The sequence below is a fragment of the Barbatula barbatula genome (assembly GCF_947034865.1).
Source record: "Barbatula barbatula genome assembly, chromosome: 13".
In the NCBI taxonomy this organism is placed as follows: Eukaryota; Metazoa; Chordata; class Actinopteri; order Cypriniformes; family Nemacheilidae; genus Barbatula; species Barbatula barbatula.
This window is the reverse complement of record NC_136776.1, coordinates 1,049,654-1,121,530: the sequence shown is the minus strand read 5'-3', so window position 1 is coordinate 1,121,530 and position 71,877 is coordinate 1,049,654. Positions and strand designations below refer to the sequence as shown.

General features: G+C 41.8%; 4 protein-coding genes and 1 long non-coding RNA gene across 7 annotated transcripts; 2 read left to right on the top strand and 3 right to left on the bottom strand.

The window, feature by feature from the left end:
* Positions 1-18,221: 18,221 nt before the first annotated feature.
* LOC306903110 lies at positions 18,222-20,648 on the bottom strand. The gene is made up of 4 exons (XR_013787514.1): positions 20,552-20,648; positions 19,963-20,023; positions 19,071-19,860; positions 18,222-18,992 (listed from the first exon to the last, which is right to left on the bottom strand). It is a non-coding gene; the product is annotated as an uncharacterized lncRNA (long non-coding RNA).
* A 10-nt stretch (positions 20,649-20,658) lies between these two features.
* Positions 20,659-25,967, bottom strand: LOC306903107 (uncharacterized protein). Its single transcript, XM_079472056.1, has 10 exons — positions 25,827-25,967; positions 25,587-25,750; positions 25,399-25,492; positions 24,176-24,391; positions 24,000-24,093; positions 22,076-22,530; positions 21,541-21,981; positions 21,220-21,295; positions 20,915-20,999; positions 20,659-20,792 (listed from the first exon to the last, which is right to left on the bottom strand). The coding sequence occupies exons 7-10, from the start codon at positions 21,754-21,756 to the stop codon at positions 20,768-20,770; spliced, it is 402 nt and encodes a 133-aa protein (XP_079328182.1). The 5' UTR covers positions 21,757-21,981; positions 22,076-22,530; positions 24,000-24,093; positions 24,176-24,391; positions 25,399-25,492; positions 25,587-25,750; positions 25,827-25,967; the 3' UTR covers positions 20,659-20,767.
* An 8,760-nt stretch (positions 25,968-34,727) lies between these two features.
* On the top strand, positions 34,728-35,311 carry LOC306902617 (uncharacterized protein). The gene is made up of 2 exons (XM_079471326.1): positions 34,728-35,097; positions 35,179-35,311. The coding sequence occupies exons 1-2, from the start codon at positions 34,737-34,739 to the stop codon at positions 35,241-35,243; spliced, it is 426 nt and encodes a 141-aa protein (XP_079327452.1). The 5' UTR covers positions 34,728-34,736; the 3' UTR covers positions 35,244-35,311.
* A 1,366-nt stretch (positions 35,312-36,677) lies between these two features.
* Positions 36,678-43,526, bottom strand: LOC306902392 (uncharacterized protein). 3 transcript variants are annotated; one of them, XM_079470914.1, is made up of 6 exons: positions 41,174-43,526; positions 40,922-41,091; positions 40,566-40,816; positions 40,437-40,482; positions 36,934-37,628; positions 36,678-36,853 (listed from the first exon to the last, which is right to left on the bottom strand). In XM_079470914.1, exons 1-3 carry the CDS (start codon positions 41,775-41,777, stop codon positions 40,727-40,729), a joined length of 864 nt encoding a protein of 287 aa, XP_079327040.1. In that variant the 5' UTR covers positions 41,778-43,526; the 3' UTR covers positions 36,678-36,853; positions 36,934-37,628; positions 40,437-40,482; positions 40,566-40,726. The 3 variants fall into 3 exon arrangements, with proteins under 3 accessions (XP_079327040.1, XP_079327039.1, XP_079327038.1); XM_079470913.1 differs by having other exon boundaries at positions 36,934-40,482; XM_079470912.1 differs by having other exon boundaries at positions 36,934-40,816.
* Positions 43,527-46,981: 3,455 nt separating this feature from the next.
* On the top strand, positions 46,982-48,919 carry LOC306902450 (protein FAM200C-like; the record flags this gene model as incomplete). The annotated part of the gene is made up of 1 exon (XM_079471013.1): positions 46,982-48,919. The coding sequence occupies one exon, from the start codon at positions 46,982-46,984 to the stop codon at positions 48,917-48,919; it is 1,938 nt and encodes a 645-aa protein (XP_079327139.1).
* Positions 48,920-71,877: the final 22,958 nt, after the last annotated feature.

Genomic DNA, 71,877 nt, shown 5'->3' with positions numbered 1-71,877 from the left:
TTCCCGCCTCGACAGGCACCGGAGACCTTACGGCCACAGCTCCGAGTGGCCGCTTCGACAATGGAGGCGGAGAACATGGTCCACTCGGACTCAATGTCTCCAGCCTCCCTCGGGATCTGGTTGAAGCTCTGTCGGAGGTGGGAGTTAAAGATCTCTCTGACATGAGACTCGGCCAGGCGTTCCCAGCAGACCCTTACAGTACGTTTGGGTCTGCCGAGTCTGTCCAGCTTCCTCTCCTGCCATCGGATCCAACTCACCACCAGGTGGTGATCAGTTGACAGCTCCGCCCCTCTCTTAACCCGAGTGTCCAAAACATATGGTCGCAGGTCAGATGAAACGACCAAAGTCGCACAAAGTGTACAAGTTTTATTGTATGCAATATTATACTTTTGTTGTATTAACAATGATTTTCCTTTAGAAAATGTCGGGTTGAGTTTGGAAATATTTTAAGTACGAAATGACTAAAACGCAGCATTAGTGCTTATTTGGTCATGTTTGTGGGGGAGGGTTTTTTTTTCCTTTGGGGGCTCGGTTAAGTCATCCTAGAGGAATATCGATGAGCACAGCACACTTGACTTGACCTGTTGTACGGAAAATGATGTCAGATCAGAGGTATAGAACCCGTCTAATAGCTTTACAATCACAAATCAATTGGACATTTGATAGGTTGATAGGACAAGAAACTCTAGCAAACGAAGAGCAAGAAGGCAGTCTCATCAAAAGGTAATTTGTCGTTAATGTTCGTCTAAAGGATACTTGCAAGAGAATGCTTTATTTTGTGTAAATATAACGTTTACTCTGCCATAATTCATGTAACGTAGATTAAGATTCAACGTTTGGCGCGCAATTATATTTTGGCGGGCGATGGTAGAGACGCGAATCTTAAATCATGTTAGCGAACTGTAAGCTTAATTTAACGTAAGTTATTTTAGTTTAGCAAAGCTCTTATTCGAAAGGTCCAAATTTGTGTATCTTTTGTGCTTGTAGGTTGAGAGAGTTTAGAAATGAGACAAATCCAAGGCCGAGGAGGAGGAGGGTTAACAATCCCCCGCGGACAATGAGAATACGGTTGGGATACATAGAAGAAGGATCAAATCGACCAATTACTCGACGTAAGTATTACATTTATAGGGAATCGTCTGATATCAAGGAGTAGAGGTTTACGAATCTTTTGTCACTTTTATTTCAAACTGTAGAAAACTTTGATCAAAAGTTGGAATGTCAATGTATATATATATATTGTCATAAAATGTATATATATACATTTTACATAGGGGTTAAGCAGCTTACTAGCCAGATATAGCAATTTACTTTGCCATGTTATGAGACAGGATTGTTGACAGTTTTTTTAATTGCAGAGAGCCAGGGGATTGTTAGTCTTCATGTGCCTTTGGACCAGACAGAGGAGGAATTTGCCAGCGAAATAAGGCGTGTTTTCCCAAGCCTTGGAGATAGGCCATTCGAGCTCTGTCGAATGGATGCCCACCATAACATTATAATTTTAAATTTGCCTGGCTTGACCCCACATGCCATTAAAGACTGCGTTGAATTAAATAGGTCTGCAGTATATGTCAGAATCAAGGTAACCTATTTTTTTTAATTCAGTGCTACCTCTTTTTAATGTATCGATCTTGTCCATATGAATATACTTTTATTGGAGTATGTTTTATGGATTTGTACATTTGTATGCAATTCTAAAGTCATTATTTATACCTACAGGTTGAGGACCAAACTCCTGGTACAATGCGCAACCAGCCAACCTCACCTGGAACACCGAATCGCCCTCCGTCTATGAGATGGAGACTGTCAGACTCTTTGACACCCAACCATAGCCGTGTTGAAGACAGACATGTCTCCCTATCGTCTGGAAGGATTCCATTAAGCACTCCACAACAAATAAGAATGAGCTCAAGCAGATTGTCTCATGATGTCAGTGATGAGGGTTCAGACAGTTTATTTGTGGAGGTAAGATAACATCTGAGTGAATGTGTCACTATTTTGAATCATATATCTGTAGCGGACATTCTTGAAATTGAGATGGTGATTAGCTTAAAACATACGCTAAAAAAGATCCTAAAAAGTATTTGGTTCAATTGTAAAAGTGATAGGATCGAAGTTTCTTATAAACAACCTGTTAAATTCTGACTTGAGAGTTCAGACATACATTTATTGTTGGTTTAAAAAAACAATAATTTTCGATACCAAAAGATATGAAACATCATATTGTTGATTTATTTTTTAGCCATATCACCCAGCCCTAGATTATAGTATTATATGTTTGTTTTTGTGATTTGTATGTATTTTGCCCTTAATTCAGGAAGCAGAAGCTGAGCCCAGAGGACAGAATGTAGTTGTGCCATCTTGTGAACCAATAGGGGAAGTGAGTATTATTTGATAAAGGAATGTAATATTGGAATCAGTTAATCTTTATAGTTTGCATTGGGCAGTGCAGAAATGACACACTTTGCTTAAATTTATGTCTGTGTTTTAAGGTAATTTGTTCATTTGTTTTGTGTCTTTAAATAAAGACTTTAGAACAGACACGAGCACTGAGGAGAAGCCAAGACATGGAGTATATGGAGGCCCTCAACAGAGACCAGCAAAGGAACCAGGAGAGTGCAAATCCAAATTAATCCAAATCCATATGTTATTCTGAGAGACGTACTTTTGTTTTAGCTTTTGATGATAATACTGAAGAGGTTATATTTACTAGATTGACACCATTGCTGCATCCGAAATCACATAATATGGTTGTATGTTCTGATTTAAATTGAGTATTTACTTATCGACCGTTAAGACAGGTCTATATAGTATGTGAGGGGTAGTATAATTAAAAATGGAAGTACTGCATCTTGCATGTTTTATTGTCACGTATGTTCTTTGACCTATGATGTATAACTCCAACCTCTACGTTGGCGTTGGTATAAACCTAATTTATTCACGATAAATGTATTAATCTGTACTTGCATTTAAAAAAGGACTCCCGCTTGAAAGTTTTCTGCTATTTTTTATTTTATTACTTTTTTTTATTTGACCATTGTACAGCTCCTGTTGCATCATGGGATTGAGAAGTGTCCACCAGATCCACACTTCCGAATCCATGTGTTTTTGGCCTACTGTTTTACGCATACTCAGGTTTCGGATATACTTTTCATGACTAATACTCATTTTTGCCTTCTATATAGTATAGTACAAGGCAATTTCGGATGCAGCATGTCTTCATAAATGGAATAGGCGGACTGTGAAATTACAGTAATTATACGTAAACCTCAACTTTATCAAAACTTGTCTGTTAAGGTAGCACAGATGTTGGCTATGGAGCGTAGAGAGGAAGCTGTACGGATGATGGAGGAAAGGAGACTGAATGTTAGTTAATTTGACTCTTTAGTGGGATTTGCCAATAAGATTGACTTTTTTTATGTTTTTGAGGATTACAAAAGCTTTGTTGTCCTGTTTCCACAAGGCCTTGATGGAAAGACATAGCCATCTGGGTCCTGAACCTATGAATGGCATCAGAATCCAACTCAAATACTGTGATGGTTTCTGCCTACAGATTTATTGCAGGTGTTTGCTACTGTACTCTACAGACTATAGATTAACAACCATGTTTGTCCTCAATTTGTACAAGGTCACCAAGAAGTTGGTTACCGAAAGTTCTGTTATTTTGCAGTACAGTACTACTCAAATTTCTGTTGTATGGGTCAGAAAATGATTCAAACTTCTGACTGAAACAGTATATGAACCTCTCTATAGGCTTGATGTCTGCATGTTTTTCCTATTATCTGTGTTTTTATTTTTTTAACAGAGCCTTATGGATTATGCAGGCAATAATGATTCGGCCAGTGAAATATTCTTTTTGACTATGCCAAGTGCAGGGACACGGCTATTAAGCACTATGACTGGAACCCTTGCAGAACACAACCTAACTACACCTTGCACATTATTTGTTCAGTGGTTGGAAGGAGAGGAGGTAGAAGTATGTAATTTAGTTCTATGTGTTGTTTGTTTGAGTTGAACAAACATTCATGTTTTGGTTGTGTTAATGCTAATTAGTTATAATACTGTGCTAATACTGTTAGTCATGTATGCTCATTACTTTGTTAATATATCATTATACTTACTTTCACTTGAGGCAAGCTCTGTTATTTAAAGATTACTAAACTAATTCACTGTATTACATACTGTCCAGGAAATCCGTATGAATGCCCAAAATCCTGAACCTAACATGGAGGATTTGCCAGAGGAGGACCATACTGACTAGGCACTAAACACTAGGTCAACACCCCCTTCTGTAATTGTAATCAGATTACTACCACTCGAGGATCTGCAACTCTCCGGACTCTCGAACGCTCTTCAAAACCTTCTCTGCTCTCCTCTGTCCGCCTGCTCCCGCACCTTCATCGGAGTTAACAGCTGCTGATTTTGCATCGTTCTTCGTAAAGAAAACTACTGCCATCAGCAGCCAGTTCTCTACGCCACCATCTGTCGAACCCGCCCACATCCCTGACACGTGTGTGCTCCCCGCCTTTTCTACTCTGTCTGAAACTGATGTCTCAAAGGTCATTGGTTCCAACCACCCTACCACCTGCCCACTCATCTCCTCCAGGCCATCTCTCCAATGGTTGTGCCTGCTCTGACCCACATCATCAACTCTTCGCTCACCACTGGGACATTTCCCACGGCGTTCAAAGAGGCCCGCATCACACCGCTCCTAAAGAAACCCACCCTGGACCCTACACTGCTAGAAAACTACAGGCCTGTCTCCCTTCTTCCCTTCATTGCCAAAGCCCTGGAGCGAGTTGTGTTCAGTCAGCTCTCCTCCTTTCTCATGCAAAACAACCTCCTGGACAGCAATCAGTCTGGGTTCAAGACCGGTCATTCCACAGAGACTGCACTGCTCTCAGTCATCGAAGCCCTGAGACTGGCAAAAGCATCATCCATGCCATCTGTGCTCATCGTACTGGATCTGTCTGCTGCCTTTGACACTGTCAATCATCACATCCTCCTGGCTTCTCTCAGTGCTATGGGTGTCTCTGGAATGGCGTTGCAATGGTTTGAGTCCTACCTCTCGGGTAGGTCATTCAGAGTATCCTGGAGAGATGAGGTCTCCGCGTCCCAACAGCTCAACACGGGGGTGCCACAGGGCTCAGTGCTTGGACCGCTACTCTTCTCCATTTACATGACATCCCTCGGCTCGGTCATTCAGAAGCATGGCTTCTCCTATCACTGCTATGCTGACGACACACAACTCTACTTGTCATTTCAACCGGACGATCCGACGGTCGCTGCTCGCAAACTGCTTGTGATCCCGGCCAACCCAAAGATTCACCACAACCTTGCCATTCAACTAGGCTCATCAACGATTACACCGTCCAGCACAGCCAGAAACCTGGGAGTGGTAATCGATGATCGGCTTAACCTCACAAGTCATGTTGCCAGCACCACCCGGTCCTGTAGATTCATCCTCTACAGCATTAGGAAAATTAGACCTTTCCTATCGGAGCACTCTACGCAAGTCCTAGTCCAGGCTCTTGTGCTGTCCAAACTGGATTATTGCAATGCGCTTCTGGCTGGACTTCCTGCTTGCACAATCAAACCTCTCCAGATGATCCAGAATGCGGCGGCAAGAGTGGTCCGAAAAGTGAACCGAAGAGAGCGCATGTAACTCCGCTCTTCATCAGGTTACACTGGCTCCCTGTTGCCGCCCGCATAAAGTTCAAAGCTTTGCTTTGCTTTTCCTGGCCTACAAGACCAACACCGGATCTGCACCATCGTATCTCCACTCGCTAATGCAGATCTATGTTCCTGCCAGATCACTGCGGTCTGCAAAGGAACAACGACTAGTGGTACCATCCCAAAAAGGGAAAAAGTCTATCTCCCGTACCTTCTCTGGATCTGTTCCACATTGGTGGAATGATCTACCAGCTGCTACAAGATCAGCAGACTCGGTTGCCATCTTTAAAAAACGCCTAAAAACGCATATCTTCCGTCAAGACGTCGCTGATTGATTTTTCCTAATTCTCTTCCCTTTTCATTTATATAAAAAAAAAAAAACACTTACTAACCTCACTATTCTTAGCTTTTTATACTGTGCTAGGCTTTAATGGACTAGTTTGATGCACTTATGAATTTTGTTGCCTATGTTGTTATAATTGCTTCCAATGTTTCCTCATCTGTAAGTCGCTTTGGAAAAAAGCGTCTGCTAAATGACTAAATGTAAATGACTAAATGTTTAGTTTTCTTTGAGAGATTTTTAGCACCCTTACAACCTTCTTACAAATGTTATGACCCAGTTAAGTTTGTTTATTTCTAAATATTTTTTGTACTTCATTTGTTCCATTTCAGGCATTGCATAGAAATACTTAAGGAACTTACCAAAAACATTGATAGAGAAAATCAACACTCATCAAACATGATTAATGCATGCAGAGACGACATTTATGGCTCTGCGCGACGTGACTTTTCTAGTAGTCTGTTTGACCCACATAAGCCACTGGGAGTTGTATTTATGGATCTTGGAAATAACCCAGAAGGGGCAGTGGATGAAGGAGGCCCTTCAAGGGAATTTTGTCGTCTACTTTTAAAGGATGTACAGTGCAGGAGCCTGTTTGAAGGGCCAGATAATCTTAAATTACTGGCCATGGATAGCCATGGTTAGCATTCAGTTATGTTCACATATATTCAAGGGTCTAACCCATATTGGAAATATGTTAACAGTGAAATTTTATGTGAATCCAATTTTTATTTTTTTCAGCTCTTTCAAAGAGGGATTACAAATTATTAGGTAAGATTATAAGTATCTGCCTGATCCATGGTGGCGTAGCACCCCATTTTTTTGCCCCACTATTGTACAATCTGGTTGTTGGTGAGGCTACAGAAGATGTGAACCTGACAGAGATTATTGATAAGGGGTTCAGGAACCAGCTGCAGAAGGTATGTGTTAAATTAAAGTGCCATTGCATTTAATACTATCATCATTTCAAACTAATTTTTAAGCATTTAAAAAGAATATGTAAAAAATGGAATAAGAGAAACATACAAAATATGCAAAGCATGGGGTTGCAAGGTATAGGATTAATGCTGCCTTCACGAGAGCATGTGTGGGCAGCATTAGAACTGGTATCTCAAAGCATATTAAAACACCACATATACATATTAACAGCTTGACAAGTTCTGGATAATATAATATAATACATAAAATACAAGTTAATATATCACAAATAAGTTTTAGATTCAAAATGCCATAACCCTCGAGGAGACCAAGGAGGCTTTAGAAGAGGCTTCAAACAGCCTTTCTCTTCTTGGATCGTTAAACGTCCAGTGCAGGACTCTTGAAGACAGGGAGACAGTCGTCCAGTGTGCAGCCAAGTTTTATTTGGAGGGGCGACTTAATGCTGCAATGGAACAGTTAAGTAAAGAAATCATTTTTAATGAGCATTTCATCCATTTTGCTGTCATAAACGTAGAAGTTGTGAAATTTAAATGTGTTATCAGGTAAACTTATTCAGTTGTTGTTTATTTAAAGGTTTGTGGATGGTCTTGGATGTTTGGGGTTGCATGCTGCAATGAAGGCAAATGCGACACATCTGCGGTATCTGTTTCTGGCCAAAGAAGACCCCCTAACTGCCAAGGACCTCATTGATGTTTTTAGCCCACAGTTCGCAGAGGAGGGAAGCAACCGCCAGCACAATGAAATTAAAACCTATGCCTGGTTCCGTGACTTCCTGCTAGATGTGGAAGGTAAGACTTCAATACTAAGCAAAGTTGTCCTGTAAATACATAGTTTTAGGTGTTTTCAAGATATTTTATTTATTTTTCACAGGTGGAGAAATGCAAGTGGACCAGAGTAAAAACCTTACCCTGCAAGAGGTCTTGGCTTTTGCTTCCGGGCTGGAGGAGTTGCCTCCACTGGGATTTAAGAACCAGCCAGTCATTGTTTTTATGCACACAGGCCGTAAATTTCCAGAAGCTAACACATGTGATGTAGTCTTCCGTCTGCCAATACATCGCACATATGAGGAGTTCTGCAACCACATGAGCAGCGGAATATTGCAGGCTACTGAGTTTGGGATGAGCTAAACCATGTTTTAACATCGTTTTTACATTTGTTTGACATCAGCCAGACCCAGTCTAAGTTTGGTGCTTTATAGCACAGCCAGTTAACGAGAGCCCTCTATTCTACTCTTTTGTTTTTTTTTCGCTTTGTTTGTAAGAGTCAGTTTGTTTAAAGGGTCAATAAAAAAAATCCTGATAGGCTATTGTCACAAATCTTATTTCGGAAAGAGATATTTTTGTTTTTAAATAGCAATTCCTTTTAAATAAAAATAGTGTCTTAATACATAAAGGAGTAATGATGTTAAAAGTGCTTTGTTTTTTGTGTTAATAAATATGATTTAATATAAATTAAAACTTAGTTGTTCTTACTTTCAGTTAAATAATCGGGACGTTATGCATGCTTAAGCTAATTACAATACCGTCACTCAGCAAGCAATTTCGTGTCTCAAAGTAAGTTTGCTGTTTCACAGCCCTGAGGTCAAGTATAAAACAAGGCTAAATTAAGGCTGTTAGGGGATTCTAAGCTACACTTTTGCAACTATGTTTCCTGCCAGTGCAATCATAATATATTTTTGTGCAATTTAACATTTCAGGAGATCACATTTATAATGCAAAAAATATATATTGATCAGTTTGTAAGTATTGTTCAAACGGTGCATCATGTGGTCCATGTATCGTTAGTTTATTTGTTTTTTAATTTAAAATTTAGGGTTGAAAAATAAGAAAACAGCTCCTTTTTTATTTCTTTTCCAAAGAACCGAAAAACAAGAATTCAAACCTGATATTTGTTTATCGTTCAGAAATAAAATAACAAATAAACAGCTTGAATATTCAATCTCTACATCTGGGCGTTAATTAATTTACCATTGTGCTGATTGGTCAGCTGAAGATCAAACCATGATGTTCTTGCATGTTTTGTATTTACATCTTGGCCTAGTGGAAAGAGCCAAAAAGGACGAGTGGATATAACTTAACCACCCTCTCCCCACTCCCAATTAACAGAGTAGCAGTAACTTATGACTATGAGGATGAAGAAAGCGATATGGCAGGTACACAACTGATGGCAGGGCGCGCACTAGTTATGCCCCTAGTACATGGTACTGGTGGTGTACGAAAGTATCAACCTTGGAATCACAGTGACATGACGGCTGTGTTGGCAAAGTTGCCCCCCATTACATGGGGGGAGGTAGATGGCTTACAAAATTGATGGCATTATGTCATGGCACCACCTTGGCGGTAGGGGACTTACGATGCCTTTAGGGTCAAATTTTCACTGTCTCACAGATGGCAGATTTTGAAAACGACGCAGATATAGAAACATGTAAAAACGACACATTGTTTGTGACCGTCAGCACATCAATCTCCAAGGCCCTGATGGCGAAGTTTCCAACTCCCCCAACAGTGTACCAAAATATTACATTTCGCATTAAACCTGGTGAGACTGGAGCAAGTTATTATTTCAGATGTGCAGCAGAATGGGAACAGATGGTCGAAGAAAACAGTTTAAACAATCCAATCACTCGTGACATATTCAGAACTGCAGTAATGACCGGGGCTCCCAATGGTGTTAGGCAGGCAATGGAAAACAATCCTGACATTCCTGTAGCGAGTAATGAAGTGTGGGAAAGACATCTAGTTTTCCACATTGACAAAGCAGTAGAGAAACAGGATCAAGAGGAGGAGGAGTTAGAAAAAACAAAACACCAATTGCTAAAAATACAATTAGAATTGGCGAAGGCCAGTAACAAAAAACCAAAACAAATGCCACAACGTCCTGTGAACAGTGACTCTGCGGCAGGCGCAGGAGATTGTTGAAGGGAACACCCACAGAGAACAATCATGAGGGGTTTAGCTGAGCCTCTAATGAAAATCGTGGTTAACAACAGACCACTAACAGCTCTGGTGGATACCGGAGCAACATACTCCACAGTAACGAGGGGCACAATCACTGACAAAGATGTAAGTGATAAAACTGTCGGAGTTATGGGGTTCTCTGGTGGGTTCGAACACTGGCCTCTAACTTTTCCCCTTACCACAAAAGTGGCAAATCAGTGCCTCTCACACTCATTTCTGTACTCCACAAATGCACCTGTTCCCCTGTTAGGTAGAGATTTGTTGATAAAATTGGGGGCAAACATCTTATGTTCACCGGAGGGTGTTACTGTCACATTCCCAGACGGCGCCAGAGTCGACTGTTCGCAGGCACAGAGTAGGCACGGCCACCAGCAGGTCCTGTTGGGAGGGCCTCTAAAGGAAATGGCTGATATATATTGGGTTGAATTACATGACTCTCCAGCAGGGGCCAAAGCAATGTATATGGCTAATTTGCCCTGGATCAAAGACTTGGCTTTCTATTTACCACCCATTGACCCCATACATTGTACTTTATTTTATGACCGAAATGACAATGTCACACATCAGGAAATGTTCCAGGATATTGAGGGACAGATGTGGACACTTAATGGGGATGGGCTGTATGTGGGAAAAGAGGGGGTAGTAGTCAAGGTTGCATTAACTGAAAAACAACAGAAATGGTATGAAATGACACAAACAGCAGCACCTCATATATCCATGGCACTGCATCCAGGCCATAAGGCAAGAGAACTAGGAGCCATGACTAAAAGTTTAGCATCAGTTACCGATTGGGAGCCCTATGACATTCCTGGGGTTTGGGTTTCGAACACATCCAACTCGTATTGGGTACCTGGGAAAATCACAGATATGGGCGTGTTGACACATCTCCAAATTAAAAGAAGCCACGGTCGCGAACTAACGGACGGTCCCGGTGCTGAGCAGCTAATCAGCCGCCAGCCCGTTGGCCTCTGGTCACAAGGCCCAACGGATGTTGGCCTTTGTAAGATAGAGCCAGTCACATTTCAGTTAACGTCACCGGAGCCTATTTGGGTTCCACAGTATCCTAACAAAAGAGAAAGCGAATAAGGCATTGCCCCAACTGTTAAAGGGTTGGTGGAAAAAGGTGTCTTGACTCCGTGGCATTCGCCATGGAACACCCCAATTTTCCCTGTTAGAAAACCGGGCACCGACAAATACAGACTGGTACATGACTTGCGTAGAGTAAACAGCATGGTTGCCACGCCAACAATGCCTGTGCCAAACCCGTACACCGCAATCTCAAACTTGACCCCAGCTCACCAATGGTTTACATGCATTGACCTGGCCAACGCCTTTTTCTGTACTCCCATCGCCGAAGACTGTAAATCGTGTCATGCTTTCACACACCGAGGGTGTCAAAGCTCTTATAATCGACTGCCACAGGGTTTCATTTTGTCGCCAGGAATCTTTAATCAAGTTCTTAAAGACCAATTACAACAGTGTGTGTTACCTGGCGATTGTGTTCTCATAATGTACGTTGACGACCTTTTGCTGGCGGCCACAACCAATGAAGATTGTTTGAACGCCACAGATGTTATTTTGAAACAGTTACATGTCTCCGGATTTAAAGTCAGCAAAGAAAAGTTACAGGTTAGCAGACCGTCTGTTACCTTTATGGGCCGTTCAATAACAGGCCAGGGCACGACTCTATCCGACCGCCAACGTGACGGCATTCTGTCACATCCAAAACCGCAGACTGTAAAGGACATGCTATCCTTTCTGGGCTTGACTGGGTTTAGCAGAAATTACATACCGATGTATGTAGCAGTCACCCAACCATTATGTGACATGGTGAAAGAGCAAGGTATGCGCAATGTTCAAGCAAAGTTGACATGGACCCCAGACGCTGAAGCAGCATTCATTAAGTTGAAAGGGGAGCTTTCACATGCTGCATATTTGCATAGCCCTGAATACAGTAAGGGTTTCTTTCTTGATGTATCTGAAACAGGAAATAGCGCACATGGTGTACTCTTTCAAAAGATGTCAAGCACCAGACGTGTACTCATGTACATCAGCGTTCTCATGGACGCGATTGAGCGACGCCAGCCGACCTGTGCCAGATTCGCATCTGGTTTGGCAAAGATCATTGAAAAAACGCCGCATCTTGTGATGGGTCATCAACTGACAGTCCTGACCACACACTCTGTCATGTCATTTGTCAATTACGCATCATTCACATTTTCGCCCCTGAGACAGAGAAAACGGTCGAAATGTTTGACAGCGCCAAACATCACTTACACACATGACGGCATCAACATGGCTGATCTGTTCACCACGGGAGAGCCACATGACTGTGCACCCATCGCTGACCTGGCGTGCCGTGTCCGTAACGACCTAACCGCCACGCCGATTGTTGGACACTCGGACGTGATCACATTGTTTACGGATAGTTGTTGTTTCCGAGCTCATGATGGCTCTTTGGTCTCAGCTTATTCAGTAGTGCAGCAAACAGATGACGGGTATATAACCAGACAAGCCGAAAAGATAACAGGGAAACAATCAGCACAGAGAGCGGAGCTTATCGCTGTTACACAGGCATTGAAAATCGCAGGCCAAGGCAAAGTCAATATTTACAGTGACTCAGCGTATGTTGTTGGTGCAGTCCACGTCGAGCTTGCTGTTTGGCAAAGGTGTGGCTTCGTCACCAGCTCTGGCAGACCAATAGCACACGATCTCGAAGCACGTGCTCTGTTGGAGGCATTGCAAATCCCAGAAGCAGTCGCCGTCATAAAGTGTCAAGGCAATTGCAAAACTGAAAGTGTTATAGCAAGGGGTAATGAGGCTGCTGACTTGGCTGCCAAAACAGCTGCAGGCTATCAGGTGACCATGATGGTACAGACTGACTCTTCATATGTGAAATTGTTACCATCTTTCAGCAGAGAAACACTTGTGGCCGAACATGGCAAATGCACACCAGAAGAACTGTCAACGTGGACAGAGTATGGGGCCCTGTGCGCACCAGATGGTCTGTGGCAGGCCCCAGATGGCAGACCAGCATTGCCCATGAGCCTGTCTCGCTCAATCATGACCCAAGCACACACTATGTCGCACGTGAGTTCAAAACAGATGATGAAAACATTGCAATATTGGTGGCATCCCTTTCTCACTCAAATGGTATCAGGTTGTCACTAAAACAGCTGAGGGGTGTATTTTCACCTGTGCATGGCCCAGGGGAGGAGATTGTGATTGACTTTACGGATATGGTGGACAGAGTCCAAGGGAAAAGATATTTGTTGGTCATAGTTGACCAATTCACGGGTTGGCCCGAGGCTTTTCCCACGGGTAGGGAAGACAGCACTGCAGTCATTAATTGTCTCATTAATCATTACATCCCACATCACGGTTTTCCTCGGCATATCCGTTCGGACAACGGATCGCATTTTCAAAATGAGCATTTAAACATTGTAGAGAAATCGTCGTCCCTAACGCATGCGTTTGGGGCCGTCTATCATCCTGAATCGCAAGGGAAGGTCAAACGCATGAACTTAACACTGAAACTTAAATTGGCTAAAATCTGTGCACAGACCAAATTGACATGGCTCGCAGCTCTTCCGTTGGCTTTAATGTCTGTACGTTCGTCTGTTAACAGAGTCACTGGCTTTACACCTTTTGAAATGCTTACAGGTCGCTCATTTCCAGGACCATCGATGCCGCTGAAGCCGGAAACCTGTGCACCAATTTCACACTGTGTTTATTATGACAAACTGACTGCTATGATTAAACATTTCTCCCAGCAGGCTCCAGTTGACATTGCCGAAGGGCCCATTTCGGCCCCGTCAGAGTGGGTTCGCCTAAAGAAGTTTCGCAGGAAGTGGAATGAGCCACGCTGGACTGAACCCCTGAAAGTCACAGCAAGGACGTCACATTGTGTTCGCCTATTGGGGAAAGGCGACACCTGGTATCATTTGTCATCTTGTGTTAATTGTGATCCACCAAACAGGTCGTTGGCTGAAACCGCGGTGGACCTGAGGCTTCAGGTCCAAGAGAGGGAGGGTAACAGCAAAGCAGAACCAACCACAGGGCCATTACAAATTCTGTGTAAAAAAGGTGACATTTTTTCAAGCCCACAGGGTGAACCTCTAGCACATTGTGTAAGTGAGGATTGTGCATACGGAGCAGGTATTGCAGTGACATTTAAAAACAGTTACGGAGTGGAGAAAGTGAAGCAGCAAAACAAAAGAACAGGTGATTGTGCAGTAACTCACGAGGAAGACGGTAGAACTATTTTCCACTTAGTCACTAAAGCAAAATGCACGGACAAACCAACCTATGACAATCTCACAAAAAGCTTAACACAGATGAGAAATTGGTGTGTCGAACATAAGGTGAAGAGTGTGTCCGTACCCCGGCTGGGGTGTGGATTGGACAAACTAGATTTTCAAAGAGTCCAGAACATACTGAAACAGGTGTTCGAAGGAGTACAGATAGTGATAACTATATACTCATTATAATCAAGGGGTACGAATATTTTTCATATTCATTATTGTTGTTGTGATTTTCATATTCTCATTCATATTTTAATCATTTTTTTTACAATCATTTTTCATATTCATTATTGCTGTTGTGATTTTTATATTCTCATATTCATTAACGTATAACCACTTATTCCTTACAGTCAAGTACATTTTGTGTGATTTTAACCATATATATATATTTTCTTAATCGCATATTTTCATTAAGTATACTGTGTGTTTAACCATTTCAATATTCAAGAGTGTTTTTATTGTTCCTTTAAAGTCCAAGAGAGGGTAATGAGATGAAGCTGTGGGAAAAATGGAAGCTGTTGGGGATCCTATTAATAATTTCAGGAGTCATAGTAGGAATCATTTTTAGCCTAACTGAGGGTCAGGAAAGCAACAAAACCACATCGAAACCGAGACACAAAAGAGCCATAGCCGATACGAGGTTACAATGTGAACAACTCGTACTTAACTATGTTTGGGACAAGACCACATCATTTACTTTCGACCTATGCGCTGTCATTAATTGTGGGGGAAAAAATAGCACATGGAGGGGGTACAAGGTATATGTATGTATGGACGGGAATATGGAGTCTAGGCAAACCTATAGGGGTGAATGGTGTCCGTCGTGGAATAATGTGATAGCATATACCGGTGGTTGGACCCCGAAAGAACCCAGCCTTCGGACCTGTACCTCGGCAAAATTTGATTTTAAAATGCAAAGATATTACAGTGCAAGCCAGAATCTACTCACCCTTTCAAATTTCCACCAGAACGGGATCAGCCAATTATACAGGGGAATTTTTCCTTATAATGGGGTTGCACATGCAAGGGACGGATAGAAAAGCAGTAATAAAATTTGTTGTGGACAGTTCACCTGTGGAGGATAACGATGATTGTGATGATTTGTGAACCACTTTCAGTGGTCAAGAGGGGGACTGTAGGATTTTTATTGTGGTTTTTATTGTGGTTTAAACGTGATTTTACATTTAATATGCTTTATGATTTCATTATCGATTACTAACTGTGCATAATATGTTGAAAATATAACCAAGTGTGTGAGTTGTGTTAGCCAAGAGTTGGGATGATTTTGAGTGTATTTTTCCACAGGAAACGGTATGTGTGTATGTAAATATTAGATTACACACGGAGCCCCATGGAATGTGGTGGATTGTGGGGCCTCTATATAATGTGTTGCAGATGATTCGAGAGCAAAGCAGTGTGATCTGATTGGCTGAGACCAGACAAAGAAGAGAAAGCTGATTGGAGAAGAGACCCGTCATGAAATATTATAAAAGCTGTGAAACTGTTTTTCGGGGGTCGGTTCTTTATGTAAGAGTTTTTTGTATCTGAGAAACCCACCCAGCAGCTGTTGTATTTTTGAATCTTCCGATCAATAAATTTCAACATTTTCTTAACTGGCCTCTCTCCCATTTTGAACACGCAGAACATTGTTTTAATATTCATCAATCTCTATGTATTTGCATTCATCAAACACATGGCTTTTGTATATAGTGCCATCCTACTTAAGCCACAAGAAAATTCATCTTTTTAGCAATTTATTTTTATGTTTGCATACTTGTTTTTCCAGGAAGTTCAGTTTGAATCGTGCTATGTCCTTTTCTGAGTTAACTGATGATGCCCTCGATGAAATGATCAAGGATATTGTGGCTGGGAATGACCAGCTGGGATCTGAGGCCGTAAGAGCACAGTTACGGGCTAGTGGAGTTCGGGTGCAGAGACATCGCATCAGGAAGAGTTTAGCTCGAATCAACCCTAGGGCAGCTGCACTAAGGGCAATGTCTCAAAGACCACAGAGACGATTGTACAGAGTAGCTGGACCAAACTCTCTGTGGCACCTTGATGGCAACCACAAATTGATAAGGTAGAGATGTCATTTACATATATTAAATAGGATGATGTACTGAAATGCTTTTTATATTATAACGGTTTCTCTGTGTTTTAGGTGGCGAATTGTAATTCATGGTGGTATAGATGGGTACAGTCGTCTCATAGTCTTTCTCCGTGCCTCAGACAACAACCGGAGTAGCACTGTGTTGGATTGCTTTTTGAATGCTGTGGCCATGCATTAAGTGCCTTCTAGGGTCAGAACAGATCATGGAGGAGAAAACAATGCTGTCTGTGTCATGATGAACATTTTCAGGGGCCTAGATAGAGGCAGTGCTATCAGAGGCAGGAGCACTCACAACCAGCTTATTGAGAGGCTCTGGGGTGACATGTGGTGGGGATTTACCAATGTATATTATAATCTTTTCAACTTCCTGGAGAGTGAAGGTATAGTGGACATAGACAATGAGATGCACATATGGGCTCTTCACTTTTTCTTTTTACCAAGGATCAACAGGGACTTGACTGCCTTCATCCGGCAATGGAACAACCATGGGTTGAGAACAGAAGGACATCAGACCCCCATCCAGATTTTTGTTAGAGGCTGCTTGGAGCAACAAGGGGAAAGCAGCACAGCAATTCGGGATATTTTCAGCACAACAGCCGGGCCAGCAGACGAAACTGACGCAACATCTGAACAAGGACAAACCACGTCAGGAGTGCAGGGGGCAGCAATGGTTGACTGGCCAGAGAGAGTGGCAGTACCACAAAATCACTACAATTTGGACAATTCAACATTTGAGGAACTCACTGCACAATTTGATCCACTTGGTGGTGCGCAAGGAGAACTAGGACTGGACATTTTTTGTAATGTTTTGGCTTTTTTGGCTTCTCACAGTCATTAGCATATGGCAAGTTCATAACAAAATAGAACTAGTTGAAGGTTGTATATTGTAATTGACTTTTAAAGGACTTAACAGAGCTTACCATTTACATTTATAAAGAGTATGTTCTGTTATGGTTTCATGGCTTTTTAATTGGTCTCTCAAAAAAAAGATTTCAGATTTTGTTTAACCTTGTTACATTTTTATAACCACAATATATGCTGATGTAGCCGCTTTAATGTTAATATGATTTTGCATTCTTAAGGTCAATGTGAACCAAAAACAATGTGGAGGTGTTCTAGAATGCTGGTAAATTCAAATGGCCCAGGCCCCACACCAAAACTTCTCATTAACTTCTTTTACCATCAGATCCACTTAGATCTTGCCCCAAAATCCATACCAGAACTTTAACAAAAATCTAAAGATTCATATTTTTGCAAACACATTAGTTATTTTATTAACAAACAAAACTATTTTGGTCTGCAATGGGCTCTTTTCATGCTTGACTTCTGCATTTCACAGGCGGAACCCCAGGCAGTTTACGAAATCAAGTTTAAGTCCTCTCAACAATGCATATATTCCAATTTAAGTCACAACGAGATGAAAATTGCTATAGATATAAAGTCCTGAAATGTTTATCTGTGCATGTTGTTATAGCACGCTTGTCATTTTCAATGAACAGAAATTTCTACCAAGTCCTCTCAACAATGTGCTTTATGCATGTGTGACTTCTGTGTTCCATGGTCAGAACCCTAGGCAGTTTCCGCTAGGGGTGCATTGCAACACACAACAGTGGTATATAGAAGTGCTGTTCTACTGTATTTGAAATGACACTTTCACAAGTTAACATTTCATTATAACATTAAAATAAGGTAGAACAGCACTTCTATATACCACTGTTGTGTGTTGCGGAAACTGCCTAGGGTTCTGACCGTGGAACACAGAAGTCACGCATGCATAAAGCACATTGTTGAGAGGACTTGGTAGAAATTTCTGTTCATTGAAAATGACAAGCGTGCTATAACAACATGCACAGATAAACATTTCAGGACTTTATATCTTTAGCAATTTTCATCTCGTTGTGACTTAGATCGAATTAACTAAGTTCACGCTTATACCTTTCCAAAACCAAGAGATCCTTTAATTGCAGTGAACATTAGTTCTTTGAATTCCATTCCTAGACCTGACAAATGCTGGACGAAGGAAGTGACGTCCCTACAAAACTTCAGCCACTATTAGATTATTAATGATAATTTTAAATCTAACTTTGTTTTTTATTTTGCCTTGTTGTGCAAGCACTGTTGAGCTTGTGCAGAGGCAGCAGTTTTGCCAGAGGGGAACTGGAATCCCCTGGTCAGGCCTGGTTTCCCTCCGAGGTTTTTTTTCTCCTCCAATGGAGTTTTGGGTTCCTCGCCACCGTTTGCATACTGTTTTGCACTGTTTTGCCTGGCCGGGGGGCTGCTAGAATTTGATAGTCTTATTTAATTAACACTGCATATAGGAATTTATTGTGTGTCTGATATTTGACCTGTGTTTTGAATTCCATAACCTTTTATGTTTTACTTATAGTCATTTTTTCTTGTACAGCTGCTTTGTAACAATGAAAATTGTAAAAAGCGCTATATAAATAAAGCTGACTTGACTTGACTTGACTTGAATTCCTCCTCTTCAACAACCCCTCTTGGCAGGTAAAGCGTCAGGGCACAGGTTGATGCATAGGGAATTCTTCTGGTTGGCTCTTCTTGGTCATAAAATTCAATGTGGCACTTTTGCGGGAATCCCAGTGGAGGGATAGAATCTGCAGCAGTGACAAACGCCAAAAGATCCTCAAAGGATATGGCCACATCTTCTTCTGTTAATGTGGGTAAAACAGAACATGTTAAGGGCAAAAATAAATAAAATTACAAAACCATGTGGATTTAAAAAGCACCTTGAATTGACATTAGCCAGCACTCCCACTGGAAGACAGTCTCCTCGCCTGTTGCTCCCTGGTGTACTCCAGACAACGTCAAAAAGGTCCTTGACATCATTTCTTTTTAGTTTACCTCTTGTGTTGGTAAACAAGGGGAGGAAAGCCACTGAGTTTTTACACACCACCTCCCACAAACAGCCACAGGAGTTGATCCCAGCAGTGAACTGCTGGATCATACTTGCCACTCTGCTCAGAATAAAATAATACAGTGTCTTACAAAATCCCTGTTGTTAAGTCAAGGTCATGTATAGTAATACAATAGAGTGTGTCAAAGCATCTTCACTGTAATAAACCCTGATACCTGATAAAAATTAAACCTGATCCCCAAAAGAGCCCAGAAATAAACACTGTATATGTTGAATATGAACTAGTGAACATCATCGGTTATTAACTGATAAAACTATATAAAGCTGTAATATTATAATATTACACTATAATATATTTTTCTACTACTATGAAATTACTGCATTGTTAAAATAATTACTTTTCATGTAGTAAGAGCATGTCTTACAAATAAACCACTGGTGAACTAAATATCTTGCCCTATACCCTTATTTACTGCTTCCATAAATGGATGAACTGATTTAACAATTTAGCATACACTATACTGCCCACAGGATTGGGACACCCCCTCCTTATGAACATGTTTGACAACTTTAGTCATTTTAATGAGCACCAATCTTAATGGTATAGCATGTAATGATATTGTGTGGAATTATTGTGGAAAATTTTCTTTGTCCAGATCCACCTTAAAGGAAAAGATAGTAAAGAAGTAATACTAGAAGTCAATCAAATTTGACAGTAGACAACATAAGACAATAGCTAAAAATAGGAAGCCTCAATATCTTACCAACAGCCTTATACAACATCCATGCCCCCTTCGAGTATGTCTCCTCAAGTTTTGTAGACAACTGTGTATAATTTATATAATGTAAGTATTGTGGCAAAGAGATATCTTTGGATAATGTACATTCCTTAATAATTTAATTAAGTCTTATTAGCAGTAAATTATGTTAGCGGTTAATCATGATGTACCGCTATGCCTTCACTCACTAAAAGACAAGTTATGAACACAGCCCTACTGCATACAATTTGTGTGGTGCATTGACGTACTCTTTATGATTAATGGTTAATAATAGTTTTTTTTAAGAATTACATTTCAAATTTAAAAAAATGTTTTGTAACTCAGCATACCAAAGAATAGTGTAAATTATTAAACTGACACCGAAATGGTATGAAACAGCACAATCGCATTTATTAACTTCATGTAAGTTTATGTAAGATATTTTTAAATCAGGGTGTGTGAGAAGTGAAATTTAGTGTACATTATAGAGGTCTGACAAAATGTAAATCAAATTATTAGGCAAGGTTAAAATTATTGTAGTCTGAACAATTTAATGAACACCTTAAGCCAACCATGGTTTTCTGTTGCAACTTACCCATGAATGGTCAGCATTATCTGCAATACTGATGGTTCTTCGACCCATCCCTGCCTGTAGAAGAGTTAATTCATCTGCAGCTTTTGGTGTCTTGTCCATATATTTGTTGACAAGGTAAAACTGTACTGGAAAACACTTGACAGTAGTGAGTCTTCTGTTCATGTCAGTAACAGTAGAATGTGGTCCCCTTTTCCTAGTCAATTTTTTTCCCAGATTTTACCCAAACAGTCCTGGGAAAGATCTGCAAAAAGGTGAAGTAAGAAACAACATAAGAAAAATAATTTAAAACAATGTCAAGCACTACAGCATTTTTTTAATATTTAAACTATCATAAATATGAATACAGCTATCAGAATGACAAACCTTGACATGTTTTGCTCCAAAGTGTTTTTCTGCTGTGGAACTTCTCGGCTAGTGTGTGGCTGGTTTGCAGAATCTGCAGAAACTCCTTTCAAACACACAAAAACAACAAATTTACCACACTGAGCAGGACTAATATTTGATTAATCAAGTACATAAAAGGTTCATACACCATCGTCATATTCAAAGTTTAGATTACATTTTGGCAACATTATTGCTTTAACTTAACTTCGTGAAATACACTATAATGACTAGCATATAAACAAGATGTAACAGATAGCATAAGGTGTGTGTAACAACATCCTCACTGTCTCTGGCTGCTGGCTGAGATAGGGCGCTTTGCAGTAGTGACATCACCCGTCGCGCAGCCTCCTGTAATTCTTCCTATCATAACGGTTAACATGATAAATAAGTATATATGTCAAATCTGGTAAAAATATGAGCTTGCTACTTTATACAACTCAAAAATATGTAAAAAAGTAAAATCGACTACACCTCATGGACAGTTGCAACAACTTGCACTAATTGACACTAATTTAAGCAATGGCTTCATCTTTTTGAAACTACATGGATTACATATGTAATTGCTTTCGTCACAAATATGTAAACTTAACTCTTCCTTGTTTTACCTCTTTTTTCTCCGACATCTTGATGACTGACTCTTCGACGAAGAGGAAAGTAGCAGGTGATAACAGACTGGCTGTTGCATTTTGCAAGTGACCAATCACAGAGGCGGAGTCATCAGTCATCTGTCCAGCCCCCAAAGTCTCAAAAGTCTGCTTGAACATCGAGCGAGTGATGTGCAGCAGTTGCGAGAGCGCAGAGTGATTCGCGAGAGTACTCATCCCAGCCCATACTCGCGTGGCTCCATTTATGCGCGCTTTGCAGAAAAGATCCCTCGCGAGTATTCTTTTCCGCTCGCGGATACTTTTCTGCGCGCTCGCGGTGTATAAATACGCCCTCACGGAACAGCTTTTTCACGCGTGTATATTATTATGCGCGTTTGCATCACACCTGCGCGCGGATTCCTTGCGCGCGACTTTTGGGTCAAAATAAACGCCATAGAATATCTGTGATAAAACAAAGCATTGGTTTAGTTTTCAGCGTTGGAATGCTAACTAACTAACAAACTAACTAAGATTACAGTGACGGCTTAAGACATACCGAGTTTTCCAGCTTTTCCAGTTCATCCTCACTAAACAAGAGGGGACTGAAAAAGCTACCCTCACTGGCAAAGGCTGTAAAGGCAGGAATGGGAGTGAAGATGTGTGGAGGGAGGGCTTAAAGGAAGGCGTGGTCGGCACGGCAGGGGAGGCACAACCGGGAGGGCTGAGGTAAGGGGTGGTGGGCTCAGGTGTAAGAGAGAGGCTGAAGGGAGGGGTGGCAGGCACGGCACTGCCAGGAGGGCTGAGGTAAGGGGTGGTGCGCTCAGGTGTAAGTGAGGGTCTGAAGGGAGGGGTGGCAGGCACAGCACTGCCAGGAGGGCTGAGGTTAGGGGTGGTTGCCTCAGGAGTCACACAGGGACAGCTGGTGGCAGGTGAGGCAGGGGAAGAAGGGAGGGCGGTCGAGCTGTCTGAGCTGACGCTGGGGGTAAGGGTCTCAGGAGCGATGGGGCTTTCCTGGAAAAAAACACGAGTGTCACTTCAGATGTATTACGTCACGGGAGAGCAGTTGAGTAGTCTACACACTTTTAATTGACAACCTTACACCTACCTGTACGGCAGGGTTCCTCAATTAGTTTTCACCAAGGGCCAAATTCTACTAACAATAGCAAGTCAAGGGCCACCAACTATAATTGGATAACTACAATGTTTGTTCTGCTATTATTATTATTATTGTCATTATTATAATTTTTTTTTTTACAGTTGTTTATTTGTTTTAAAAAAAATCACAATATAAATATGTTTTTTATTAGTTCTATTTCCTCAGTTTTGATAAAACAGTAACATTATATTCACAAACTCTCTTCAGCACACGACGAGCTCGGAAACGACGATGTGGCAGACTCGAGCTCTCGCGAATAAAGTTTACCAGCCTCGTGACTGCATCCATCGTCTCTTTCATTTTTCAACACCGATTTATGAAGCTAGTGCTTATCAGGCCTTTTTGATGTCCAACCATTGAGGGAGCCCCGTCAGTAATGACAGAAACAACTTTGCTCAAATCTAATTCATTATTTTTAAAGAACTCCGTTAGTTCATTAAAAAGTATTTCACCGGTTGTGCGCCCATGCATCGGCAGCAAACAAAGCAGCTCTTCGCGGAAATCCTTCCCATAAAAAAAATCGGACAAACACCGCTGTGCAATGTCGGTTAGTTCGCGAGACGAGTCTATTGTGAGTGATATGGCTTCTGCTTTCTTTATGTCTTATAACAGATTAGACAGGCACTCACCCGCCAATGGCTCCACTCTTCTTGTTGCTGTGCAATCAGATAATGGAACCTGCTCCGTTACCATTTTCTTTATTTTCGCGTCGTGATTTAGAAGTTTATCCACCATATCAGTTGCACAGGTTTTAATTAATTCGGCGTCAGTGAACGGTTTTTTGGCCTTTGCCAGGTTCCAAGCCACACGTAAGAATGCTGCGGTTACAGGCTTTCAGAATGTTCCGGATAACTGCATTTGAAATTTCTGCGCAATGCCCCGAAATGCCGTTTCAAGTTATCATTCTTGCAGACCGCCACGGTCTTGTGCATAATAAACACGTTGGCTTTGCATTGTGGTGGTCAGGCAAAATAAAACAAAACTGTTAAGTCCATTCTTTTAAATATTCTGTGTCTACCTTTCTCTTTTTTACAATCGCCATGATTTCGCTGTCAACCCTTGTCACTAGCTGTCAATGAACCTGCGCCGTTTGCATTTTCGCGCCAGCATTGTGATTGGCTGATGGAGTACCGCGAGAGCTATGTGAGATCAGAGTGCTTCGTGTGTTTTCGTGGGGTGGTGTCATGCCAACCCAAATGAAACTGAATACACTTTTAGTGCATCAAGCGGGCCAAAAAAAATCATTTGCGGGCCGGATGTGGCCCGCGGGCCGCCTATTGAAGAGCCCTGCTGTACGGCCTTGCAGCTCATCCATCAGGGTTACCATGGGGATGGCAGGGTTGCTGGCCTTCAGCTACCGCAACTTCTTCATGGTGACCTCTCTCTCCATTTTTAATCAAACGTTTCTTCATATTTGACTGGAAAAGACAAATTGACATATAACCTTTTAGAAAACAAAGCACAAAGGAAGCAATGAAATGTGTTTTATGAATGACTTACAGATATGTCTTTGTGTGAAGCTTTAAAGTGTTTTTCGAACTGTTTAAAGAACACTTTGCACAAGGGGCAGGTCTGTCCTCCGAGATAGACACTGCCCCTTGCCAACTTCTGCCATAGCTGGTGCTCCTGTACATTTCGGATTCCCTGGAATCCACTCAGGTGCTGCTTAAAGTTGGTAATGTGCCTGTTGCACAGGGGACAGTTAGACTGTGGAACCTGGGAAACAAAAAAAACACAAAGGAAGTTTCATGTAATTCGACCATGCACAAGGTTCAACTGAGCTGACATGCATGCAGGGCAAACATCAGATGCAGTAAAAATACACAAGTTAGAATGCAAACACATGCCATTGAATGTCATACATTGCAGAGCATGATGAGCACATGCAAAAGACACAAGTACTTCGTATTGTACAGAGGTCACACGCCAAATTGAGCTCATATACACAAGGGCCTTCCTCGTCTGCTGTTTAAGACACTTATGAGAATGCAAACATGTGCTCTTTAATTTAATACAGTGCTGAGCGTGATAAGCATATGCAAAAGACACAAATACTTTGCTTTCTTTTAAATGTAATTTCCATGTAATTCAGCAAAACTTGTAGCCCAGTGTGCAATGCAAAGTTATACTCACATGCGGCATGCTTTCTTAGCTGGATAAAACCATGTGCTTTCATTGAAAACTATGATGGCTGCATCTTTTTACAGCATCTGGAGAAGGCCCTTTATGGATGTGAGCTCATTTTGGCCAGTGAGCTCTGCAGAATGCAATGCATTTTGGCCTTTTGCATACATTTACAACATTCTACACTATAATACCTTAATTAATATGTGACTGTATGTATTCTTAGCTCTTTTTTGTACAGAGTATGAATGTTATAGCATCTGACGCTGGCCGTGCATGCACATTATACTTAGGTGAAACAGATTATAAAGTCTTTTGTCACTTTTCATCTTTTGTGTAAGTTATTGTCGCAGTATTATCATGTAATGTGGTTATTATGACTCTGACATTAAATTGTCTCTGTTACAGATTAAGTGATTTTATAAGCACTATTTCTAGAATCAGCTGGAGACAGGTAAGTGGAGCAGGTAAGAGTAGATTTCTTATTTCTAAGTTATTTTATCATTAAGTTACTGTAGCATCATCTGTGGTTAAACCCATTTAAGTTGAACTGACTGCAAGTTACTCTAAGTTAACCTTAAGTGAATATTTTGGCCTACTCGTTTTGAGGAACCGCTCAAACCACTTAAACTCCTCCATGGAGAGTGCAACTTGGGCGGGTCCGAAGGCCTAATTGGTCTTGTGCATGTTGACCTGTGGAACAAAATGCAAGAAAACGTCTGTCAGAATGGAGTCTAGAGGAGACGTGGCAAGAGAAGAGAGACACACACAGAGGTAGATCACTTACATTTATCAAGTATGTACTTGCTGTCTTCGTCGCGTTCCTGAACTCATCTATGGTCATATTCTGGAACACCCCACAGCGGTGACCATGGATGGAGGCCAGGAATGCAGTGACATACCCGTACAGTCAGAACTGGGTTTTTTGGGTCTTATCCTGCTCAAGGTCTTCTGTGGAAACACACAAAAACAGCACCGTTAGTAAAGGTTAGTGAACTGTAACTAACAACTAAGGACATCGACTTACCGAGAATCTTCGGGATGCTTCTCTTGGCCTCCTCCCTGCGCTTCTCCAACAGGGCCTTGGAGATCAGCTGCCCGTTTCACGGCCATCTGGTGCAACATGACCGGGCGCTTATTGCATTATCGCGCCGCTTCGGGGTGGGGTCCGGACCCTCTTGATGCGCGCTATATTGCTCCATCAGTTGATCTGGAAAGAGAAACAACAAAAAAGAGACAGGTTAACTCAAAGACACACAAAACAGCACGTAACCTTCAAGGGGCCACAGGGGCAAAGTCAAACTCACTCTAGGCATGCAAAAAGAGATTTCAAAGCAGAATCTGAGTTGCGTTTCAGAAGCAAATAAAATTTGCGTATCGTGCATGGCAGTGAAATGATACACCATGCTTTCTGAAAATGGAGCCTGGAGAAAAGAATAGGAGTGAGAATAGATCCCTGTGGCACTCCACATGAAAGTTTAGTTTGCAAGGAAGAAAAATTACAAAGTTTGACAGAAAAACTTCTATTTGTTAGGTAGGATCTAAACCAACTGAGGACAGTTCCCTGGATGCCCACATGAAATTCTAGTCGAGATAGAAGAGTTTTATCATCCACTGTATCAAAAGCCGAGGTTAAGTCTAACAGTATTAGGATCACAGAGTCACCAGCGTCAGTTGATAACAGTATTTCATTAGAAACCCTTAATAAAGCAGACTCAGTGCTGTCTTGAGTTATAAAGCCAGACTGGAAAGTTTCAAGAATTGCATGTTGTTATATCACGCATCTCATTTTCAATGAACAGAAACTTCTACCAAGTCCTCTCAACAATGTGCTATATGCGTGACCTCTGTGTTGCAGGGTCAGAACCCTATGCAGTTTCCGGTAGGGGTTGTAATGGAAATTTTCTAGTCTTGCTTCATGATATTGCGACATTGTGACACACAGCAGTGTTATACAGAAGACCTGCTCTACCGTATTTGAAGTGATACTTTCACATTTACATTTAGGCATTTAGCGGACGCTTTTATCCAAAGTTACTTACATTGCATTATCCTATACATTTTACTTGGTTATCTGCAATCGAAATCACAACCTTGCGTTGTTAATGCAATGCTCTTACCACTGAACTACAGGAAAGCAAGTTAACATTTCATTATAACATTCAAATACGCTAGAACAGCACTTTTATATACCACTGCTGTGCGTCGCAATGTACCCCTACCGGAAACTGCATTTCACAGGCAGTTTAAGAAGCAAGAACTTAATATCAAGTTCAAGTCCTCTCAAAATGTCGGGGGGTTTTACGTTATACACTGTAAAATATTACCGTAAAAATGCGGCTTTTTTGTTCTTTTAAAAAAACGTTTTAATAATGTTAATTTACAGCCATTGATCTTTACAGCCAGTGATCATGGGAAACCAGCTCGTCCTTTATGTAGTCCGCCAGGCTGTGGAGGAAGGCATCCACCAATGCTTCCATGTTCCAGGAGCTCCGACTTGCCACAGTTCGAAAGTCAATGGAGTAATCCGCAACAGTCCTTCTGCCTTGGCGAATACTCATCAGGGTCCGAGATGACTCTGCTGTTGTGGATTCCAAATCGAATACCTTGAGCATCTCCTCTGCGAATAGGTTGAAGGTTGCACATGCTGGGGTCTGGCGCTCGAACTCCGCCGTTCCCCAGAGTCGAGCTCGGCCCGTCAGGTGAGTGATCACGTAACCGACCCTCGCCCCTTCAGTGGCAAAAGTCCTGGGTTGCAGGGTAAACTGGACACGGCAGCTCGTCAGGAACGCCCGTACCTGGGTTGGGTCGCCGCTGAACCGCTCTGGATTGCCGATCCTGGGTTCTGGGGCTCCGGCAGCCACGGCAGCAGTGGACTGGGCAGGAGACTCGGGTGCTGGGCCAGTGAGCAGGCTGGCTGGGGCTGGGCCGGTGGGACCAGGCAGAGGAGAAAGGTTGGTGAGAAGTTGAATGATCATTGCAAGTTGTTGCTGTTGCTGCTGGAACTGCTGACGCTGTTGGTAGCCGGCTTGAAGTAGGGAGGCAATGTCAGTAGTGTTGCGGTTTACCTCTCTCTCTGTCTCTTCCAGGCGTTGCATGGCGGTGGGTGGTTCTGGTTCGTTGGTTTCCATGCTGGTTCGACCGTGCGCTGGGTCCATGTTTGGTCAGATCGTACTGTCAGACACCAAACAGGACGAGGACCACAAAAGCGTCACGTTCAAACGTTTATTTAAGGGTTGGGGGTTAAGGGGGTTTCAGGGGTTCCGGGGGGGGTACAGGAGTTCCAAGAGTCTGCGTGTGTGTGTTCCCCCAGTAGCCGAACAGCGATGGCAGGAGCTGGATGATCCGGGAAGTCCTGGGGGAAACACACACACAACAGCAATTGAAACGAAGCAGCAGTACAGTCAAGGACTAGGCGGTATTCGTAGAAGAGGGATGGAAGGCAGGTCAAGATTACCGGGGCTGGAGAACACAGAAGTAGTTGAGCGGGTCCGGGATCACAGGCAAAGAGTCAGAGGCGTTTTCCAAAACAGGCAGGTAACGGGTGCTGGTTGCAGACGATCTGACAAATGTGGACTGAAAAGCAAGGCTTTAAATACAGGGCATGATGAGTGGTGAATGCAGTGCAGCTGGTAGGTAAACGAGGGTGAGGCAGAGCAGAGCAGGAACAGGTGGAGGTCATCAGACTTCAATCAGCATGTGTTACCAGGCAGAGAGACAGCTCATGACAAAAAGAAGTTTGCAGAGTAAGAAATATACAAGTTTTGCCCTCAGTTAAAACTATTTCCCCATGGACAAATAATTAAAGGGATAACATAATTAAATCCCCTATTTAAAGGGTTTTTTCAGGGGTGAAACAAAATAACCCCATGTTTACTTAACCTTAAAGTATCGGTGTATCTTCAGACAAATACAGTCGATGATATAGAATTTATAAAGTTTGGAAGAAAAAGGCTAACGGGTATGATAACTCAGAATGTATTCATAAAAAATACACCCTTTAACAGAGACATCACAGCCAGCGGTGATTTTAAGAAAGACTTGCCGAGGTGAGGCTGCGTTGGGCGGGGTGCATAAGTGAAACCGACTCACTTGTCCGAATCCGTTGGAGCAACATTTTTAATAGACGCTATCTTTATTAAAAGACCGCTGATTTGAACTTTATACACATACATTCTCGTCTAAACAACTCTTAAAACTACATTTTGTTACACAAAACAGTCATATTTTGAAGCTCTTGGCTCGACGACAACAGTAACGTTACTTGCGCAACTAACGTTAGCTAATTTACGGATGACATTTTTACAAGTCAACGAGAACACGAGTACGTCAGGAGACGGCCATATCTTCCAAGACACTGTTCAAGTTTTTATTTGTATTTATCTATTATTTTATTATGTTGCGCTTCAAAAATTATATATTTTGACTGAGCTGCGTGACGCGAATTACCTAGACTGACAGACAACCAGAGAGCTCTCAAGTGGCCACCACTGACGAGCATCCAGCATAAGTAGAAGCGGTGCGGAAGGGGGAAACTGGTAGATAATTCAGCGACACTAATTGACTTAAAGTTGTAGCAGAAACGTTAAAGATTCAATCTCAAATTGAAGCTGTTTACAAGGTAGTAGATCATGGGAACTAAACCAGTCTAGTTGCTTAATTGTTTTATTTTATTTGTTAATTTTTACCTGTGTACAATATCAAACTGTGAGACTTTAATTTGATTGAGTAATTTGTTCTTTTTATAATAGTCAGTAAATATCAAGGAAAGTCTGAAATGTGTGTTCACTCAATGATTTTGTAGAGTCTGTTTATAATGTACGTCTTTTGGCCACGGTTGCTATCCCCTCCCCCACCGCTTGGGATCTTACTCCACAGCACAGTCGGTGGGGGAGTCAGTGGCGAACCTGCTGAACGAATTCTAGTCAGTGTGACACACCTCGCGGTTTTCGTAGCTGCATACATTTCATTTTAAGTCTCGTCTGAAAAAACTCATGGGATTCAAGTTTGATTATTAAATGAGTTTTGTGTCTCCACACACACGTTCTGTTGCAAATACGATACAGTAGACTGGTGGTTTGCTTCGTTAAATTGGCCATAACAGCGTGCAGTACAACGTCGATATATAACATAATAATTTACGTAATAACTTCAAATAAAGTTAAAAATACAGTTTTGTGTGTGTTAGCGCAATATATTACATGTGTGGTATGTTTTTGAAAGTTAGCTAGACCAAGAAGACTTGGTAAATTGCCGCAAAGTGACTATTACCTGAGGAAGTAAAAATAGGCGGTTCGTGGAAAAACGTCCATTAAAATAACCTGCCATTTGACGCATAGTGTGGGGATGGATCGTAGTGTGAAAAAGCCTGACACGAGCCTGTTATCTAAAGGGGAAGTGGGTGATTTCAGATTACCCTGGGGTAAGGCCAGTTCTTTTTCTGCTGCCCCCGGATAGGGGGTGTGAGGACACCACTAGGGGCACCCTCGTGCCATGGCACCCCTCGAAGAGCCCCCAGCCCCCTGTCCACGAACAGCATACGCGCACCTCACAGGTTTATCCCATGTACTTGGGCTTCCCCGCTTGTCCTCCAACATCATACGAGTACCTCGACTCATTTGTTTGCATGGGAGGCAGATGCCAGGTTACTGCCCACCGGTGCCAGGGTCTACGAAACAACTATTTGTCCACTGATCAACGATGGGTGTCGATTTGACCTTCGACCCCGCAGACCCTTCCGTGGCCATGCCCCCTACCACCAAACCACTATTTGCTCCCAACTACTTTTACCAGAACCTGCGTTCTGACACCCGGACTGACATATGTTTCTCCGAGGGGGCGTGGCAATCCAGCTGTGTGGTTTTTAAAACAAAAAAATCATATTTACACGTTTAAAACGGCCACTCTGTGCAACGTCCACCAACCATTTACTCCTGGCCCATTCGATAAACTGCAGGTGGACAGCATCGTGTTCAACGTAGCAGATACCAGATATTAGGTAAAAATCATCATTTTACGAATACGTAAGCCTGTGGCATCGTTAAAAAGCAACAATATCAATGCAAACACACCAGAAAATGATGTGATCCATTTTGTAGTCTGTTCTAATTAGAAAATGCAATCACTGTCCACGTACAGTTTATATGAGTGGACCACGTGTAGTAGGTTGGTGGACAGCATGCTTTTTAACAATATTTAAAGTGTATATATCGATTTCCAGGTGTCAGAAACAACACTGTTCAGCGTGAACACTCTTTTAGACACACACAAACACACCCACACACAAACAAAGGTTAGGAAACAACTCGTAAAATGTTCTGTTTGGACTAAAACAGTGTCTGCCATTGAAATCAATGGGGTTTTTAATTTACGTTAAAAAGGTTATAAAATAGTTCAGGTGGACCAGCACTTTTGCCTTTTCGGTATGTCTCTCGGGGGACCGGGACGCAAGTGCCTGTGATGTTTTGGGCCCGTCAGACCCTCCGGAGGCCTTGCGGGAAAGTTCCTCGAGCAGTTTATACGTATGAGCCACGTGTATTCAGTTGGTGGACAACCCACTTATTAGCAAAAATTTGCCTTTATATTCATGTAAATGCATCAACAACCACATTATTCAGTCAGTTCACTTCATTAGACACACATATGTTAGCAACAACTTGTAGAACGCTCGGTTTGTCCTCAAAGGTCTAATCGACGGGCCAGAATCTAGAGCATGTGCCACTGAATGTGTCGCGCATAGAGCCGACCGCAACGCATGCGCGCGCCGCATGCGTCACTGCATGCGTCATGCGTAGAGCAGGCCGTAACGAGTGCATGCGCTTCGACATTTACCACAAAGGCCCCGGGGGTCCCGAGAGACCCCAAACATCACAGTCACTTGCATCACAGTCCCACAAGCGACAAAGTGAAAGGCCAAATGCGTGGGTGCCTGAAAAGTATTTTAAATCATTTTTTATGTAGTACGCTGCAACCCATTCATTTCAATGGACGAGGCTTGAAAATAAAGCCTTGAACGTAAAAGACGACATCTTAATAGTCAAAATAAGCATTTTATGATTTGATACTGTAGAACATTCTAAAGGTGTTCTTGCGTGTTCAAAATTGAAGGGAGGCCAGTCAAAGTAAATCTTGAAGTTTATTGATCAGAAGATTCAAAATTACAACAGCTGTTGGGTCAGTTGCCTCAGAACAAAGACTCAACCAACACCCAGTTTTACAATTCTGGATATATTTATAGTATTTGTCGCCGGGTCTCTCTTCGTGTCTTTGAGTGACGTGTTGTCTGGTATTTGTCCAATCAGCTCTTAGTCCATTGTTCTCCGAGTTTCTGCAAAACATCAAATGACAACCCACACACCCCAATTCTGCCTAGTAACAACATATTTTAAAAAGTCCGGCAATGGAATATGTGTGTGTGTACATTTTCTCCTTTTTTGGCGTTTCAGTTGCATGCATATATTCTGAGACTTCAGCTGTCTCCTGCTACTTCCCCTTTTGACACCCACGCCTCCATTTCCTCTTTCAAGTGCGCTCAATATCAGCTCCTAACTTTTATGGTTAATTTCAACACATTATTTGAGGTTAAGGGTTATTGTATGCAAGCAATAGAATAATAAAACACTTCTAAAAGTAATGATGCATATAGAATAATACTGCATATGAAGCATATGAATGAATAAAAGTGATAATGCATATGGAATAATACTGCATAGGAAACATATGAATGAATATCCCACAATACCAACATACATGTGTACAATAAAGTGTACTCTTTGAATAATGTGGTTTTTGAAACATATAAATTTTTATTTTTTAGTTAAACATTGCTAATAAGTATTATGTCCACCAACTTGATACACGTGGCCCGTTCAAATAAACTGCAGGTGGACGTTTCTCTGTTTTTCGCCAAGTCATGCAGGAAGCGACCACCAGCAATTTATTTGAATCGACTTCCATAACCTTTTGTTTTACTTATAGTCAATGTTTTCTTGTATAGCTGCTTTGTAACAATGACAATTGTAAAAAGCGCTATATAAATAAAGCTGACTTGACTTGACTTGACTTGTATTAAGTTGGTGGACGACCCATTTTAAGGCAAAATACAGCCTTCTACGAGTCGATAATAACACATGTATGTTGTATAAAGTGTACTAAGGGAATAAGGTGGTTCTTTAGTCGTATATATAAATACATCGGGAAAAAAGTAAACAAGAAACGCCTGGCGAAACTAAGTAACAAGAAAAACTACAAAGGACTACAAATATGGCAACCAGGAAGTGACCACCCGCAGTTTATATGAATGGACCGCGTGTAGTGAGTTGGTGGAAACTCGTTTTTAAGCATAAATAAGCATTATGTGAGTTCTTGCGAACATATGTATGTCTAATAAAGTTTAATATGTGAATTGCGTCGTTGTTTATTCATACAATTGCTTATAAACGCCTGGGGAATCGAATAAAGAAGAAAACTACGCAGGACTACAAACATGGCACGACACCGGAAGCTTATTCCGGTCGTGTGCCATATTTGTAGTCCGTTGTAGTTTTTTGGTAATTCGACCACCTTACGCTTATAGGAACGGCATATTAAGTGTATTAAGTTGGTGGACAACCACTTTTTTGGTTGAAAGAAGACAGGACAACATTTTAATAATACAATTTTATTAAAAACTGTTTAAATCCACACAATAACAATATAATATCACTAAAAACACCCTTGAAACACTACTCTTTAAAAAAAACTATTCTTACTGGAAGTTGGATACATTTTCTAGTGTGGATGAACACAACTAGAGTCCATCTTACTGGAAGTTGGATACATTTTCTAGTGTGGACGAAGACAACTTACTCCAAGCGCAGAGAAGCACTCCGCTCAGTATTCATCGGTTCATCGACACTAAACCTTGGTCCGTGTGTTTACTGACATTCAAGATGCCTTCCATCTGCCCACTGTGCCACCGAGCTTACGCGCAGCTATCTCAACACCTCCGGGTTACACACAAGGTCCTCAATGTGAAGGAGAGGAAGCTTATCCTTTCATTGGAATCGGGCCGTGTTTCGTACAGGCAGGGAACCTGTGGGATCCCGGGATGCGGAAAAACAAGTTCTCGCCTAGACCGCCACATCCTCGGTCACACGGAGTTGTCCAAGAGGGCACAACGTCAGGCGATTAATAAGTTCAAGAGGGATATGGTCATTGAACAGCTCGCCGCCCTCCGCGCCACCTGCCCAGCGATCCCGATGGCCACCTTTTTGTACGTGGATGAGATCCAGAATTTCTCAGGCGACCAACAGGTAGAGGACATCAACCAGGAGGAATGCTAGATGTGTGCGGAGGAAAGATGCCAGCGCGCCCGGGCCAAGCTCCTGAATGACATTGCGGAGCTAAACAAGCAGATCGACATTCCTGTCCTCCACGCTGAAGGAGGTGACGAGGAGGTACAAAAGATTAAAAAGGCGGTCGGCCTCCCTGCCCTCGTCTCAGGTGTCCTCGGCAGCCAAAAAATTGCTGTCTACCCTGGAGCAGGAAGACGAAGGGGAGCCGAGTGCGCAGCCCTCGGAAGAGTTGGCCAGTGTACCCGCCAGCCCTTCGGCCTCCACATCGAAGCCAGAGACACAGGATGAGCTTCCCTATTACCAGGAGCACATCGGCCCCCTAAGTAAGTGTGGAACATTTATTTCATTTATTTTACATTTGTAAAAACATAACAAGTTTGGATTTTAGATCAAATTTAGACTTATAGTGTGTTCGTTGTGGTCACCTCACCCCTGATTGCTCTGCGGTAATGTGCCACTGAGTAATAGCGTCCGTCTCTCTTTCTTCTGCAGACGATCTGATCAACGAGTATAAGGCGCACCAGGAGGGATCGAACCCCTCTGCCAGGTTGAAAAATAATGTGGCGTCAAAGGTCTTCAGGATAAAACATTTTCTTGGATACATGGCAGAGGGGAAATCCTCTCTGGGCAACATGCTGTTCCTCAATGAGACGTCGAGGATCAGGCAGTGGATGGACAAACTGCGGGTGTCAAGGATCACCGAGACGACCATACACCACTATTTCAAGAACGTGGCTCAGTTCCTTGACTACGTGTCCGAGACCCCCCCGACCACCTGCCGCCTATCGAAGGCCATGCTGGTGGCAATCAGGAGAGAGGTGCGCACCCTGATAAAGGGAATGAGGAGAAAGGTGGTGACGCACGAGTACAAAGTGAAGACGGCCAAGGAGGGGAAGCTGCTGTCAAAAGCCCATCTTTTGCAGTGCCGCGAAAAGGCAAGAAAGTTCATCCCGGCCATTTTGGGTGAGTTAAACTTTCACTTTTTTTCAAGCTTTAGACTTATTGCATTTCATCCTCTAATGACTCTGTCTTTTCCTTTTGCAGAGAAGTTAAAGACATCGCCCACCACCAAGGACCAGTGGAGGTTCTACGGGCACCTGACCCCCTAACTCGCCACCATCTACGGGCACCGCGGGGGTGTCTACCAAAACATGCTGGTGGAAGAGGTGACCGGTGCCCGTAAAGGGGACCCGGCCGGTAACTTTCTAATCAACGTGAGTAGCTCGCTTTCTCATTCTCACGCACCTCGCTCGCTCACCTCACTCACTCGGTCACTCGCTCACTCACGCGCTCAATCTTTGCTTCAATCTTGTACAGATCGCAACCCACAAGACGAACCAGGCCTTCGGGGCGGCCCAGCTCTCCCTTACAGACGAGGAGTATGGATGGATGGAGACCTTCCTCGGCATGAGGGAGACGCTGGTCGGGGGATCGGACTCCCCGTATTTTTTTTTCACCTCAAAGCCCAACCCCTGTAAGAATTTGAACGCGCATTTTCAGGAGGCGTGGGTGGAGATGGGGCTGCCAGGAACGCCGAATTTCACAGACGTCAGGACGTCGATAGCGACATACGTCAGTATACATTCATATAAACACTTGGCCTTTCGGGATCAGATGTGTCTCCTCCTAACTTATTTCTTTCTTATTTCTTCTTCCAGGCTAAGAATGCGCACACGTCTGATGACCGGAAAAAAATAGCTCAGTTCATGTGCCACGACACTGCCACGGCCGACCGCTTCTACGTTCTCCACTTGAATGCCAAGCAGGCGGGGGAACATAGACAGCTGTTTGAGGCGGCCCTGAAAGATTCAACGCCTGAGGTGTCAAAAAAAATAAAACAGACCGATCACATCAAGCCTGGAAGCAAGAGGCGGGCGACCATGTCAAAAATGTGCAAGTCTAGGAGGGTAAGTGGTCGTCGTTCGCTCGCTCGCTCGCTCAGTCAGTATCTCACACTAATTTGCCCTCTTCTCTTGTTTCTTCCTAGGAATCCGACGAGGAGGAATCCGGCGAGGAGGATTCCGGCGAGGAGCCCGAAGAGGAGACGAGTGACCACGAGCCACCTCGGTCGGCTCCGAAGCGGCCCACAAAGAAGCGGCCCATGTTCTCGCCGATGAAGACGAGACGACGGCTGCAGGTGTCTCTGTCTCCACTGAAAATGGACAAATCACCCAGGAAAATCTCACCCAGCCCCATAAAGACAAATTTATAGTTTATTGTTTCATCGTGTTGTTGTTCTTTATTGTTCTTTTGTTGTTCATAACGTTCTTTACTTGTTGTTATTCTCAAAATATTGTTCCCTGTCGCGTGTGTGTTCTTATAATATTGTTCCCATATCGTGTGTGTTCTTATAATATTGTTCCCATATCGTGTGTGTTCTTATAATATTGTTCCTATATCGTGTGTGTTCTTATAAATGTTTTATAATAATGTTGTGTGTGTTAAAATAAAGATGTTCATTTTTCAACACCTGAGATGTTTCGATCCTTACCCGGTATACTTTTCAATACTTACAAAGAAAACACAGGACAACCCTTTAAATATAACACTTTAATAGAACAGTAGAAATAGACACATTATATAACAATAACAACAATAAATAGAACAATGAACAACAGAACAAATGTTAAAACACACTAAAAACAATATTCCTCTGAAATGTGGCTTAAGTCGATTGTTTCCACGTCACTGGACTGGCTTTGCTCCTGCCAAAACTCATCTGCAATTTAACGAGAATCAAATCATCTTTAATCCATTAGATCATTGTCTGGCACATTAAGATGATGCATTGATACTTACCCAGTGATAGCGCAGGGACAGTATCTCCGACAGTGGAGGTGGCACCGGCGGTGCAACAGGCGGTTGGTCCTCCAACGACGGTACCACCAAGACCGTCAGTGCCTCTTCCACCGCCGGTGCCTCTTCCACCGCCAGTGCCTCTTCCACCGCCGGTGCCTCGTTGTCTGTGAGGTCCAGCGTGGTCACCATCGGAATGGCCGGGTGTATAGCCTCTCAATTTTTGCAAACCAGCTTCCCACTTCAACTGCTTTACTATCTTGTTCCGTTTGCGCTCCTAAAGAAATTTCCTGTTACATTTAAGGCAGACTAACAAGTAGTTTTTTTTACAGTGACACATTACTGCAGAGCAATCAGGGGTAAGGTGCCTTGCTCAAGGGCACTTCAGTCATGACCTGCTGGCACTGAGATTTGAACCTGCGACCTTCTGATCACAAGCCCGACTCTCTAACCACCAGGCCACAGCTGACCCCCTGTTCATCAACAGGTGAGTAAACTCGCCGTGAGGTCCTTATGACCATTCTGAAAGTGCCTTTCTGTATATTTAAAGGGAAGGCTGCAGAGACTCCCCTTAGTTTTACTCTCCCCCTGGCCATCTTGAGGAGAACGTCCCTTTCCAAAATACCTTTGACTTTATGGACCTCACGGAGATGATGCCTAACCATCTCCGCTTGGCACACGGGACACTTTGGCATGTTCTAAAGAGAAATACAAAGCAAATTGTTACAACACGTGTATGCGTTACAGAATGCATGTCGCATAAAGCAGATCTTGATGCATGAACGCCCTGTAATGACGCCTCGTGTATGGTGTTGTTTTTACGGCGCATTTGTGTTTCGACTGTGATTTAATAATAATGTTCTTACATTGTTCAGTGTATTGTTTTAACTGTTTATACTGTTCTTTAAGTAAACTGTGTTATTTTAAAGATCGTTTCTATGTTTTTCTCATATTTGTGAAGTTTTTAACAGCTGTCTAAGTACTTTTAGGTCCAATCTTACAACTTTTTGCTAAAAACGTTACGTTTTATAAAGTGTAATATGTGAATAGTGTGCTTTTTGAAGTAAATAAACTTATACTTGCTTTTAAGAAAATAACGTTATCCTTTTTTTTGCAACGGTCTATTTCGCTGTCTGACGAAGCTCTAATGATAAGAAACTACGCAGGACTACAAACATGTCAGAAAACCGGAAGCTGGTTCCGGTCGTGTGCCATATTTGTAGTCCGTTGTAGTTGTTTTGGTAATCGACCACCTTACGCTTATATGAACGGCACACGCGTATTAGGTTTGTGGACAACCACTTTAAGGGCATAATTCCGTCATCTGTGAGTTGCTGCTTACATATGTATGTCTATTAAAGTGTACCAACAGACTAACGGGGTCGTCAATGCATATAGATTACTATAAAGTGTGTCCGCGAACCTAATACGCGTCGCCCACTAAAATAAACTGCAGTTGGACGGGACCACGGGCAGTTTATATGAATGGACTATACGTAATAGGTTTGTGGACAACCACCTTTTGGGGGTTTGTCCACGAACCTAATACGCTTGGCCCATTACTATAAACTGCAGGTGGACAGGACTACGGGCAGTTTATGAACTAACACGCGTAGTGAGTTGGTGGAAATTCATTTTTAAGGCCATTATCGTGTCTTTTGTGAGTTGCTGCTAACATATGTGTGTCTAATAAAGTTTAATATGTGAATCGCGTCGTTGTTTATTCATTTAATTGATTATAAACGCCTGGGGAATCGAATAAAGAAAAGAACTACGCAGGACTACAAACATGGCAGAAAACCGGAAGCTGGTTCCGGTCGTGTGCCATATTTGTAGTCCGTTGTAGTTTTTTTGGTAATCGACCACCTTACGTTTATATGAATGGCACACGTGTATTTAATTGGTGGACAACCACTTTAAGGGCATAATTCCGTCATCTGTGAGTTGCTGTTTACATATGTATGTCTATTTAAGTGTACCAACAGACTAACAGGGTCGTTAATGCATATAGATTATTCTAAAGTGTGTCCACGAACTTAATACGTGTCGCCCATTTACTATAAACTGCCAGTGGATGGGACCACGGGCAGTTTAAATGAATGCACCACGCGTAGTGAGTTGGTGGAAACTCGTTTTTAAGCATAAATAAGCATTATGTGAGTTGCTGCTTACATATGTATGTCTATGTAAGTGTACCAACAGACTAACGGGATCGTTAATGCATATCGATTACTATAAAGTGTGTCCACGAACTTCATACGTGTGGACTACTACTGTAATCTACAGGTGGAAATGACCACATGCAGTTTATTTGAATGGACTTCGCCTATGAGGTTTGTGGACAGGACCACGTGCAGTTTATGAATGGACAACGCGTAGTGAGTCGGTGGAAACTCGTTTTTAAGCATAAATAAGCATTATGTGAGTTGCTGCTTACATATGTATGTCTATTTAAGTGTATCAACGGACTAACAGGGTCGTCAATGCATATAGATTATTCTAAAGAGTGTCCACGAACTTCATACGCGTCGCCCATTAAAATAAACTGCAGGTGGATTTTTGTCCAGTTTTTCACTAAGTCATACAGGAAGTGTCCACCTGCAGTCTATATGAATGCACCACGCGTAGTGAGTTGGTGGAAACTCGTTTTTAAGCATAAATAAGCATTATGTGAGTTGCTGCTTACACATGTACGTCTATTAAAGTGTACCAACAGACTAACGGGGTCGTTAATGCACGTAGACTTTCGCCCCGTTTTTCACTAAGTCATAAAGGAAGTGACCACCTGCAGTCTATATGAATGCACCGCGTGTAGTGAGTTGGTGGAAACTCATTTTTTAAGCATAAATAAGCAATCCGTGAGCTGCTGCTTACATATGTGTGTCTATTTAAGTGTACCAACAGACTAACGGGGTCGTTTATGCGTATAAATTATTTTAAAGCGTGTCCACCAACCTACTACGTGCGGGCCATTAAAATAAACCGCAGGTGGACGTTTCTCCTTTTCAATAGTAGCCGGTAAGCGGTCGAATAGGGCCTCCGTGGCACGGGGGGGGTGCGGGGGTCGACCCCGGCGGTCACCTGACCGTTTTGGCAAAAATAGTTGGTAAGTGGACAGATAGTGCTTTCGTGGTACGGGGGGGGAGGCGCGTTCGTGGTAGTGCTTTCGTTGTGAAGGGGGGGGGGGGGTAGCACGTTCGTGGTCCCCCGGGGGAAGCGCAAAAAGCCCACCCCTGGGCTACGGCAATGGGATCGGGCCCATTGGCTTTAACTGGGCCGTGGACGGGCTTGGCGCCACACTGTGGATTTATGCCGAAGCGCGGCTGGGGAGCTCTTCGCTTGGCGCTTCCGCCCCAGGTCGGCTCGGGGCGGTCCCCTCCGACGTCGTGCCGGGCGTCGGACCCCCGAAAAATCCCGGGGCTTCCCCGCGCAGCATCCCCGAACCCGTTTCCGCGTGCCTGTTAGAGCAATGGAGATGTGGACTGCTCGCAAAAGTTTGGGACTACCTGGAGCAATTTTTTTCCGGTCATCAGATGTGTGTGAATTCTTAGCCTGGAAGAAGACAGAAAGAAATAAGTTAGGAGGAGACACATCTGTTCCCGAAAGGCCTAGTGTTAATATGAATGTATAATCACGTATGTCGCTATCGACGTCCTGACGTCTGTGAAATTTGGCGTTCCCGGCAACACCATCTCCACCCACGCCTCCTGAAAATGCGCATTTAAATTCTTACAGGGGTTGGGCTTTGAGGTGAGAAAAAAATACGGGGAGTCCGATCCTCCGACCAGCGTCTCCCTCATGTCGAGGAAGGTCTCCATCCGTATTCCTCGTCTGTAAGGGAGAGCTGGGCCGCCCCGAAGGCCTGGTTCGTCTTGTGGGTTGCGATCTGTAGAAGAAAAAGCCAAGATTGAGCGAGTGAGCGACTGAGTGAGTGAGTGACTGAGTGAGCGAGCGAGCGAGGTGCGTGAGAATGAGAAAGTGAGCTACTCACGTTGATTAAAAAGTTCCCGGCCGGGTCCCCTTTACGGGCACCGGTCACCTCTTCCACCAGCAAGTTTTGGTAAACACCCCCGCGGTGCCCGTAGATGGTGGCGAGGTAGGCGGTCAGGTGCCCGTAGAACCTCCACTGGTCCTTTGTGATGGGCGATGTCTTTAACTTCTCTGCAAAGAAAGAAAAGACAGAGTCATTAGAGGATGAAATGCAATAAGTCTAAAGCTTGAAAAAAGTGAAAGTTTAACTCACCCAAAATGGCCGGGATGAACTTTCTTGCCTTTTCGCGGCACTGCAAAAGATGGGCTTTTGACAGCAGCTTCCCCTCCTTGGCCGTCTTCACTTTGTACTCGTGCGTCACCACCTTTCTCCTCATTCCCTTTATCAGGGTGCGCACCTCTCTCCTGATTGCCACCAGCATGGCCTTCGATAGGCGGCAGGTGGTCGGGGGGGTCTCGGACACGTAGTCAAGGAACTGAGCCACGTTCTTGAAATAGTGGTGTATGGTCGTCTCGGTGATCCTTGACACCCGCAGTTTGTCCATCCACTGCCTGATCCTCGACGTCTCATTGAGGAACAGCATGTTGCCCAGAGAGGATTTCCCCTCTGCCATGTATCCAAGAAAATGTTTTATCCTGAAGACCTTTGACGCCACATTATTTTTCAGCCTGGCAGAGAGGTCCCATCCCTCCTGGTGTGCCTTATACTCGTTGATCAGATCCTCTGCAGAAGTGCGTCTCAGTGAGTCGGATTCAAGGTCAAGAACAATCTGCCATTGTCGTGTTTTTAACACATTTACATTTATTAATTTGGCAGACGCTTTTATCCAAAGCGAGTTTTTTTTACAGTGACACATTACTGCAGAGCAATCAGGGGTAAGGTGCCTTGCTCAAGGGCACTTCAGTCATGACCTGCTGACACTGAGAATAGAACCAGCAACCTTCTGATCACAAGCCCAACGCTCTAACCCCCAGGCCACAACTGACCACAATGAACACACACAACTTCCAGTAAGATGCACTCTAGTTGTGTTCCACACTAGAAAATGGATCCAACTTCCATTAAGATGCACTCTAGTTGTGTTCATCCACACTAGAAAATGGATCCAACTTCCAGTAAGAATGGACTCTAGTTGTGTTCATCCACACTAGAAAATGTATCCAACTTCCAGTAAGAATAGTTTTTTTTAAAGAGTAGTGTTTCAAGGGTGTTTTTAGTGATATTATATTGTTATTGTGTGGATTTAAACAGTTTTTAATAAAATTGTATTATTAAAATGTTGTCCTGTCTTCTTTCAACCAAAAAAGTGGTTGTCCACCAACTTAATACACTTAATATGCCGTTCCTATAAGCGTAAGGTGGTCGAATTACCAAAAAACTACAACGGACTACAAATATGGCACACGACCGGAATAAGCTTCCGGTGTCGTGCCATGTTTGTAGTCCTGCGTAGTTTTCTTCTTTATTCGATTCCCCAGGCGTTTATAAGCAATTATATGAATAAACAACGACGCAATTCACATATTAAACTTTATTAGACACACATATGTTCGCAAGAACTCACATAATGCTTATTTATGCTTAAAAACGAGTTTCCACCAACTCACTACACGCGGTCCATTCATATAAACTGCGGGTGGTCACTTCCTGGTTGCCATATTTGTAGTCCTTGTAGTTTTTCTTGTTACTTAGTTTAGCCAGGCGTTTCTTGATTACTTTTTTCCCGATGTATTTATATATACGACTAAAGAACCACCTTATTCCCTTAGTACACTTTATACAACATACATGTGTTATTATCGACTCGTAGAAGGCTGTATTTTGCCTTAAAATGGGTCGTCCACAAACTTAATACACGTGGTCCATTCAAATAAATTGCTGGTGGTCGCTTCCTGCATGACTTGGCGAAAAACAGAGAAACGTCCACCTGCAGTTTATTTGAACGGGCCACGTGTATTAAGTTGGTGGACATAATACTTATTAGCAATGTTTAACTAAAAAATATAAATTTATATGTTTCAAAAACCACATTATTCAACGAGTACACTTTATTGTACACATATATGTTGGTATGGAATCATAAAATGCTCATTTTGACTATTAAGATGTCCTCTTTTATGTTCAAGGCTTCATTTTCAAGCCTCGTCCATTGAAATGAATGGGTTGCAGAGTAATACATAAAAAAATATTTAAAATACTTTTCGGGCACCCACGCATTTGGCCTTTCACTATGTCGCTTGTGGGACTGTGATGGTTGGGGTCTATCGGGACCCCCGGGGCCTTTGTGGTAAATGTCCTTGTATACATTGCTCAATGCATGAACCGAAGCGTACACGCGCTGTTATTACATTGCGTGCATGCTCCTAGGCCCGCTCTATGCACGATGCATTCGGTGACGATGCATGCGTCACAGTCTGCTGTTATAGCAGCGCTTGTATGCGTCACGGTCTGCTCTATGCACGATGCATTCGGTGACGCATACAGCGCATGCATGCGTCACAGTCTGCTGTTATAGCAGCGCTTGTATGCGTCACGGTCTGCTCTATGCACGATGCATTCGGTGACGTGTGGCAGTGCGTGCATACGTCACGGTTTGATGTCATAACAGCGCATGCATGCGACACAGTCTGCTCTATGCACGATGCATTCGGTGACACATACATGCATTCAGTGACGCATACGCTCTCCCTATTTTTACCTTTTGACACCAAAACAAAGTCACAGAGTCGCCCTGCTTTTCCGCACGGCCGGTGGATGACAGGCGGTTGCTCGTGACCCGGTTTTGGGTCGGTCGACCCTGTCGGGGCTACGTCCACGAAACACATATGCAAAAGCCATTCAAATAAGCTATACGAGGAAATTTCCGGAAAGGTCCGAGGGGTCCCGTATTCTAGATTCTGGCCCGTCGGGCGGCCCCCGACAACATACCGAGAGCACATCGCCCTGGAGGATCAGGGAATGTTTTTGCACCCAATCACAATATTAAGCACACAGCCTCGTCTCTCATATAACACTGAACAGCATTATGAAGGCTTAGTGTTGGGAGAGGTCGATTTTTCACGAAGGTCTAAGAACTTTGGACGTTTGGGGGATAAATGGGGGGGCTTCTAGACAAAAATAATCTAAAATGTCGAGACTAGGGGTGGGCGATATGGACAAAAAATTATATCTAGATATTTTTGGCGATTTTAACGATAACGATAATTAGACGAAATCCATTAAAAATGTGTTTTTAAAAGTCTGAGTTACTTAATCACTGATGATAATAATGGGCACCATGTTGAATGAAAACAGTGCTTATTTATTTTCTTTAACATGTAAGTATTCAAGTAAAAACAATTCAAAGACATACATAATACTAATTGAATTAGTGCAAGTATAACTCTGAGTAAACATTCAGTTGTACACCTCTGCTGTACTGTAAATTGTAAAGCATACAAGCAAGATGAAATTCTAATATATGATAGAAGTTGGGGAGGGCAGTTGAGCTGAAATAATTTCGACTTGGCACTTTCCCTACCTACTGAATCGGCAGCATTTATTTTGCTTGGTGATTGTTTTAGCATTTGTTTAAACTTGGTGATAGCATTTGTAATGTCTTGGCACTGTTGCTTTTCTTATCATACGGCACATTTCCGCTAAACGACTCCGCTAAAGTTTGCTGCGTGTGTTGTGCAGCAGGTACTTTAGCCGATGTCGGCTTTTCTCGGGCAGCGGAGTCTCTGAACTTTTCATACTCTTGATATTCCTTACTATGGTTGGTCGTCGAGCTGCTTTTAACAGCGACATGTTTCCTACACACTTTGCAGAGTGCCGTCTTTTGCGCAACATCAGTTTCCTCAAAACCAAACCACTTCGATGCAAGTGAGGTTGAGCCACGTTTAGCAACTAAGTCATCTGAAGTAGATTGCGAGGCTCTGGGTGTCTGCATGTTGTCTCCTTCTGTCAAATGTTTAGCATAACCACATTCGTTAACCGGTGTTGAACATGCGTGCGGCCACGCGCTAACCTGTGAGAGAGATGACGACGTGTATGCGTACAACAGCAATCACGTGACGCCCTGCTGCAGCCTCTGAATGTGTGGAGTTTTAATGCGTGTTTTGGAGTGTTTTTTCGGAGTAATTAAAATACTCGATAATGAGAATTTGCACATCGTTAACACAACAATCCCGATATTATCGCAGACGATATATATCGCCCACCCCTAGTCCAGACCCTTCGGCCTATCGTTTCCCAACGGGAGGGCTCCCACCTACCATCTATGCCAATGCGTTTTCATTAACTGCTTCGTGGACGACTCTCCCTATTTTGACCTTTTGACACCCAAACAAAGTCACAGAGTCGCCCGGCTTTTCCGCACGACCGGTGGATGACGGGCGGTTACTCGTGACCCGGTTTCGGATCGGTTGACCCTGTCGGGGCTACGTCCACGAAACACATATGCAAAAGCCATTCAAATAAGCCAGGGATTCCCAAAGTGTGGTACGCGCACCCCCAGGGGTACGCGAGCTGCCACCAGGGGGTGCGCGAGAGGAAAAATGTAATGGCGATCTGTTTTTTTAAGTGGGATTTTTCCATACAATAAAAAAACATGAACAGTAAACATGTCCTTTGTAATCGCTTTTATTTTAAATAAAAAACTATAATTTATTAGTTTTTGATAGAAACGTAGAAGAAGACTGCAGCTGTATTCTTCTACGTTTCTACACTGCTCTTCTTTCATGCACTGCAGCCGCTAGGCTATATGCTGCCAACTCGTTTCATTCATTCCATATTATAAATATGCTTAACTGGCTGAAATCAGGGAAACTGTCAAGTAGGACGTCTTATGATAAAGTTGTCAGTCACGAAGAAGGAGAGGGACCAAGAGAGAGTGAGGATTTGGAGGCAACAGAGACGGAGAGAATAGAGAAAGAAAATGAGCGGGAGTCAGAAGATGCGCCGCAGGAAACCGAAGAGGAGGGAAGGAGATGGCAAAAAAGAGGTGATGAGGGTGAACACCAGACAGGAAAAAAAAAAAGGAAATATGATGACAATTATCTGAGTCTGGGCTTCACTTGGATCGGCGATACAGATTGTTTGAGACTATGCACTTTGTTACTTAATTATGTTGTGGATCGTGTGTAGGCAAATTTTATTGTCGCACTTGAAAAGTTTCAGATTGATCCTCGTTTTTATTTAGCCTAGGCCTATTTTATCTATTTCGGAGCCTATTCTCTTTAATGTTGTGGATTGTTTGTAACTTCATTGCAATGTAATTCAAGGTACCGTCGTTCTAATTTCCATAACAGTTGTGTTATGATGATGATGATGCTAGCTCCACGGTCATTTAATAGGCCTGGCCTATTGCTGCAATGTTTCTTTTACGCGGCTGAAAATAACCGTGCTTTCTGTTACTGAGCCTGTGTCTGTCACTTGTCCTCTTAAAAGTGGAAGCTTGTGCGTAGCTTTGTTGTATTATATTGAAATTTTGTTGATGTTATTGTCATGCGTGTTTTGTTTTTTTGCGCATGATTAAACATGAGTCTTTATATGGCGATAAAACAAATCTTTGTTGCGTTTTTTTTTTAAGTGGGGATTGGGGGTGCGCCAACCCTGTTGGGACATAGAAGGGGGTGCGCAGGAAAAAAAGTTTGGAAACCGCTGAAATAAGCTATACGATGAAATTTCCAGGAAGGTCCGAGGGGTCCCGTATTCTAGATTCTGGCCCGTCGGGCGGCCCCCGACAACATACCGAGAGCACATCGCCCTAGAGCAGCGGTCGGGAACCTGTGGCTCGCGAGCCATATATGGCTCTTCCGGTGACGGCATATGGCTCCCAGACAATTTTGAGTTGAAAAAAAAATCAGTTTGAAAATGATTTTACAATACTTATGATATTTCTTAATAATACTGTGTCATTTTAAAGTAAACAGAAATTAGTTTTGAAAATAAATTTCGCGGGTCACAGGTCGGGGGACCAATCGCTCGCGAGCATCTCCGGGTCATTGTAAAGGTGAAGAAATCAATTTGATCAGATAGCCAACTAGTTTATCCGCTTCAACCCTTGTAACGGAAAAGATGGCGAAAAGAAAAAAGGACGATGATTACCGTGCATTCCAGGCTGCGTGGACAGAGGAATTTGCATTTGTGGACAGAGCAGGATCTGCGGTATGTCTAATATGCAATGATAAAATTGCATCGATGAAACGGTCAAATATAAAGCGGCACTTCGATACGCACCATGCTTCATTTGCATCGAAATATCCAGCGGGGGACAGCAGGAAAAGGGCATGCGAGGAGCTACAGCGGAGAGTGCAGACGAGTCAGCAGCAACTACGCGTGTGGACCAGGCAAGGTGACGGGAATTCCGCTAGCTTTGCGGGTGCTTTGGCAATAGTAAGGAATGGAAAGCCATTCACAGATGGCGAGTATGCCAAAACATTCATGCTTAATGTGGCCAATGAACTGTTTGATGACTTCCCAAATAAAGACAAAATAATCAAACGGATAAAAGACATGCCCCTGTCAGCAAGAACTGTGCATGATCGTAGCATCATGATGGCAAATCAAGTTGAGGAAACACAAATTAAGGACATAAACGCCGGGACATACTTTTCTCTCGCGTTAGATGAGTCAACAGACGTTAGCCATCTATCTCAGTGCAGTATAATTGCCCGGTATGCTGCAGGTGACACACTGCGTGAGGAAAGCTTAGCTGTTTTGCCAATGAAAGGGACAACAAGAGGAGAGGATTTATTCACGACTTTCATGGAGTTTACTAAAGAAAAAAAACTACCGATGGATAAACTTATTTCTGTATGTACTGATGGTGCACCCTGTATGTTGGGTAAGAACAAAGGATTTGTAGCGCTTCTCCGTGAACATGAAAAGAGAGCCATCCTAAGTTTTCATTGCATCCTGCACCAGGAGGCGCTTTGCGCTCAGACGTGTGGCCAGGAGCTTGGTGAGGTGATGTCGCTGGTCATTCGAGTGGTCAACTTTATTGTTTCCCGCGCTTTAAATGATCGCCAGTTTAAAGCTCTGCTAGAAGAAGTTGGGAATCATTATCCCGGTCTGCTTTTACACAGCAACGTGCGTTGGTTGTCAAGGGGGAAGGTGCTCAGCCGTTTTGCAGCTTGCCTGAGTGAAATCCGGACTTTTCTAGAAATGAAAGGCGTCAAGCATCCTGAGCTAGACAACACTGACTGGCTCCTGCAGTTTCACTATCTCGTGGACATAACTGGCCATCTGAACCAGCTCAATGTGAAAATGCAAGGTATTGGAAACACAATCTCATCCCTTCAACAAGCAGTGTTTGCATTTGAAAGCAAGCTGGAAGTCTTTCTCAGGGATATTGAAACAGGTCGTCTTCTGCACTTTGAAAGACTGCAACAATTTAGAGATGCATGCTTAGCAACTGACTCCACTCAACATCTGGATCTCAAGAAGCTAGCTGGCTTTACATCCAATCTACTGCAGTCATTCAAAGCACGTTTTGGAGAATTTCGTGCGCGCACTGGTCTTTTCAAGTTCATCACTCATCCACATGAGTGTGCAGTGGACAAAATCGACCTGACATGCATCCCCGGGGTCTCGATCAGAGACTTTGAGCTGGAAGTTGCTGACCTGAAGGCATCAGACATGTGGATGAGTAAGTTCAAGTCACTTAATGTAGAGTTGGAAAGTCTTGCAAGACAGCGAGCAGAGCTGGCGAGGGAACACAGGTGGACAGAAATGAAAAATCTTCAACCTGAAGACCAGCTGATTCTCAAAACTTGGAACGAGCTTCCTGTGACATACCACACAATGCAGCGTGTGAGTATTGCCGTATTGACCATGTTTGGCTCTACATATGCATGTGAGCAGTCATTCTCGCATATGAGGAACATTAAGACCAACCTACGCTCACGTTTAACTGATGGAAGCCTCAACGCCTGCATGAAGCTCAACCTCACCACGTATGAACCAGACTACAAGGTCATCAGCAAAACCATGCAGCACCAAAAGTCGCATTAAAAGTAAGACATATTAAATGTATTATACGTTAAAAGAACTATATGGCTCTCAATGAAATATATTTAGAAATATTTGTCCTTCATGGCTCTCCCAGTCAAAAAGGTTCCCGACCCCTGCCCTAGAGGATTAGGGAATATTTTTTGCACCCAATCACAAGATTAAGCACACAGCCTCGTCTCTCATATATATGCCTGAACAGCATTGTGAAGGTTTAGTGTTGGGAGAGGTCGATTTTTCACGAAGGTCTAAGAACTTTGGACCTTTGGGGGATAAATGGGGGGCTTCTAGACAAAAATAATCCAAAATGTCCAGACCCTTCGGCCTATCGTTTCCCAACGGGAGGGCGTCCACCTACAATCTATGCCATTGCATTTTCGTGGACGACTCTCCCTATTTTGACCAAACAAAGTACCAAAGTCGCCCGGCTTCTCTGGACGATCGGTGGATGCGTGATGCATGCACGTGTGGTTATTTAAGTGCGTGCATGCATCACAGTCTCTTATAGACTCTTATAGCATGATGCATATGCGTAGAGGTCTGCTCTACGCATGGCACATGCAGTGACGCATGCGGCGCATGCAAGCGTTACGGCCTGCTCTACGCATGACACATGCAGTGACACATGCAGCACGCGCATGCGTTGCGGTCTGCTCTATGCGCGACCCATCAAGTGACACATACGGCGCATGCACTCGTCACGCCGTGGTCTACGCATGCCGCATGCAGTGACGCATGCGGCGCGCGCATGCGTTGCGGTCGGCTCTATGCGCGACACATTCAGTGGCACATGCTCTAGATTCTGGCCCGTCGGGTGGCCCCCGACGACTTACCGAAAGCTCATTGCTTCAGAGTAAACGGAAATGTTTTATACACCCAATCCCAAAATGAACCACACAGCCTTTGCCTTACATACCCCTCGACAGCCTTGTTAATTTCAGGAGTGGGGGAGGGGGGATTTTTCAGGAAAGGTGTAGAGCTTTAGACCTTTGGGGGATACCTCGGGGGCTTCTCGAGAACACAAATCTTGAACTTCAAGATCCTTCGGCCTTTCATTTCCCTAAGGAAGGCCTTCCACCTGTCACCTATCCAATGCGTTTTTGATAGGGGGTTCTTGGACAGGCCACCCCGATTAGACCTTTGAGGACAAACCGAGCGTTCTACAAGTTGTTGCTAACATATGTGTGTCTAATGAAGTGAACTGACTGAATAATGTGGTTGTTGATGCATTTACATGAATATAAAGGCAAATTTTTCCTAATAAGTTGGTTGTCCACCAACTGAATACACGTGGCTCATACATATAAACTGCTCGAGGAACTTTCCCGCAAGGCCTCCGGAGGGTCCGACGGGCCCAAAACATCACAGGCACTTGCGTCCCGGTCCCCCGAGAGACATACCGAAAAGGCAAAAGTGCTGGTCCACCAGAACTATTTTATAACCTTTTTAACGTAAATTAAAAACCCCATTGATTTCAATGGCAGACACTGTTTTAGTCCAAACTGAACATTTTACGAGTTGTTTCCTAACCTTTGTTTGTGTGTGGGTGTGTTTGTGTGTGTCTAAAAGAGTGTTCACGCTGAACAGTGTTGTTTCTGACACCTGGAAATCGATATATACACTTTAAATATTGTTAAAAAGCATGCTGTCCACCAACCTACTACACGTGGTCCACTCATATAAACTGCACGTGGACAGTGATTGCATTTTCTAATTAGAACAGACTACAAAATGGATCACATCATTTTCTGGTGTGTTTGCATTGATATTGTTGCTTTTTAACGATGCCACAGGCTTACGTATTCGTAAAATGATGATTTTGACCTAATATCTGGTATCTGCTACGTTGAACACGATGCTGTCCACCTGCAGTTTATCGAATGGGCCAGGAGTAAATGGTTGGTGGACGTTGCACAGAGTGGCCGTTTTAAACGTGTAAATATGATTTTTTTGTTTTAAAAACCACACAGCTGGATTGCCACGCCCCCTCGGAGAAACATATGTCAGTCCCGGGTGTCAGAACGCGGGTTCTGGTAAAAGTAGTTGGGAAGCGGACGAATAGTGGTTTGGTGGTAGGGGGCGTGGCCTCGGAAGGGTCTGCGGGTCGAAGGTCAAATCGACACCCAAAGTTGATCAGTGGACGAATAGTTGTTTCGTGGACCCTGGCACCGGTGGGCAGTAACCTGGCACCCGCCTCCCATGCAAACAAATGAGTCGTGGTACTCGTATGATGTTGGAGGACAAGCGGGGAAGCCCAAGTACATGGGATAAACCTGTGAGGTGCGCGTATGCTGTTCGTGGACAGGGGGCTGGGGGCTCCTCGAGGGGTGCCATGGCGCGAGGGTGCCCCTAGTGGTGTCCTCACACCCCCTATCCGGGGGCAGCAGAAATAGAACTGGCCTTACCCCAGGGTAATCTGAAATCACCCACTTCCCTTTAGATAACAGGCTCGTGTCAGGCTTTTTCACACTACGATCCATCCCCACACTATGCGTCAAATGGCAGGTTATTTTAATGGACGTTTTTCCACAAACCCCCTATTTGTACTTCCTGAGAGAAGCGCACATTTACGACAGACCTGAGAGAACTTTACTGACGGAGCCGAAGGAAAAGCACATTAACGACGGACCTGAGAGAACTTTACTGACGGAGCCGAAGGAAAAGCACATTAACGACGGACCTGAGAGAACTTTACTGACGGAGCCGAAGGAAAAGCACATTAACGACGGACCTGAGAGAACTTTACTGACGGAGCCGAAGGAAAAGCACATTAACGACGGACCTGAGAGAACTTTACTGACGGAGCCGAAGGAAAAGCACATTAACGACGGACCTGAGAGAACTTTACTGACGGAGCCGAAGGAAAAGCACATTAACGACGGACCTGAGAGAACTTTACTGACGGAGCCGAAGGAAAAGCACATTAACGACGGACCTGAGAGAACTTTACTGACGGAGCCGAAGGAATAGCACATTAACGACGGACCTGAGAGAACTTTACTGACGGAGCCGAAGGAAAAGCACATTAACGACGGACCTGAGAGAACTTTACTGACGGAGCCGAAGGAAAAGCACATTAACGACGGACCTGAGAGAACTTTACTGACGGAGCCGAAGGAAAAGCACATTAACGACGGACCTGAGAGAACTTTACTGACGGAGCCGAAGGAATAGCACATTAACGACGGACCTGAGAGAACTTTACTGACGGAGCCGAAGGAAAAGCACATTAACGACGGACCTGAGAGAACTTTACTGACGGAGCCGAAGGAAAAGCACATTAACAACGGACCTGAGAGAACTTTACTGACGGAGCCGAAGGAAAAGCACATTAACGACGGACCTGAGAGAACTTTACTGACGGAGCCGAAGGAATAGCACATTAACGACGGACCTGAGAGAACTTTACTGACGGAGCCGAAGGAAAAGCACATTAACGACGGACCTGAGAGAACTTTACTGACGGAGCCGAAGGAAAAGCACATTAACGACGGACCTGAGAGAACTTTACTGACGGAGCCGAAGGAATAGCACATTAACGACGGACCTGAGAGAACTTTACTGACGGAGCCGAAGGAAAAGCACATTAACGACGGACCTGAGAGAACTTTACTGACGGAGCCGAAGGAATAGCACATTAACGACGGACCTGAGAGAACTTTACTGACGGAGCCGAAGGAAAAGCACATTAACGACGGACCTGAGAGAACTTTACTGACGGAGCCGAAGGAATAGCACATTAACGACGGACCTGAGAGAACAGCACATTTTCCAAAGAAGATTGTATTCCCAACAAAAGCAATGTAAAGTAATATTGCTACTTTGTGTTAAGCATTTCGTGAAAAATGTATTTCTGTAAGGTTTGCAACCACCATACTGCCAGTTTAAAAACATTTTTTACCATGCAAAAAGTCATAGAAACCTAGCGAATTACAGATTTTCATGTGGCATTAAACATTGTCCTGGGAATTTCAGAAAATTTTCTACATTGAAGTCTCACATGTACAGAAATCTCACACCTGGTCTGTCACAGAAACCAAACGTTTCAGTGTAGTGGTAACCACAAATGCATTGTTCAAGGGTGTGATTATGTGGCTGATAATGTTTCCTCGTTGTGTATTCATTTAAGAGTACATATACGGAATGGTAAAAAAGTTACTTGTCCTTTTGAGGGATGTACAAAATATTTTAGAGTGAGGTCATCCTTTGCCACACACATATCTACAGGCAGTCACTTGTAGCACAGCCACATACACCACAAGATACTGACGTGATTGATGAAGTTCCAGACATCCAAGTCCATGGTGACAATGTGGGCCCATATCTTAATAGTCATGGAATGAATCAAGATTTGAGCCCTGACACATTTGTTAAGGATCTGGCATTGTTTTATTTAAAATGACAGGCAAAACTGCTTTTGCCACCCACTACAATACAGTGCATTGTGGAGGAATTTCAGGAGCTCCATTGCAGTGGAATGAAGCAAGTACTTAAAAAAGTGGAGGAGAAGCTGGCAGGTCTAAACATTACCAATGATAAAATACAGAAAATAGTTAAGGACCTTGAAAACGAGGATCTATTAACTGTTGGCAATGGTGTTTTGAGATATGACATTTTGAATATGTTGCACCTGCTCAGATATACATAGGGACAGATACCAGTGGTAAGGAACGCTTTTGTCAGTATGTGCCTCTTAAGGATACACTTGCTGCCTTATTTAGGCAGTCCACTATTAAAAACCATTATGCAGAGTCTAAACTCCATGTACACAGTGATATGGTTTTAAACTATGTTAATGATGGCAAAATACTTTAAACAAAATGCAATTTTACAGGAATCGGCTTCTCTGTCAATTATATTGTATCTAGATGCCTTTGAGGTGGTAAACCCCCTAGGATCCGGAAAAAAGAAGCACAAAATTATGGCCATGTACATGACACTGGGGGAAATATTACCACATAATAGATCCACTGTTGACCCAGCACAACATGTTTTGCTGTGCAGAGAGCAGGCTTTTAAGTCTTTTGGTCAGAATAAGGTCTTTTCACACCTTATTGCTGACCTAAATGACTTAGAGGTGTGGGAATTAAGATCAATATATGGATCGATATAAAAATGGATGATTGATGTTGTTTAAATCAGATGTATTTTCCTGCATGACATGATTGTGAACAAAAGCTTGAATCTGAGAGTTCTACAGTTGCTAGATGTTGCCAGAGATCTGAATGTGGTCAGTAAGTGGGGGGTTGCATGTTCTGCTTATGTGTGTGTGTAACAAGAAGCATCTTCTTTTTGGGGAAGGAATGTGCACACTGAAGGATCTTATTGTGGTATTAAACGTGCCTTTACATTTAATATGCTTTATGATTTCATTATAGATTACTAACTGTGCATATGTTGAAAATATAACCAAGTATGTGAGTTGAATTTAGCGCTGATACTGTGGGGCTTTTTTCACAGGAAATGGGTATGTATGTGTGTGTGTAAAGATTAGATTACACGGGGAGCCCCATGGAATGTGGTGGATTGGGGGGCCTCCTATTTAATTTGTTACAGATGGATGGTGGTTTGAAAAACAAGGCAGTGAGCTGATTGGCTGGAATGCAGACAAAGGGAAGACGATCTGATTGGACCCCGCCATGGAGAACAGACCCGACGAAAAATACATAAATAGCTATAAAGCTGTTTCTGGTGGTCGATTCTTTGTGAGACTTTTTTGTGTCTGAGAATCCACCGAAACAGCTGTTTGTTTGAGACTTCTGATCAATAAATATCAATGATTTTAAATTTTTTAATCAATGGTACGGATATACTTCAAACTCAACACATAAATTTGGAATATCCAATCTGCAGAAGTTTGATTTAAACAGGTCTCTGCTCACCTTATTTTATTCTGTCGACAGCGTGTTGAAGTCAAAAGTTGTCTCGTCCCAATTTTCGGTCACTCTCCGAGTTTTACAATTCTCTTTAGATGCCTTTTTCTCCAATCGCGTCCGGGGTCACCATCTGATGAACATTAAAACAATGTTCTGCGCATTCAAAAATTGGAGAGAGGCCAGTTCAGAAAACGTTGAAATTTATTGATCAGAAGTCTCAAACAAACAGCTGTTTCGGTGGATTCTCAGACTCAAAAACGTCTTACAAAGAAATCGACCACCAGAAACAGCTTTACAGCTATTTATGTATTTCTCGTCGGGTCTGTTCTCCATGCAACCCCCCACTTACTGACCACATTCAGATCTCTGGCAACATCTAGCAACTGTAGAACTCTCAGCTTCAAGCTTTTGTTCACAATCATGTCATGTAGGAAAATACATCTGATTTAAACAACATCAATCATCCATTTTTATATCGATCCATATATTGATCTTAATTCCCACAGAGGATTCAGGTTTTCAGCTTGAGGATGGAAGCCACCTTAAGGCATCACTGATTGCCATATGTGGTGATAATCTTGGTTCCCACTCAGTTGGTGGATTCACAGAAAATTTCAGCAGTAGCAAACACTTTTGTAGGTACTGCTTGATTGACAGAGAGACATTTGTTAAATCACCACTTGTATTTGGCCCACCACGTACACCTGCAAATTATAATGACACTGTTCAACAACTAACACCTGAACAGACTTTACTAGATGGTATCAAGTTTAATTCATGTTTCAACACCCTGAAGTCTTTTCATGTCTGCAAAGGTCTTCCTCTATGTCATGGGCATGACCTTTTTGAGGGAGTAGTGGTGAATGATTTGGCTCTTTATATTAAACATCTGGTAAATGCTGAAAAACATTTCACCTACTTGCAGATAAATAATGCCATCTCACAGACAAAACTTCTAGGTAGAAAACCATGTGAGATCAAGGAAAATGCTACAAAAGTCAGTGGTTCAGCTGCACAAAACTGGTGTCTCTTACGACTGTTACCAGTTTATGTTGGTAGGTGGATCAAAAATCCTATTGACAATGAGGTTTGGCAGTTGTGCCTTAAACTCAAAGAAATTGCAGAATTCATCTGTGCTTCAAAAATTCATCAGAATGAGGTTGCCTATCTGAAAGTTTTGCTAGAGGAATATTTGTATTTACGAAACTGTATGTTCCCTGACCACCCCCTTAAACCAAAACACCACTATTTGCTCCATTATCCTGACCTTATCCTTAAATTTGGGCCACTGATACGCCTGTGGACACTAAGGTTTTAGAGCAAACACTCGTATTTCAAGGAGTGTGCCAGAAAACTTCACAATTTTGTACACTTAAGTAAAACTCTGGCATAAAGACACCAGCTTATTCAATCATACCTAGGCTGCAGTCATCTATTCCCTCCTACCGTTCAGGTTACAGGTGAAGCAAACGAAATTGATGAAGAGGCATACAACAGGGAAATACAGATGTTGTTAAAGACAGCTCATATTGATAAAATCAAAACCTCAGAGGTTTCAGCAGTGACTTACAAAGGGACCAAGTACACCAAAGGCCTTGATGTTGTTTTAAAGCACACTGGCGATACATTAGTCTTTGGAAAAATGTCCCTAATACTTGCTGATGAGAAACAGGTTTACTTTGTTGTTATGATACATTACTCAGTTCTGTTAGTTGATCTTGGAGTTTACTACCTATGCAAGGCAAGTAATGAGTATGCATATATTAATGCAGATAGGTTGCAAGACTATTATCCACTGCCAGTGTACAACATCTTGGACCTCCCAAGTGTTTGCTTACATCACTCAGTGTGTTGTTCTTTTTAGGTATGGATGTCGAATGCATTCAGGAAATTCAGAGAGTGCTTCCTGAATTGGACCATGAGAAGTTGATGGTCATTGTAGAACACCTGTCATCAGCGGTTGGAGTCACAAAGAAAGAGGACCTTGCATTTATTGAGAAGGATGACTTCCAGAATCATTTAACAGCAATACAGTGCCGTAAAGTCATCCAAGCCTTTTAACAAAGAGGTTAGCAAAAATGTATGTAAGCAATGTCAATGTTAATAGATATTTTATGAGGAATCTCTCTCAATAAGACTTAATTTTTAGATTTTTTATGGTCTGGGCTAATATTTACAGTGTTTTCGTGAGCTACAGAATTAATATGGTCTTTAAAATGATATTGTAAAGTTGCTTTAAGCACTGTTGAAAGAAAAAACTTGTTAAATCTGCCTTTATGGTTTTCTCATATGTAAACTGTAATATTGTAAATAAGTTAGATTTGTAAATATCTGTTAATGTATTTCTTCTTTTTAAGAGAATTGACTGCTAGAGGGGACACTGATGTCAGGTATATACCGAATGAACAGTCATTGCCAGTGTCAGACAGTGTCTTTACCTTGAATATGGAACTGACTGATGGAAATGCCCACCAAACATCTTCTCGTACACAATCCCCAAATCCTGGATTATCTTTAAGTAAAACACAGAACTCATGGATACATCAATTTGATGAAGTACTTTCTTGAAAAAGAAGACTCCATCTTCATTTTGGCAGATGTAAGTAGGCTTATATTCTTATTTTTATTAGCTCAACAAATTAACATTTCAAGAATTTTAGGCAGTATTTTAAACATGTTTTAAACACTGTGTTTTAAAGCCAACTGCAACAAAGCATTTCATTGAGACAGACATGCGTCTGCCAGCCACTCTGATTATGCTTGGTAAGTGAGCACTTCCCTGTGACTTTGAGAAAGGTTTGTGTTTTCCATTTGGGTTATACTTAAAGGTGTGTAATATGTACATTGTTTTCAGGGAACACATTTCTCTCTGCAAAAAAGTGGATGGTGAGCCTTGACGGAAAAGTGGCGTATGTCTTGGAGGATCACCTGGGTTTTGCAGACGCCTTGTCGATCTTCTTTGCAACCTTCTATGTTTTCAACATAAAATATCAGGAGCCAGCTTGTGCTACATTGGAACTAATTCAACGGTAAGTGCCTCTCTTTGTTTCTCCAAATCAGGCAAAGTTGGTCCTGGAATGCCACTGTCCATCAAATTATAGGTCTAACCCTAATTAGATTAGGGTTGGAGCTCAAATCTGAAGGACAGCAGCACTCCAGGACCTACATTGTTTGTTCCTGCTACACATCTAACTTTTACAGGAGAAGCTCTTTGGATAATAAATATGTTTCTATAGTTTACACATCTCCATGTCATCTTGGCTGTATATGTCAGTCAAACAGTGTGTAAGTGATTGTTTACCCAAAAATGAAAGTTCTGTCATCATTTACTAATCCTCTTGTCAGTGCAAACCTGTATGACTTTGTTTCTTCTACAGAACACAAAAGAAGATATTTTGAAGAACGTTGTATTGGTTTTGTGTTCATACAATAGAAATGAATGGGTGTCGCTGCTGTTCAGTTACCAACATTCTTCAAAATATCTTCTTTTGTGTTCCGTAGAAGAATGGAAGTCATGCAGGTCTGAAATGACAAGAGAGTTAGTAAATATGTAAAATGTATGGATGCTTATTACTTATTTTCCTATTTTTCCATTATTTCCCTGTTAATGTAAGATTTCTAGTGAGGATAAATCCAGAGGATGGAACAAAGTGCACCGCAAAGACCGGAGTGAGTCGAAAGACTGGCGAAATTGTGAAGAGAAAAACAACAGCGATAAACACCAGGGTATCATCCTTCCTTCACCACCTCACGGAATTTGAGTGGAAGAACTTTGATTAGGTGAGACACTAATTAATGGTCAATAGGATATTTACAGTATACAGATAGAAATTCCCAATAAACTGGAAACTAAGTATAACTAATGGATTCTAACTGACTTGAAATAAATCTCACCATCACATAGGTTACAGTGTTGTTTGTGTTGAAATTAAAAAACAAATTAAATGTGTAAATAATGTTGTTATTGGGGAGTATGTTATTGCGATAGTGAAATGTATTATGTACTGACAGTTTTTTGGGGGTGCAAATAATTTATTTCGATGCCCTACAGGAATACCAAAGGATTTTCATGATCATTGTCCTGCAGGACTCTTATAGGACCAGGAGTCCAAAGGAAACCTACAGGATTTCGTTAGAAATGTAATGTATCCTGTAATATGCATGTATCCTGTATTTTTATGTTGTTTATTTATATGAAATTTCTTCTCATTTGATGCTATTAAGTGGTGTTTGTTCCAGTTAATGGTGAATTCCATTTAGTTCTGTTTGTTTCCATTTAGTTCTGTTTGTATTCCGGAAACAATTCTATGAAATAATTTATTTTCTTTACATTTCATATTGTAAATTTATGTTGAATTCCATTTTAAATCAGTTCTGTATGCAGTTCAATACAAATCGCACAATATTTTATTTTACATTTGATTAAATTGTTTGAATGACAGAGGAGTTCATGCATTGGTGCAAATAACATGAATTTTTTATGTACATTTGTGTTTTAAGCATTTGGAATGTTTAAATTAATTTAAATAAAGAACACTTTCAATATTGTATTGGGAGTTATTGTCAGTATATTGGTAAAGTAAATTTTATATAAATAATATAAAATCTAATTTATATTTATTAAAACATAAACCAATGAATATGATTACAGTAGTGTACTGTTAATCTAGGTTTTTACAGTACCTGGACTGTATTATATAGTTACAGTAGCGTTTAATTACTGTAAAAGTGACATACAGTTATGGTAGTGTAAGTCTCAATTACAGTAACTTACTGGCAACAGTGTTGCCAGTAAGTTACTGTATAAACCCTTTAAAATGTCTAACAGTGTACTTCAGTACATTTATTCTCAATCACAGCAGATTTGCCATCAATTTCAAGCCCACCAAGTGGATCTGGACTTCCTCTAGACACGCTATGAGAACATTTATTCTATTCTCATGACATGTGTTGAAAATGCTGTTTACAGTGACATGGATGACATACTCCAGAGCATTCAAAAGGTGTTATATCTCTTAGAATTGAGAAATCAGCCAACACATGGTTTTAGGCCTGCCATGTTAAGGTCTGGAGATAGAGGACGTCCTTCCTGGGACATTTCCCACGGACAGTTAGAATACCTATTGGAGTTCAGTTTTACTGTCAGTGAAATATCACGCTTGTTCGGTTTGAGTTACAGAACAATAAGGAGAAGAATGACAGAATTTGGATTGTCTATATGAATGCATTACAGTGGCATAACAGACGATGACCTCAGACAAGTGGTGTCCAATTTTATTGCACAGTCTCCTGAATCAGGATTAAAAAGAGTACTTGGATACCTCAGCAGTGTTGGTCTTAGGTGAGTAATACTTTTAACTACTGGTCTTAATAGAAAGATTGTTTTCATATTCTAAGTACTTATTTGGCATGATTGTTTTGCATGCATTTTATCACACAAACATAAGTAAAACATAGACCTCTTTGGATGATGTAAACAACGCTGGTCCAGAATAACTTCCTGTTTCACTACACAATAGAGGGTATGAATGTGTGGCTGGAGCGTTCCCTTCCCGGGTGGCAAAACACAAAATGACTGCGGACAATATCAGAAAACACAGTTCCACGCAGTGAACACCTGATTCTTATTTAAGTCGTAAGAATCACAGTCGAGTCCAGCTGCTTGTAATTTCAGCAAATAATTACGTGTTTTAGTCCCGGTGTCTTTTTTTCTTTTATTCTCCTAAGCAAATTTATCTGGTATTTTTCCACCCAGGGAAGCGTATCACAGGGCTTGTACCGACATGGTCATGTGCGGAAGTGATGTCAATACATGCCCTCTATTATATAAGCAAAATTCAACCAACAGAAGTTTTATAACTTGTTAAACAAATGGCTTTAAGATGTTGTTATCAATGTCAAATTGAAAAATATACTATAATAAACTGAGACCTGAAGTGACTCTGGATCAGTGTAGTTACATTGCAAAGTGGTCTAAAAGTAAAAGAAACCTTCATCACAAAGCCTACGAGAGAATATTCAGGGTTCAACAGGTACCGGTAATTTGACTGCATTTATGGCATAATGTTGATCACCGAACAAATCTTAATGTTTATTTTCATTTTACACAGGGTACAGAGGTCTAGAGTGATTGACATTCTAAAGACAGTAGATCCTGTGGGCACAATATCTCGGGATTTGGAATCAACATTATACAGAGAAGAATGTACTCTGTTCGAGCACCCATGTTTTTATGGCATATTGATGGAAACCACAAGTTGATTCGGTAAGTGCTTGTACAAACTATTTTGTCTTTTGAAGCTAAAATATGAGGTTCATGATCTAATTTACAGTTCTTCATATGAATTTAAAAGGAACTGTAGTACTTTGGTATCCACTCATTCACAGTAGTGGTGAATGAAAATGAGAAACAAAACAAGTACCAGTAGACTATTTCTGATAACAATCTAAAGAAGCCGAGAAGCCTTACTTGGCTAAACTTGTCTCCCCAATATTTTGAATTAAGACTCCAATACCAAGCTCAACCACTAGATGTCAATGTACCATACAGTTTATCTAAATGCTACCAAACTGTAGGACCCATTCAAGAAATCGCTTATTCAATAAAATGAACATGCAACAAAATTAGGCCTAAGTTTTAAGGTAAAAATGATAATTGTTTTATTCTATGCCTAGTACTGATAACATATCTTCCCTGATTCTAAATGAACGCATTGTTTTCTGTGTTTGCATTTATTCCACATTAATCAATGGCGCACCACACTGAGTCAATATAACTAGAAACGGATGAGGTGGGGATTTTTACTATAATATTTGGGGGAAATTCCCAAATTGGCTAAAGTTAAGATAGAACTAAGCTACCCACAAGGACAAACACAAGTTCATATCACTCAAGCAGAGACGTGGTTCCAAAAATTCAAAAAGTTGTATTCATTTTATAAAAGCTATCTCAAACACATTAATCCCATTCATAATTCAATTCAAGTTGATTTATATAGCCATTATAAATTTAGAACATAAATCTTAGCATATAACAGGAATAAACTATTTATTAAGAATAAGCTTGATGGTGCTACGTCTCAAGCCACTCGCTCTCAGCAAACAGGAAGTGACGTTAGGGTGAAATCCAATCAACAACCATGAAATTCAATCAATGCCAGGGAACTGGGGCTTACCCTCGGAAGCAGAGATAAATCACTTCTAAATAGGAATCACTGCATTGTTCACACATATTCACACAAAAACTGATGTGCACAACACACGGTGACGGAAACACCACGACCGAGATAGAGGCAATTCTTGCCCCTGGTGCCCAGGCCCTGCAAAGAAATTCAGTTAACAATGGGAAAATGACTCGCATCACTTAAACAAAGATCAAAGACGGTCAAATAAATCAGAAATAAAACAATAACACTCCTGATGTTTGATTGTGGTGAAATTCAAGTATACTGTTGTATATTGTATGAAGTGTAGTATTTAAGTGAAGTATTTCTCTGTTCTTACTTGTTCTTGTACATCATTTCTTTCCCTAATTGTTTCTCTAGTTGGAGAATTGTGATTCATGGGGGGAATGATGGGTACAGCAGAAAAATGATGTACCTGCATGCAGGTAACAACAATAGAGCCTCCACTGTTCTCTCACTGTTCATTGGTGCTGTACAGCTCTTTGGGGTACCTAGACGAGTTTGTAGTGATAAAGGTGGCGAGAACATTGAGGTTGCACGTTTCAAGCTTGAGCATCCATGTGATGCCCCCAAGGCTCAATATTCATCTCCAGCTCTTCAAACAAACATGGGATCGACACCCTGTTTCCACAGAACATGGGAGGTCCCCACAGCAGTTATTGATTGAGGGGCAGTTAAGAGTAAGCAGTCAGATTTGCGACCCACTGTTTAACCAGGTATATTCATGCAGTTAACTTTTGATAATGTAAATGAATATAGTAAATTCTAATTATGACGTTTTTTTTAGTGACACTTCATGTGGTGTCTAACCACGCCCCTTACAAAGCTGTTATAAAATGGTCTTATTGGTTTATTATACAGTATAGTGTGTATTAGGGATGGGCATTTTTGTCAATTTCTTATTTCGATCATTGATAGGTCTCAAAAAACGAAACTCGAGTACTCAGGGGGCGGGGCATGTTTGGGGGCGGGGCGTCCGTCATGGAGACAATGATCACAATTTAATATTTTAGCAATACTTTGGATTACATTTCTGATAAACCGAAATGTTATTTAACAATATATTGGCTAAAACGAATAGGCAGCAAATCCTTCGCTATCATTTCGGTGATTAGTTGTGTATCTTTTCACCTCTGGCTGCGCTGCATTTCTGTCTGACGGTAAAAGATGCGATGCTCGTCTGAGTTGCATCTTTGGTGGTATCGGAAGACAATTTATGCACAAATAGTAGATGATAATGCAAACTTACTCGCAGTAGATTTGTGAGACAGCTTGGCGCTGCATATTGTGCACTGAACTGTTTTTCATCTATTTTTTCGAAGTGAAGCCAGACATCACTACGTGACTTTGAAGCCATTTTCTCTGTTTTTCGGTTTGGACTTTGGACCGCGATCAAGCAACACTTACCAATCTGTGCTCAAGGTGCCACCAAAAAGGCTGCTATAACCAATCAGAAGTATTTTTTTTAACTCAGGTCATCGTTTTTATGATCGATCGTCGCTGTTGCGTTCGAGTACAAGAGTGATCGAGTACTGTGCCCATCACTAGTGTGTATGTGATCAATGATTGACTTAGCTCCTGAACTGAAACTGAACTCTAAAGTCTCATTTACACTGCTAGGGTCTTACACTGACATTGATTGTTTTCCTTTATTTTCACACAGTGGACACTAAAATAAGTATTTCAACTGTAAGGTGGTGAAAAATGAGGATAATAGGATAAAAATGTGTATGTGTCTAATGTGTTTAATTTTAGATCTATAAGATCTGCAAGCCATATCCAAGAGTTGGATCTATCAGGGCATTAACTGAAACTGTCTCAAGCAATCTGGTTAGTGTATATACATTTTAATGTGCAAAGAAATGTCTTCAACAAAGAAGGGGGAACTTAATCATGTTTAGGGCTGCAACAATGTCGCGCGACTATTACGCCACATGTTTGAGTATAAAAAAAAGTTGAGCGCGCAGCAGAGCAAAGGTAGAGGAAAGACCATCAGAGAGACCCGTAACATTGTTCTGAAACATGGCTGAGGCAGATGAATCAATACGACCTTAATCATCCAAGGTATGGGAATATTTCACCCTAAATAAATCCCAAAAGTGTGTTCATTGCAAGATATGCAAAAGCGACATGCCCTGGCACGGGAGCATCACGGTGATGATACAGCACCTAAAACGAAAACATGTTGAAGTCAAATGAATGTAACGTCCCTCCAGTAGCTCTTCTGGTGCTGGCATTTACTCGTTATCCAGTTTAATAAGCATGACAAGTTAGCGTTAGCTCGCTAATAACAGTAGTAGGCTAAAGCAGGGGTGCTAACGTTATATAGTTAGCAAGACAAAAGACACGTTTTTATTTCCTTGCCTCTTTTTGCCCATTAATATTTCAATCTGTTGTCCTGTATAAATTCTCAGCAAGGCTACATTTATTTGATCTAAATGACAGTAAAAACAGCAATAATGAGATATATTGAAATAGAAATCGATTAATTTTCATTTGTAATATTTTAAATTGTATTTTTTTTATTTATATTTATTCTTATGATGATATGCATGTGTGTATGTATGCATGTATATTTATTTGTGTGTGTGTCTTATCTGTAATTGCTCTTTGTGTTACTTGCCTTTACACAACTAGTAGCTAAAACAACAAGTGTTAAAGTAATTTGTGCTATTACACATACTAACACTATCATTTTGATTCCAGAAAAAAAACAGTAAACCATGAGAGGCTTCTTGATGAGAAATGCATCATGTACACCACAGCAAGCTGCTGTCTTGACGGATAGTATCCTCAACATGCTTGTCACTGACATGAGGCCTCTGTCGATGGTTGAAGATGAGGCCTTCACTAAAATGATCCACAACTTAAACCCTGGTTACACTTTGCCCTCCAGGACCCACTTCACAAAGCTCATGGAGAGAAAATATGAAGAGACATTCAAGGAAGTGAAGACGGCAATAAACACCAACAACAGCAAACTTGCTCTCACCACTGATGTTTGGACAAGTGTAGCAACTGAAGCCTACCTTGGCGTTACATGCCACTACATCACAGATGACTGGGACATGCAGTCAATCTGCCTCACCACCATGCCACTGCAGGACAGACATACTGCATCTAACATTGCAGATTGGAGCAGGTAGTGGCCAGATGCGAAATTCATCCTAGCAAAATCATTGCCATAGTCCATGATAATGGTGCTAACATTGTGGCTGCAGCAAATATCCTGGAGGAGAATCATGGGTGGTCCTCTGTGCGTTGCACTGGCCATACTTTGCAACTTGTGATCAGTGCTGCGTTGAAGCATCCAAGCATTGAAAAGCTGTCGGGGCTGCAAGATGTCTGGTAGAACATTTTAAGAAAAGTGAGCTTGCCAGCAGTAAGCTCAGAGAGAAACAACTACAAATGAACACACCTGAGCACAGCCTTGTTCAAGACGTAAGCACCAGGTGGAATAGCACATTCTACATGATAAGCCGACTGCTTGAGCAAAGGTGGCCTGTAACAGCAACACTGTCTGACAGCTCTGTCACACAGAGAGGCTAAAGGTACCTGCTAAAGGTACCAGTGGAGCCTGCTGGAAGAGCTTTCAACAGTCCTCAAGCCTTTTGAATGTGCCACTGTGTTCATGAGTGGACAGAAATATGCAACAATATCTACAATACCTCCACTTGTGAAGGGGCTGTTGAAGTCCTCCCAGAGTGCTGCCTACGAGTCAGTCCTGTTGCTCATCCTAGCAAAATCATTGCCATAGTCCATGAAAATGGTGCTAACATTGTGGCTGCAGCAAATATCCTGGAGGAGAAGCATGGGTGGTCCTCTGTGCATTGCACTGCTGTGCAGCAGTTGCAGGAGAGATGGATAAGGGAGACTGCTTTTTCAGATAGATGACCAAACACAGTGATTCTTGCGATGGTCCTTGACCCAAGGTTTAGGAAACTGAACAAGTTTCTTTCACCTGATGAAGTCATTTATGTTCAAACTAAAGTGCAAACATTGGTACTTGAAGAAGAAAAAAAAAAAAGATTCAGTTATATGAATTATATAAAAACAGTTTATATATATTATATAAAACAGATTTGTCTCGAACTAATGGTAATGCTAGGGTGAAATGTATCGTTTCTGAGGATGCTAGATTTTTCTTTCTGTTGTCTAGCATCGGACGGTAACGTTAGCTATCTTATTGATTGAAATCCTCCATAGTTTTGTTTCTGACGAGGATAAATTTAAAGCACAACAATGCCTGCTGTTGACCTAGTTAGCCACTATGCATTGGTTTTGTCGTCATTTTTGGTGAGATAGCTAACACGATTTCTATGGGGCTTAAAGAAAAATAATCTCGACCCCCGCAAGATCTGGCGCTTGTCTGAGGATCGGATTGTAGTGCAAGACAATCTATTGCAATGTGGACTAAACCCTGTCATTACAGAAAAGAGATTGTAGCTTACAATGTCAAGGCATGCCATCATGTTCAACGAGTAACGTTAACGTTAACCGCCTTTGCTGTTTAAGCAAGCTAGCTGGCGTTTTTTGCCTCGTTATTATGTAAACATGCCGTATAACTAAGGGAAACGATCATTTGACCTTTATTCATTTAATTTTTTGCAGCAGTCATGTCTGTGTCCTTAAAGGAACTCTGTCAGATGGTCAATGTGCCATATGATCAGGCTAGGGCCCTAATAGAGACTGAGAGCTCTGATGGAGAGAGTGTAGAGAGAGAGGAAGCAACAGTGGTGCATGCTGGTAGAGTGAATTTCTGAGAGATAATCATGATTTCACATGCCAAAATAGATGTTTTTTACAGATGGATTTTACAACAATAGACATTTGTTAAAAAATATTCACACTAATTGTACAATATGTTTGAAAAGATTTCCCTGGTGGTCTGGAAGGAGAGGAGGGCTCGCTGCTGGCTCCAGAGCAGGTGCAGTTTGACAAGGGTATGTTAGATGCTTTTCTACAATTTTTTCATTACTTGGAAAACAGTAAGTTGCTGGTCTTAAAAGCACAACAGATGTTGCACTGGTCCTTTTTTGGGTGGTAAAGGCCTAGGTTGAGATGCTTGAACTCATCTGTAAACACTTGCCTTGACAAAGGAGTTACATTCTTCTCTGCTGCAGCATGACAATACACTGCATACAGATCAGCCATTGACTGAAACACATGTTCCAGATACTGTTTGGATGTTGTGGATCTACAGTAGTGTGAGGGCACTTTTGGGAGGTCCTGCAAAAAGCTGCGAATGAATTCATGGTTTGCCACTGAACGACGTGCGTTGCTGTGTGTTTGTCCCTCAGTGTCTGCTTGCGTGAATCCCTCCTTTGCCCAGTAAAGGGCAGACCACTTGCTTATTCCTAAAGTAGACACAAACATACCTTTGCAGACACGTCTTCTCTGCCTGCTGACCCGTATAAAAAACAACAGGGAATTTGATCTTCGGGAATTGTCAGTCCCTCTTCTCCTTTGCACTGGGACCACATCAATTAGACCACGGACATACACTTTCTTCTCCTCCCAGGTCATATGTTGCCAAAAGTCATTGAAAATCTTATTCCTCTCAGGCTCGCCGATTGGTACAACAACAATGGAACTATGGACTTCAAAATTAATCATACTGATGACTGGCATCCACATCTGAGTCACCAACTCCGAAACGCCACCTCAGACAGCCACACAGTCACCCCACTCTATTCAGACCAACTGAAGATCAAAGGGCTGAAATACAAACACCTCCAAGACCTGAAGGAAGTCATCCCAAAAGACTTTCACAGTTTTTACGACAATTTGCTTCACTAACTCAATACAAAATTATTATATTATTAACGCATGTAACACCACACACATAGCCTCACAGATACATGCACACAGACACACAGAGAAGAGCTCACGCTACTCATGAACACAAATACACTTAGTAATGGGCTTAGTAAAGCAAGCCTTAACTTGATTTTATGTGTTAAACTATGATATCAGTTATAAATGTATTTAAAGCTTATTATACATGTGCAACGAAGTTTTAGAATTATCTAATATAATACTTTATTTAATTTATTAAAATAAATAAATGTAATGTTTTGATTCCAACATTAAATGATTGTTTTCATTATTATTTTACTGACTTTAAGTTCAGCTGTTAGGTGTACTGTCTCTCTTGGCACTGTGCATGTAAAATACCCTAAGTAGCAAGGTTTTATTTATGGGTGAAATAAAAGGGCTGTCTACTGTCGCCAAGTAAGCCTATCTTTGGAAAACTCTGTTTTTTAAACAATAACGAGTGGAAATAGTTAGGTTATATACTTTTAAGTAGTCCTGTTATTTTAAAAATAGATAGGTGTAATGCTTCGGTGCAGAAGGAATCCTGTGAGCCACGAAGGTAAGTTTGCGAGCAGAATAGGCATTTCCGCCAATTAGGCAGCATTATCAGCTCATCGGTTTTTGTAATGCATCAGTTATAGCTCTTAAACCTTTAAAATAGAGTTAAGGAAGATGTATGTAACCAGAGTCGTTAGCTTTGGTTAGCTATTGAAGCCTTTTCTTTTGCCAAAATGCTCAATGCGACTGCCGACTTTGTTGGCGTGCAAATTAATTTCTGCCTATTAGATGGCTTAGTCAGTTTATCATTTTATTTTGGTATTGCATCGCTCATAGCTTTAATGTTTAAAATAGAGTTCAGGAAGATATATGAAACCACAATCATTAGCTTTGATTAGCTCGTCTCTTGTCAAAAGGCTCAACGTGACAGCAGACTTTGAACACTGCTGGCAGCAGCGACGTGCTTTGTCCGTACCATTCTTGTCAATGACAGCGTATACTCCTATCTCCCTGCTCCCCAGTCATAAATCGTGTATCTCCGATAAAACATGATTTTGGGGAAATGTTGTGTTAATGTTGGTGCACAACAGTATATGATAGCAAAATAAGGTATAATGCCAACTTTAACGATACAATGTTTAATACATCAAAAAATATGCCATATTTCTAATTTCCTGAAAAATAAGGATTTCGGAGATACCTGGATTCCGCCCGACAGCGACGATATATACTTGCCTTTAATGATTTTACAAAAGCACATATATATATATTTGAATAAGTATTAAGAAGTATTCATAGAGAAAGTAGAATAATGATGTATTAGTGTTATGATCTGAGTGAGATGAAACTATATTTAATCAAAGGTGGTTGTGTATAATGTGATGATGTATTTACACTTATTAAGCATGTTTGGTCACTTATGTTTGAAGAGCACAGTACAGTAAACTCCAGCAATGTCTGTAAGACCCAAGCTTGAAACTTGACCGATGCATAAATCTATTGGTGGAATGACAAGACAAAAGAAGGTAACAGGAACAGATCTGATCGGTTTAAGAGAGACCCCCTCCTTTGAGGGATTTCCAGTAGGGGTTCAATCTTCAGCTGGCTGGCCGGAGCCGCCACTGGCATGTCACGTGACCTGTCAGTGGCTAGCTGGCACCTGCCAGTCTGCCTTTGGCGATATCAAGAAACCATTGATTTTTGGCTGATTTTGTGTTTTGTTTTCCTCCCTCTTTAGCTCATTTATTATGCATCTGTTGATATGCTTTTGTTCTTTTGCATGATTGGCGTTTTAGAGAATTTATCCGAATTAAACCAGTCAAATAGCCGTGATCAGACTGACAGCTTACTGACGCTTTGCTCGACGCTCTATCCAGTCAGTCGCGGCTGAACTGCGAGTATAACGCGTTGTTTGAATCTCTCGCTGCAAGGAAATACACTGTATTCTTTTTATGAATGTAATCTCATACATCTATTCTTTACTATGAGTGGTGTTTTGGGGACGGTTATCCGAATTAAACCAGTCAAATAGCCATGATCAGACTGACAGCTTACTGACGCTTTGCTGGACGGCATCTATTCAAAGAGTAGTCATAACGTGAATCTTTCTATATTGAATATAGCTGAAGATTGAACCCCTACTGTCTTTCTATATTGTTCCCTAATGGTTCAACAATTTCACTAGTTATATGATTATATTTATTAACTATATTGCCAGCTACATATATATTTTTAACTAATGAATTGAACTACATATTTAGATCCACTTGTTTGTAACGTCACGTGACATGTCTACCCGACCCCACTAAATAGTGGGATCCTATTACGAAAGAGTTGTGGCATGTTGCCACTTCAGTAGCTAAGCGGGATAAAAATAACTTGGCCTATAATTGACGTATGCGACGTAAACTAAACTATCGGAATCATACAGTTTCGAATAAACTACCCAGGCCAATAAAAACGCGATCATACGAGGTGGGAGGTAAGATATAAGAAGCAAACATAATTCAGGCCGGCCCTATCGCAGCCTTTTAGAACTTTACCGAACACCTTAATCATAAACGATAACAATTATTATGACTTCATATTATGTATTCATAATATTGATGTCGTTTGTTTGGAAGTAGGGAATGGATTTTTCTTTTTATAGGCCTATTACTTTTGTTCAGTAGGTATCTGAATTTACACCTGAGAATCCACAATCATGGCAGGCAAGTAAAGTACATTTACATTTACATATTTTTTCTCCTGACTGCAAGGAGTGTTTTTTTGTTGCCCTATGAGCTCTGGGATCAAAAGGTTGTCGGGTTAGGTGCTTTAAAACATCTGTACAATGTAATTGTAACATATTAACATTAAGACAACATAACATTAATGTAACTACAATGATGGTAGCAGTTCAAATTGATTATTTTTTGTGACCTTAACATTCTCATTCCCTTTCTGCCTGTACTGGCACCAAATGTTTCTCAATTAAAGCAAACACTGATCTAAAATAAAAGGTAAACATATAAGGTAAAGGGTGCATTCGGGGTCAGTCACACAGATGCATCGCAACATTCTCATAAAGAAATTAACTTTGCATGACACCCCTGGACATTATGTTTAAAAAAATATGTTCTGTACTGTAATACACACTTTATTTACACTATAAATTGATCAAATACATTTTTTTATATCATGTAGCTGTACACAAATTGTAAAGCTGTTTCAAATCTGTCTTTCTTTTTCAGAGAGGCAGTTTGTGTTTGCCTCAGAAGATGAACTATATAGTCTCAGTGAAAACATTAACTGCCCTTACTGCAGGACTGCAGTCACACTGACAGAGACACATCTGTCACAGTGCAGTAAACAAAGACTGAGTTGTGTCCACAGACACGTATGCATGTGGTGGGTATTCCAGGAGCTTCCATCATTACTGAGAGAACATTCAAATGCAAGTCCTGAAACAATAGAGGACCTTGAGGAGAAAGAACAAGAGAGGGATGATGAATCGCAACCATCAAACGAGACTGCATCAGCAGTGACTAAAATGACAGACTACTTTTTTAGGTGCAAGAGAATTCCGGAACATCTTCCACAAGAATTAATTTCAACGGAAATGACGATACCTGAAAGCTTTGTGCCTAAAGAAACACAATGCCCTTACTGCCCCGGACCCTGCTACCCTAACCTGAGTGAAGCAATCCTAAAGACAAAGCATGCTACCATCTATGCTTTGTTTTCTGTGCACAGAGGTATTTGTAACACTTTGTGAGTTGTAGTGGAAACATGTTGTATATAATTATACATATTTGATTTATTAATGTATTTTTTGTTCAGATGTTGCAGTGTACATTAAGGAATGCCCTGTTTGTGGAACCCCAGTCAGATTCCAAGAATACAATTCTGGATTTCACAATTTCAATAACAAAGTGTTCCTCACAATCCCTTTGTGTTCACTTTTGACAACAGGTCTTTCTGTAAGTATAAAAAAATCAGTGAATTTTAGGCAACAGGATTTAATATTTACCTGAACATTATCTTACATATTGGCCTAACTAAAATATAAATTTGTCTTTACCTGCAACAGAACCACATTGCTGTC

Excerpts from the sequence above, each read along its gene's own strand:
- LOC306903107 (XM_079472056.1), bottom strand. The coding sequence starts at position 21,756 with ATGAGTACTCTCGCGAATCACTCTGCGCTCTCGCAACTGCTGCACATC. Across the intron at positions 21,296-21,540 it reads AGATGTCGGAGAAAAAAGAG|GAAGAATTACAGGAGGCTGC; the intron begins GTAAAACAAGGA and ends CCGTTATGATAG. Across the intron at positions 20,793-20,914 it reads TTGGAGCAAAACATGTCAAG|ATCTTTCCCAGGACTGTTTG; the intron begins GTTTGTCATTCT and ends ACCTTTTTGCAG.
- LOC306902617 (XM_079471326.1), top strand. The coding sequence starts at position 34,737 with ATGGCAGAGGGGAAATCCTCTCTGGGCAACATGCTGTTCCTCAATGAG. Across the intron at positions 35,098-35,178 it reads GTTCATCCCGGCCATTTTGG|AGAAGTTAAAGACATCGCCC; the intron begins GTGAGTTAAACT and ends TTCCTTTTGCAG.
- LOC306902392 (XM_079470912.1), bottom strand. The coding sequence starts at position 41,777 with ATGTGTCACTGTAAAAAAAACTCGCTTTGGATAAAAGCGTCTGCCAAA. Across the intron at positions 41,092-41,173 it reads GTTCATCCCGGCCATTTTGG|AGAAGTTAAAGACATCGCCC; the intron begins GTGAGTTAAACT and ends CTTTCTTTGCAG. Across the intron at positions 40,817-40,921 it reads CCGGGAACTTTTTAATCAAC|ATCGCAACCCACAAGACGAA; the intron begins GTGAGTAGCTCA and ends TTTCTTCTACAG.